Here is a 70,845-nt window from a genome sequence, read left to right on the forward strand (position 1 = left end):
GTCCAACCTGTACTGTGACTCTGGACCGTAGAGTCCAACCTGTACTGTGACTCTGGACCGTAGAGTCCAACCTGTACTGTGACTCTGGACCGTAGAGTCCAACCTGTACTGTGACTCTGGACCGTAGAGTCCAACCTGTACTGTGACTCTGGACCGTAGAGTCCAACCTGTACTGTGACTCTGGACCGTAGAGTCCAACCTGTACTGTGACTCTGGACCGTAGAGTCCAACCTGCGCAAAAAGAAAACTTAAGCTGGAAGTGACCCACTTGTAAAGAAAAGCTAACTAAAGGAAGAGCAGAGTTTGGTTTGGTCGGCACACTGCTGGAAATAGAAAAGTAAACTTAAATGATCCCACGAGATCAAAGCAGATTCACGTTTTATAACTTAATTTATTATTTTACAAAAATGAATGCATTGAAACCGAAGACAAACGACCAAATGTGCAGGTCACGAAACGCTGCTGACTCAAAGAAGGTCACTCAGCATAAGTTTGAAGGTCAAAGGTTATTAAATGATCTACAAACAGTGGTCTGGCAATCACAACACACTCTGGAGATGTCAGTACAGAACATCGCGCATCAAACACCTTGACATTAGATCACACAGATCTGGCAGTACAAATGTTTTCAAAAGCAAAACAATTCACTTCACATATTCAAGGCTGAAGCAAGGGGTAGCTTGGTTTGAGATCAATGTTTCTGAGGGAAGTATACAATATTGATCCGTTGAATACAATAAGCGTCTGCATGATAATAGATTTGTGTCTGTTGATAGGATTTTAAAGAAATGATTGCATTGCATTGTGGGCCCCTCAGAGTGATTGACCTAATTGAACCGTGTCCCTCCTGGTATCAGGGTCTCCCAGGCAGTATCGCTGGGCCTCTCAATAACCCAGCAGCCTCCCACAGCATCACCTTCCAGTCCTGATGTCACCATGGCTGTAGAGGTTCTGCTGGGCTTAACATCTCCTCTCCTTCAGTCAGCAGCCATGGGTCAGCTCAGGACTTCCGGCTCACAAAAACACTGGAGATGGATCGGGATGCGATTCTGTCTTGTTGCCTCACATGGGGTTTGGTATAAGCATGCACGCAGACAACAAGCTCTACACTATGAGGGTTGTATACAGCATGCAAGACTTGGTTCAACATTAGTCTTTTACAGTAGGTTAGTGGTTCAGTCTGGTTAAAGTGCTGTGCCCCGTGACACAATCGCGAGTCATACTTTACAATTAGGTAGTTCCCAATACAAACATCCAGAACGTTCTGTTGAAGTCCTCAGTCTCCTGTCCCCTCTTCAGCCTCCTCACCTCAGCGAGGAGTCTTCTCCTGGCCGTCCGAATGCTCCACTCTCCGCTGGGCACTCGTAGGGCCAGCACCTCTGGTCACCAAGGGCCCACATGAGCTGACAGCCGCTGTCCACAGAGACAACATATTCATCACCCCTGGATCTCTGACCTGGACCCCAAAACAAATCCATCCCCCCTCCTGCAGAGGGAGGCCGGGGGACCAGGACGCAGGCCGGGGGTCTCGGAGGGATCCATCACAGTAGCATCGCGGGCTAAGCTCCAGAGCCCCGGTCGCGGGTCAGCAGCGGGACCCCGGGCCGGGTGGGTTGCCCTCCGTGAGGGGCCGGCCAGCCGGGTCGGGGCCCCCAAGGTGCTGGGACCGGGCCGGCGTGCAGGACGGGGCGCTGGCCGCGGCGGTCTTCACGCCGCAGCGTGCGAGGCGGCAGCGCAGCAGCAGGTAGAAGTGGCGCAGAACCGACTTGCGGCAGATGATGAAGACCCAGGGGTCCACGATGGGGTTGAAGGCGTGGAAGCGGAACGCCGTCAGGTTGCCCCCGTCGTCAGCCAACGGCCGGACGGCGTTGATGAAGCCGGCGATCTGAGGACGAAGAGGAGACCGTGATCCACCACCAGAAGGTACACCGTGTGAGTGCTAAAGGCAGCCCTCAAATATTGCTCTTCTTTCTTTTTTTATTATTCTCTTTTATAATTCTGGGGCCCGACTCCTTTCACAGTTTTAGAGAGACTCCATTACATTTTTTGAAATACAATGCTAAGCTTAAATGGACATGGTATTTCTTGTTGTCTTCTTGTGGGACCCCCGTTTATATGGCTAGAGGCTAGCTGCTTCTACATATTCGGTGTATACCGGTAGAAGCTAAATGCTAACGTGCTTCAAAACGATATTTTTCACGTCATGCTATCTGCACAATCGATGTCACATGAGAGCTGAAACCCCAAGTAGTCCACCGATACAAGCCTTATCATCTTGTGAGCAAACTCTCCCTGGTTACTGCAAGTGATGATAACAAGGATATCATAAGAGAGACTGAGACAACCGACCAGCACACATGTTGACCTGACGGCCTTTCAGACCCTACACCAGAAGGACCCGTACAAACAGAAGTTTCTGATTGGCTGGCCGAGCCGGGCGCAGACAGCCGGGCGCCCCCCCCCATCCACGTGTTGTTCTGGATGATTCCGGCCGGATGAAGTTTCCATCACGACGGCCCTAATGAAACACCCTCTGGATTGAGGGCAGCTGGGGCCCGGTAACCGTTTCCTATTCTGTTGCTAAGCCCCGGGTGGGGGAACCAATCAGGTGGCCAGGATGAGAGGATGAGGAGGAGAGAGAGAGAACGGAGAAGAGGGGTCGAGAGAGAGAGAGAGAGAGAGAGAGAGAGAGAGAGAGAGAGAGAGAGAGAGAGAGAGAGAGAGAGAGAGAGAGAGAGAGAGAGAGAGAGAGAGAGAGAGAGAGAGAGAGAGAGAGAGAGAGAGAGAGAGAGAGAGTGATCGGGTGGAAAATTGAGAGTGAGTGAGCGGGAAAGAGAGTGAGTCAGTGGGGAAAGAGAGAGTGAGTGAGCGGGAAAGAGAGAGTGAGTGAGTGGGAAAGAGAGAGTGAGCCAGTAGGAAAGAGAGTGAAGTCAGAGGGCACATTAGAGTCCAGAGCCGAAGTGAACAGGTTTCTTCCGAGAAGCAGCAGACTCAGGCTGAGTGTGGCTGTGAGGCACTCTAACCCAGCCAAACCATCACACATGCATCCATAGAGAGGAAGAAAGACATGTAGTTCTCTTTCCATCCTATAAATACTCAGCAATGCTTGTGAACCAGACGCTGTTTACAGGAACTGATTCTTGTGGAGGCGGTTGGGTCACAGTTCTTCAGTTGCCTAATCAGGTGACAATGATCCTTTCCTCACTTAACAGATCTCTGCCCGATGCTGTGAAACAGCATCGCTGTGACTCACAGATGTGTGAGTCACAGCGCGTGCTGCTGTTTCCAGCTGAGAAACAGAGTGGTGAGGCGTCAGCCCCCCCCAGGGCCCCCCCAGGGCCCCGACAAGGCCCCGACCCGATGAGGAACCCCAACGTGGTTGTGGTTGTGGTTGTGTTCATATATCATCAAAGCAGTGCCGTTCAAACAGAGCCCTACTAACGTCAACACACTAACGAGGCGCTGGAAACAGACATCCGTCTCCGTGACGACGGGACCTCAGAGCCGCGTGCCCCCCTGCCTCTTAAGGCCCGCAGGAGGACTCTGGGCAGAGGGGGGGCAGACACCAGCACCCCTCAGACCCGCTCTGCCTGGGGGGTCGCGAGGCATGCAGCCTGGCTCTCCTAAAACAGTAGCGTGTTGATGCATGGACAGGACCAGGCCGCTGTGGGTGATTTACTGGAGGAGGCAGCTCCACGCACTGTGTACACACACGCACACACACACACACACACACACACACACACACACACACACACACACACACACACACACACACACACACACACACACACACACACACACACACACACACACACACACACACACACACACACACGCACACACACACACACACACACACACACGTTCATTCCAAGTTGGTGTATCGCTGTTTCCATGTAAATATTGAGGCTCTTGGAGTCATGGGGGCCATTAGCAGGACGCACTCGAGAAAGGCATCCATAATGGATCAGAACCTCGTTTACCTCTTGGCCCCAGAGGACGGCTTCCTGCCTGATCCACTCCCCTCCTGGATCGTTAGCTGGGGGTAAGTGGGGCGGGTTCGATACCGGACAATACAGTGATGAGACTGAGGGCTGGCGGAGGTAAGAGGAGCTGATGCACGCTGTAGATAGCCTTCTAATGGCGTCCAAAAAACGTGTGTCTGCATTATCGACTCTCTTTGCAGCACAACTCGTCAACAACATTTTAAGACTCCCTGCTGCATTATTCTATTATTAGTATCCTTATGATGGCTCAGCGGTACGGCTTGTCCTTCATGATGAGTAAGGGGCACGGGATGAGAATCCTCTCCTGATGTCTTCCTCAAGGGCCGACCCTGGGGACAGAATCATGCTCTCATCATGAGACTCTCTGTATCATGAGCGTCTGAAGCTCTCATCATGAGACTCTATCATGAGCGTCTCATGCTCTCATCATGAGACTCACTATCATCAGTCTCATGCTCTCATCATGAGACTCAGTATCATCAGTCTCATGCTCTCATCATGAGACTCAGTATCAGTCTCATGCTCTCATCATGAGACTCTCAGTATCATCCGTCTCATGCTCTCATCATGAGACTCTCAGTATCACCAGTCTCGTGCTCTCATCATGAGACTCTCTGTGTCATGAGTGCCTCATGATGATAGCATGAGACGCTCTGTATCATGAGCGTCTCAAGCTCTCATCCTGAGACTCTCAGTATCATGAGAATCTCGTGCTCTCATCATGAGACTCAGTATCATGAGCGTCTCAAGCTCTCATCATGAGACTCTCAGTATCATGAGAGTCTCAAGCTCTCATCATGAGACTCTCTGTATCATGAGCGTCTCATGCTCTCACCATGAGACTCTCAGTATCATCAGTCTCATGCTCTCATCATGAGACTCTCAGTATCATCAGTCTCATGCTCTCATCATGAGACTCTCAGTATCACCAGTTTCATGCTCTCATCATGAGACTCTCAGTATCATGAGAGTCACGTTGTGCGTTATGAGATACCCGCTCAGCGGCTGGTTCCTGTTTCCCGCCACCGTCCGTCGCCACATCAGATATTAAAACCTGTTGAGATGCGTCTCTCCCGTGTTTGGTTTACAGACTGAATGCACCGAAGAGACACGCAGAGACCACACTGCTCTCGGAGCTCTGAGCGCGGGCTATGCAGGGTCCAGGTGAACTCTGAACGAGTGAGTCTTGATATATGTCCCATATACTAGCTGTACGAGCTGGTTGAAATGTAGACTGCTGCAACTTCAAAAGCACATCCCGTGGTCAGTGTTGTGCAAGTTCACACTTCACATTAACTAGTTCAAAGTTGAGTTTGTGCAAAACAAAATGAATAAATTCAATTTCATAGTTCACCAATTCAGTTTTGAACTCGTTCATGTTCAGTTTATTAAGAGTTTGTTTTATTAACCGAAGAAAAACTGTGGGAGTAACTATTCTGTGCTTATCTTTTAAAATGAATCCCCTCAATTACCAGCTGCCCATCGCTACAATCTCAAATTGTTGTGGATATTATTTGTACACCTGTTTTAATCATCACAATAAAACAATAAAAATAAAAATGTCATCTGGACCTAAGCATCAATTCAGAATGTCACAAGTTCAGTTCAAAGTTCATAGGAAAATGTACTCGTTCAATGAACTAGTTCATTGAACTAGTTCATTGAACTAGTTCATTGAACCGCACTGCCCGTGGTAGGGAGGCTAGCTGTGACCTAACGGGTGATTCCCCTCGCTCCTCAGCCTGTGGGTCCTGCTCACCACAGGCTGAGGAGCGGTGGCCATCTTACCCCGCCACAGCCGCCCACACACGGCGCAGGTCTGTCACTCAAACCAACACCAAACAGGAGATCATAACGCTCAGTCAAACACACAACTAATGGAATAATATGAATAAAGAGATCAAGGATTAAGGGTTAAATGTTATAAATGTATTCAACTATAAGGATTTGCACAAAAAAGTATCTCTATAATATCCACTATTGTCACGTGTCTGACAGCAGAAGAATACTTGTGTATTTTGTCAACGTTTACTCTATCTGGGGACCAGACTTATGTTTCAGAAAGGTAATTTGGGAACAACAGATCCTCAGTTCTTACTGCGGCGTACTGAGTTATTATTCTGCTGTCATGACTTAAGGCAGGAGCCTTCAAACAACGCCTTGTTGTCTGGGTGTGAGTGGACAGGCAAGTCCCTGAGTATGACATGCTTCCACAGTCCCTCCCTCTGAGCTCAGGGGCGGATCAGAGTGGAACAGGGAGGCGTCAACGGGGCCTTCCTGTTGGGCTTCATTTCATTGAACGTTGAACTCGGTTACTCAGTAAATGATTGAGGAAGAGTTCTTGGTCATCTGTGGTTATAAAGGCTGTTTCAATAACTCCCTCAGTGAATGTGTGTAGAAAGGGTCACACCAGATTACGTTTCATTGGCCCCTAAATAAAACGTAATTCTTAGAAGGGCAACTATAGAGAATAAATATCATGACTGTCTTTTTTAAAATTGTTTAAGTCCAACAAACTTTCTCTGTTGTAGATTATACTTTTAAGACCTGGTAAATTGGGATCCAGCAGTCCTACTGTGTTATAGCAGAACCTCTAATCCAGCAGTCCAACCGAGTGACAGCAAAACCTCTGATCCAGCAGTCCAACCGAGTGACAGCAAAACCTCTGATCCAGCAGTCCTACTGTGATATGGCAGAACCTCTGTAGTGAATGTCACAGAACCTGGGCTGGGAACCAGGAGTGCGGTTCGCGGGGTTAGTTCTTGGTTGTTGGGTGTACATTCATGCATGGGCAGAAAAACCTGTACTACTTCATTTAAGGCACTTTCAAACAAGATCGGCAACATATGTCACAGCAGCTCCGATTCCTCGTCCATATTGGAAGGAATCGCTTTGAGAGGAGAAGGAAATGGAAACAGGGAAGAAGGGAGGCTTGGAGAAAGACAAGCAGAATGCGTTGTTGATGAGAAGTATGCAATATTTCGATATCGATTTCTGACCAAAAGAAAATAAGTTGTGTCCGTGGGAACCAGAACAGTTGGCATTCAACGCACCACAATAAGCGTTTCTGCGGGCTGGAGAGAGCTCAGAGTTCACCACTTGAGGTTTAGGTGAGCGGGGAACCTTCAGTGGAACAATGTCCAGCAGTATGTGACCATGAGAACCAGTAGAGCCCCGGAGCGGCGCAGAGCCACCGGGAGAACCAGTCGGAGCAGAAGAAGAGGGCAAGCTGGGACAGGCAGGCTGCCAATATTTCATGAACTTGACTGATCTGTGTTTAACTATGATAGAATAACAGCAGTGCCGGTTGTGTTGTGTTTTTGGTACTATTAGTACATTTATGTACACAAATGAACAGTCATTGTAATGGGTATGTTTTTAACCCTTTTCTCCCTCTTGATTATGCAATTCATAATACTGTAAACCTGTAATTTCTGAAATTCTTCTGAATTTTTGTAAGTGAACTATTGTCTATGTATGTGTGTATCTGTAGTGTTGTTGTGTATGATGTGTGTTTTTGGGTGTGAAGGACCCCAGGAAGAATAGCCATGCTGTTGAGGCACGTGCTAATGGGGATCCATAATAAAGTAAAGTAAAGTAAAGCAGGCCAACAAAACAGACCGCACTGTCCCAGGCGGTCCCAGGCTGTCCCAGGCTGGCCCAGGCTGTCCCAGACTGTCCCAGGCTGTCCCAGGCTGTCCCAGGCTGTCCCAGGATGTCCTCTTGCCCTGTGGAGGAGGAGCCGAGCCTAGGAGGAGCCTCACCGTACACACTGTTGGAGGACTAACCCTCACCCTACACACTGGAGGACTAACCCTCACCGTACACACTGTTGGAGGACTAACCCTCACCCTACACACTGTTGGAGGACTAACCCTCACCCTACACACTGTTGGAGGACTAACCCTCACCCTACACACTGGAGGACTAACCCTCACCGTACACACTGTTGGAGGACTAACCCTCACCCTACACACTGGAGGACTAACCCTCACCCTACACACTGGAGGACTAACCCTCACCCTACACACTGGAGGACTAACCCTCACCGTACACACTGGAGGACTAACCCTCACCGTACACACTGGAGGACTAACCCTCACCCTACACACTGGAGGACTAACCCTCACCCTACACACTGGAGGACTAACCCTCACCCTACACACTGGAGGACTAACCCTCACCCTACACACTGGAGGACTAACCCTCACCCTACACACTGGAGGACTAACCCTCACCGTACACACTGGAGGACTAACCCTCACCGTACACACTGGAGGACTAACCCTCACCCTACACACTGGAGGACTAACCCTCACCCTACACACTGGAGGACTAACCCTCACCGTACACACTGGAGGACTAACCCTCACCCTACACACTGGAGGACTAACCCTCACCCTACACACTGGAGGACTAACCCTCACCCTACACACTGGAGGACTAACCCTCACCCTACACACTGGAGGACTAACCCTCACCCTACACACTGGAGGACTAACCCTCACCCTACACACTGGAGGACTAACCCTCACCCTACACACTGGAGGACTAACCCTCACCGTACACACTGGAGGACTAACCCTCACCCTACACACTGGAGGACTAACCCTCACCCTACACACTGGAGGACTAACCCTCACCCTACACACTGGAGGACTAACCCTCACCCTACACACTGGAGGACTAACCCTCACCCTACACACTGGAGGACTAACCCTCACCGTACACACTGGAGGACTAACCCTCACCGTACACACTGGAGGACTAACCCTCACCCTACACACTGGAGGACTAACCCTCACCCTACACACTGGAGGACTAACCCTCACCGTACACACTGGAGGACTAACCCTCACCGTACACACTGGAGGACTAACCCTCACCCTACACACTGGAGGACTAACCCTCACCCTACACACTGGAGGACTAACCCTCACCCTACACACTGGAGGACTAACCCTCACCGTACACACTGGAGGACTAACCCTCACCGTACACACTGGAGGACTAACCCTCACCCTACACACTGGAGGACTAACCCTCACCCTACACACTGGAGGACTAACCCTCACCGTACACACTGGAGGACTAACCCTCACCCTACACACTGGAGGACTAACCCTCACCGTACACACTGGAGGACTAACCCTCACCCTACACACTGGAGGACTAACCCTCACCCTACACACTGGAGGACTAACCCTCACCCTACACACTGGAGGACTAACCCTCACCCTACACACTGGAGGACTAACCCTCACCGTACACACTGGAGGACTAACCCTCACCCTACACACTGTTGGACTCCTCAATCATCAAAAGAAAACACTGGTTTCCAGAAAAAGAAGAAAGAAAACCGGTTAAATGTCAGATGTCATCTCCAATGAAAGAGTTTATACAAATATGCAAATAGCAGAGATGACAACATTGATAAAGAGAAGGGATGGTTTGTGTGTGGAGAAGACTGGAGAAGCTCTGCACCAAACCATCTCCCTCCCATCGGGACTCGGTGGAGCAGACAACAATAGCTCTGCTGGCAGACACACCACTGTTCACGGAACCGAGGTCTCTCAGTAAAGAGAGAGCTGTCGAACCGCCAGGGGCTGTAGTTAAGGTTGGTTTAAGAGCTCTAGTTCAGGCTGAAGGACAGGTGCCACCCAGTGTGTGAAGACACAGGGGGACATCCAGCCAGTCTGTAGTGACCTCACACCTAATGGACCAATCACAACACGAGTCTACTCGTCCCGTCCCTTCACACCAGGCTGGCCGAACCACAGCCCCCAGTCAGCCGAGGGAAAGCACCGAGGAAACACTGGGTCAGGACGGACTCACTTCCACTTCTTATTCAGGACTGTTACATCTCAAAAAACAAGTTCTTCTAGAACAACCTGATTGTGGTTTGAACCAGAGTCACCGGGGAAATTACCTCATGTTCGATAATTACTGGATCGATGACTAGATTGTTCTTATCTGGAAACACTCAGATTCAGATGGGTTGTTGGCTCTGATTATCTGAGCTCCAGATGCATTGAGCCCACAGAGACCGACCACACAAACATGAATCATGCTCCTCGTACAGTCCAGTGAGCCATGATGATATGACCTGACAGGGCCATCCAGAGACTGAACTGAACAGGCAGGCATGGGCTTTCTGCACATCTGGGATGAGGCCGGTACAGCTTGGGCTGATCCCAGTACAGCTAGGCCTGATCCCAGTACATGATCCCAGTACCTCTAGGGCTTTCCCTTAATGACATTTCAACATCCTAGGGCCGCTGCTGAAGCCCTTTGAGATTGAGGAGCCGCACCTCAGCCAACAGGAGGAACACTCACATGATTACTGAACGGAACGGAGTGCTTACATGAGCACTCACATGATTGCTTTATTGATGCACCTCCACAGAGAGCTGGTCCAGATCACCTCCAAATCACCACCGCAGTCACCCAACGCGACCCCTCTCCTCACCCTCCCCCCTCCTCACCCCGCTCCCCCCTCTCCTCACCCAACGCTACCCCTCTCCTCACCCTCCCCCCTCCTCACCCAACCCTCCCCCCGATCCCCCCTCTCCTCACCCAACCCTCCCCCCCTCTCCTCACCCAACCCTCCCCCCTCCTCACCCCTCCCCCTGTCATCCTGCCTGCACTGTGGAAAACCCATCAATGACCTCATCCTGATCTAATGAGCCCTGTTCCAATAGGCTCCTCCCCCGCTAGATATGAACCCTTGCAACATATTTAATACTTCAACTGTAACCTGTCTGGCTGCATAAAACCTGATTGGTTATGTTTTCGTTTTTCCTGTCCGCTGGCTGTATTGCTGGGTGTTTGTTTTGGATCCATCGTTGTTGAACAGAGTTGCCTTGTTGCTTATTGGAGAGGAAAGTGGCTGCACAGAAACAACATTTGTAATGGGAAATCGTTGTTATGGATCTGTGTTAGGTGTATTGTAGTTTTGAATCAATATAAAATTGAGAGATGGCGCTAATCTATCGGGGGAGGGGGGGGGGGGGGGGGGCTATTCCCAAAACCGGATGACCTGCAGCTACAGGTCATCACGGCTCAGTAATCCGAGGGATCAGTCCAACTCATGGTTCCAATTAATCCTGTTTCGGCCCAGAAATGATACGCAGGTCTAGGGTGCGTGTGTGTGTGTGGGGGGGGGGGGGGGGGGCTGGGACTGAGCCTGGTCCTACCAGACTCTCGTACTTCATTTCATTTGCACTGTCTGGACCTACTCGATTGACAAACGTTAACTCACTTGAAGGCGGGTGTCTGTTGGAGTTTAAAACTATTGGATCAGCCCAGTTCGACTCTGGATCTGCCATAACCAGTCGCTAACGTTGGGCCGGGAATCACGTTGCGCGCAGGCTGTAACAAACCAAGAACCGTGCGTGAAGATGTCCGTCAACGAGAGCTGACTTTAACGTCATTGTTCTCAGCCACTCGCTCTGTTCGCTGATTGGACGCAGAAAATTGGGACGGAGAAAACCCAGTAACATACCTCAGACCCCGACGTAGTACTTAGGCGGGCGGAGCCAGGCGAGGGGGTGTTGGGGGGGACCCGGATGGGGCCGGCGGTTGTTTCCCTCGGGGGTAACATCCTGAGTATCGCCCACGGGTTTGAGTTTCGTCAATGATGCAACGGATGAGAACTTTAACCACCGAGACAGGAACAAGACGTTTCACCCACTGATGGCAGCTGCTCACTCTCCCTCAACGGCTCATGTCTGGGAACTTCCTCAGAGCAGAATGCTCCTCCCTGACGCTCTTCTAGATGGGATTCACTGACCGCAGTTATCCTGAACTTTGGTTTAAAATATTTCTTATGGCATAACTTTACTGGAGAAAAAGACAGAGTGGAGTGAGGTTTAGATACTCAACCACTAGTCTGAGGAAATGAGACACACACACACACCGCACCCACCCACACCCACACCCACCCACACCCACACACACACACACACAGTTTGAGGACAGAATTCGTGAGAAAGTGTCTTCTCATCGCAAGGTCACAATAGATTTTACTGAGGTAAAAGTGTGTATTTTAGGTGCACAGGGACACACACACACACACACACACACACACACACACACACACACACACACACACACACACACACACACACACACACACACACACACACACACACACACACACACACACACACACACACACACACACGCACTCTTTAACTTTATAGTCAAATGTATTAAGTGCCTCTACCAAAACCTCTGGATGTGGCCCAGCCACTCCCCTCCACCAAACATCTGGATGTTGCCCAGGCTCTGCACCATTAATTCAGCCAGTGAATAATTGATCAATACAGAGTCAATAAATAAGTAATGAGTTCAATACTATGGCCATTGAGAAATGCAGACCTTAAAAAGCGTTTGCAAAACATCTGCTCCAGGTTCTGCAGCACGGTCCTTCAAACAGCACCCCAGCGCCATCAGCTCTCCGCCGCCGTGTGGCGGGGCGCGCCCAGGCAGAGCCAGCCCCCCCACAGAGAGGGCTCTGAGCGGTCGATGCCAAGGAGGCTCTGCTTAACAAACAGGCAGAAACCCACCCACAAGGACCACGGTCTACAGGCCTGGACAGGAACCGAGGGACTTAATACAGGATCTCAGGTGAAGTGGGACGCATTCATACAGATCCAGATACATACTGACACACATCTCACCAAGGAAACCCCCGCCCAGCGGAGGGGGCCAGATACATACTGACACACATCTCACCAAGGGCCATGAACGCTGCTCAGCGACAGAAACACAGGGAATTCAGAGGAAGTTTATCTGAACATTATATCGATTTCATGTGGAAACAATTCCCCCATCATTCAATGAGTCAGTCTGGGATTCCAAGTATGATTCAAATCTCCAATACTCTTTAAAACATTGTGGAGTTCATTATTCAAACCACAGAAGAGTTTGGAAATGGCTTCTAATGTTGGGATTCTCAATAATAATCAAAGTGTTTAATTTTCCTCTCTCTCTCTGTTCTGAACCATGTGTGTGAGAGTGTGGGAGAGAGTGTGGTAGAGAGTGTGGTAGAGAGTGTGTGTGTGTGTGTGTGTGTGTGTGTGTGTGTGTGTGTGTGTGTGTGTGTGTGTGTGTGTGTGTGTGTGTGTGTGTGTGTGTGTGTGTGTGTGTGTGTGTGTCTCCCTCTCTCTGAGTGTGTGACTGATACCCGACGGCGCCACTCAAATCTATTTCCATATTGACTAACGGCCGCAGCACAGCCACAGCACGCCCCGGTCATCAGACACACCGAGGTGAAGACATCACTGCTCCCCTCACCTCTCCTCATCATCATCATCATCATCATCATCATCATCATCCTCCTCTTCATCATCAACGCCTTGGAGGAAGGATCACTGCTCCCCTCACCTCTCCTCATCATCATCATCCTCCCCTTCATCATCAACGCCTTGGAGGAAGGATCACTGCTCCCCTCACATCCTCTTCATCATCATGTTCTTCACCTCCAGCGCTGGAAGGGTATTGGCTGAGGCTCATCCACCAGGGCCATCCATGACCAGGGGAACCACCACCCTCCTAGAACACCACCGCCCTCCTAGAACACCACGCCCTCCTAGAACACCACCGCCCTCCTAGAACACCACCGCCCTCCTAGAACACCACCGCCCTCCTAGAACACCACCACCCTGCCTGGAGCTCCATCACCACCACCCTAGAACACCACCACCCTGCCTGGAGCTCCATCACGGCGCTGTGTACACACAGAGCAGCATCTCCTGTTACATTTCCAGAGCACCGCCGAGGACAATGGAGGCGAGTGTGGTCGGCTCGCCCCCACACTCTCCGCCCCGGTGCTCGTCTTACAACGCTCCGCACACGAAGCAGAGCGTCCGTGGAACACAGAGTGGCTGCTCCACCAATGACTCCACCTGCACCACACGGGCCCGAGGCAGACGGCCTGCTGAGCCCTTTGACACCGTGCCTGTGATTAAGAAACACAAATACTACTAATACAACTGAAGTGAGTCCCACTGGGCCGCACGGGAGGCCTTCCCCCCCGGCGCTGAACCGACGAAGACGAGGAGCAGAAGAGACACGGACTGCCGAGTGAAGCCCCGCATGGGTTTGCCCAGGGGTCACGGCAGCGTTATCAACGGACCGATACCCTGCAGCTGTCCGAGGGGGGGGGGCTGTATCGTAAGCCTGTACTTCCATGGAACAGGCTTACGGTCTGTTCCATGGAACAGACCGTAAGCCTGTACTTCCATGGAACAGGCTTACGGTCTGTTCCATGGAACTCCAGAAACGTTGTGGGAACACTCGACGGTCTGCGGCCTGACTCCATCATCCCTCTCCTCACCTTCCAGAGCCTTCCCAGGGAGGGGAGGGTCAGCCCACGCTGGTGATGGCCTCCTCCAGACTCCTCTGGAAAGGCCCGCTGACACCACATACCACATGGTCTCCATTAGAGTCAGGGCCGGAGTCAACAGGCCTGAACCTCCTCGCTGGAAAGCCTTCAAACAGAAGTGTGCATCGAAGTACACACTTCTGTCTCCACTTAACAAAGTAATGTTTGTTGTCCCCCAGCAGAGAGAGGAAGGCTTTGGTTCAAAGTCCTCGTGGGGAAGGAGCTACAGCAGAGGACTTCACACCAACTGAAGTACATAGAGGTTAAATCATTGACGGTAATAGATTAGTATTCGTTGAGCATTATAAGTAGTAGTAGTAGTAGTATAACATAATAACATCCATTCCACCTTCTTCACATCATGTTTGGAGAAAGGAACGCATTCCAATGAAATTTAATCCAAATCCAAACCAGAGTTTTATCCACAAATTAAGTCATCTAAATATAGCGTTATTATGAGTTCTTGTAATACAATACGCACCACATGGGTAACAGCATCACTAATCCGTTGTACTGTCGCAGACCAACCACCCCTCTGGCCTGTAAACCCGTCTCTCAAACCCTGTTCCCCAGGGAGCCGAGGGATACACCGAGGGTTCATCTCACTGCTCTCCTAGCGTTCACTCCCCGGCGGCCTGGGAGGAAAGCAGGGGAGCTGTGGTACCATCATGGGGTCAGCCTCATGGCGGGTCATACAGGGACTGGAGGGACGCTTTGGAGAGGGGAACGCAGGCCATCGGGGTCCTTACGTAACAGAGGACACTCTCCTGCTTGGAGGTCAGCGGGGAACCCTGAGGTGGGGACAGCAGTCCTGCTGGTGACCTTTGACCTGATTGTAGGGTCAGAGGTGCCTGCCCCACGACCGCCCGCCCGCCCGCCCGCCCGCCCGCCCGCCCGCCTGCCTGCCTGCCTGCCTGCCTGTCGTACCTTGGAGGGAGCTGGAGAAACGGTCACGCCTAAGAAAGTCAGAGTACACACGTACCGGAAAGAACAATCTGCTCTTGTTCCAGAGATCCTGAGCAAACACCGGAACGAAACTACTAACCTGACAACCCAATGCCACTGAATGTTATATTGATAGAACAATAGTAATGTTAACATAACTCGGTCATAAGTCGAGGCCTAGACGGTGTAGCCTCCATGAAATAGAACAAACGATTATTTTGGAGCAGGTGTGTCCATTGTCCAATCACCTGCCTGATGAGTGGCGGGCGGTTCTGGTATCATGTCCGGGTGTCCTGTGGGTGTTTGCTCAGGGACAGCCCACTGACTGATGGTCTTTGTGTCTGCGTGTGTCATGGTTGAGCGGTGTGGAGTCTGGCCCGGGGTGGTGGAGACCAAGACACGCACCGTTGTTCGGTTATTGTGTTAGCGCTATAGGTAGCAGCTGGCCGACCCAGAGAGCTGCCAAAGGTACCTCAGCTGGGAGGTGTTCAGTCCCTCAGACGCCCACCTCCTCTCCCCTGTCATCTTCATTCACACCCAATCACACCCAATCACCCAATCGAGACTTCCTGTAAACATCAGTTTTCAGACCCCGAAACTGTTTTCTCATCCTACGTCTCTTCCTGCCAGATAAAGATACTACCTCATACTGCTATACATAGAGATGGATTTGAAGATGTGTCAGGACAAAAAAAAGGAGAAGAACTCACTACAGGAGGAGCAGCCCCGCCCTCCAGGGATGGCATTTACCACAACATTTAAAACAGGAACTGGGGCCCCACACGCGCGCACACACACACACACACACACACACACACACACACACACACACACACACACACACACACACACACACACACACACACACACACACACACACACACACACACACACACACACACACACACACACACAGAGATTTGGAAACACACTAACGCACACAAATGTACACACACAAGCACACACACCGCCACACGGTGGGCAGCTCAGTGCGAGGGAGATGTAAATGAGTGTTATGTCAGACCTCCCGCCGCTCCCCGGCGCCATGCAAACCAGCGGGGCTCCCCGTCACGGGGGCCGCCCACGCCTCGGACTACTGAGTGGTCCTCTGAGGAGCGGCAGCGTGTGTTGGGTTAGAGAGGAGAGACAAGCATGAGTTGTGCTATTCAAACGCAGGTGTACACACACGCGCACCCAGGCACGCACGCACGCACGGACACACGCACCCAGGCACGCACGCACGCATGCACGCACGCACGCACGGACACACGCACGCACGGACACACGCACCCAGGCACGCACGCACGCACGGACACACGCACCCAGGCACGCACGCACGCACGCACGGACACACGCACCCAGGCACGCACGCACGGACACACGCACGCATGGACACACGCACCCAGGCACGCACGCACGGACACACGCACGCTCGCAGCAGTTTCTTTAGGAGATATTGCGTGTAGGAAAGAAGAGACTTCTAATTGAATAAAAAGCCCAGAATAGTAGTATAAAAGAACCTCTGAACGTCTGCATACACTAGTCTCCTCTCTAGCAGACTGAGCCCAGAATAGAGCTCCACAGAGCGATCTAAACACCGTCACCCCCTCCCTTCAATGCACTTGTTAATGATCAAATCAGGGAAATGTTGACCTGAAGTAAGAGTTTCCTTTGTTCTCATCAAGCAGAGGAATGCATGAGTGGACCCCTGCTCAACGTGACTGGTGTAACCCAGGGTCAAAGGTTAATGTTAGGTAACACTAGGAACAGGCAGGGTGGCTGGACAAGGCAATAGAAAACAAAGCTTAAATGATTCACAGTAAACATATGGATTTTTCCATTGCAACACACACACACACACACACACACACACACACACACACACACACACACACCCTTACCGTGAGCGGCAGCGAGCAGACCACGAAGATGAGCGTCATGGAGGCCAGCAGCATCAGGTGGTCCAGCTCCTCCTCCCCCTGGCCGAACCAGCCCAGGGCGCGGCGGCGGGACCCCGCGCCGCGGCCCGAGACCACCGAGCCGCGGCGCGTGCGCTGGCTCCGGTGCATCTGGCACAGGGCGACGATCACGGCGCCGTTGCACACGAACACCACCCCAATGAGCAGCGCCATGAGGGAGGAGTAGGACAGGGAGAAGGCCAGCCCCGCCGCCCCGCCCCGCCCGCCCGACATGTCGATGAAGCACCAGGTCCCGGGGCAGTACTGCCGGTGGCGCCCCACGCCCGCGAAGGGCAGCAGGCAGAAGGCGGCGCTGAACAGGTAGATGAGCAGCAGCGCCAGGCGCGTGAAGCAGCGCCGCGCCAGCTGCTCGTACAGGTAGGGCCGGCACACGGCCAGGCAGCGCTCCACCGCCATGGCCGTCAGGATGAACATGGGCGCCAGGCCGAAGAAGGTCATGGCGAAGCCGAAGAGGTCGCAGAGCGAGCGGTCGCCCGTCAGCCCCAGCAGGGACCGCTGCCGCGCGTAGCACACGAAGACGGGCGGGCTGAGCAGGCAGGTGCCCAGCAGGTCCGTCACCACCAGCCCCGTCACCAGGATGCAGAACGCCGACGGCTTGGAGCTCCTCCTCCTCTGGGCCACGCCCAGGATGAAGAGCGCCAGCAGGTTGCCCGCCACCGCCGCCACGAAGAAGAAGATGCTCATGCCGGGCCCGGAGCGCACGATGATATCCGTGATGTTACCGCACGAGCCGTTCAGCAGCATGTTGCTCACTGGGACCAGTAGGGCTGTCACTGGGACCAGTAGGGCTCTGTTCACTGGGACCAGTAACACTGTTCACTGGGACCAGTAACACTCCTCACTGGGACCAGTAACACTCCTAACTGGGACCAGTAGGGCTCTGTTCACTGGGACCAGTAACACTCCTCACTGGGACCAGTAGGGCTATGTTCACTGGGACCAGTAACACTCCTCACTGGGACCAGTAACTCTCCTCAGTTGGACCAGTAACACTCCTCACTGGGACCAGTAACTCTCCTCAGTGGGACCAGTAACTCTCCTCAGTGGGAGACCAATTAGTCCTTGTCCAACCACAGAGGCGCGCTGGGCTGCCGTCCGGAGACCATCTGTGAACGAGGAGCAGGACGAGATGCGACTCAACACGTTGAACCACAGAGAGACTCGATGCTGCGGAGACTTTGTCATTCAACATTCAGGAATTAAACTCCAAAAAAAAAAGACGTGCCCGCGTTAAGTCCCTTCATTAAGAGAAGAGCCGGTTGACCAGCGTCTCCCTCACAGCTGTGAGTGATGTGTTAAGATAATAACCACCACGTACCTCGACAGAGTCCGCACCTCCGTCTGTATGGGGAGAGTAGAGATGCTTCTTTCTGACTCCGCTCCGCTGAGAGATGTTCGGCGTCTCCTACACTCCTTCACGCAGCCGGTCTTCGGTTCCGCTCCCCACAGCGAGCCCTCTGGCCCCGCCCTCCCCGGCTCAGACGCACTGTGGCCCCGCCTTCCTCGCTGTGGCACCGCCCCCCTGAGTCAACAGGTCGACAAAAGGAAATGAAGTTGGTCTATCTAGACTCTACGCTGTCAACATGAGCCGTCCTCACGGGGCTCTGATTGACGAGTTTGAATCAGAGCTTCTGGGTCCACCTCCGGAGTTATTTTAGAGACACACACACACACACACCGACCACACACACACACACACACACACACACACACACACACACACACACACACACACACACAAACACGACCGCAACTTGTGAGGGGACGGTTTGTCCGTGATGTGGGATGGAGAAGAACACAGACCACGTTGCACCTCGGTGATGATGATGAAGCTGATGTTGTTGATGTTAATTCGTGTGACGGAGTACCAGAGATCGCCTCAACACGCACTGTATCGTCCTTCTCCTCGGTCCCTGGACGCCCCGTGGCGCCGGGAGTGTCAGGGCGCTTTACGCAGAGAGTCTGGTCGCTTTACGCAGAGATTCAGGTCGCTTTACGCAGAGAGACTGGTCGATTTACGCAGCGTCTTCAACTGACGCGTTGAGGTTATTTTCCCTGTCCGGATGTTTTTGATGATGAAATTCTAAAATCCCCGCCACATGTTTTCATTCATCTTAGGCACAGGCTTTTGATTCGTGGTTTGAGCTAATGACAAACATAAACAGGCTGCACACTGTTTAACACGCAGTAAGTTGGTAAGTTGTTGTTCAAAAGGAGAAGTCCGGGCACACAACAACCAGGCCAAACTGAGATTCTGAAGACGAACACAAAGCCGTGGATCTGGTTTCATAAGGGAGTCCTGTGGGACACGCCATCCTGCTTCTGCTTATCATGCAATCTTTTCCTCAACACAATGGATTCAGACCAAATGTCACGCACTTACCCCCCCCCCCCCCCCCCCCCACACACACACACACACACACACACACACACACACACACACACACACACACACACACTCACACAAACACGCACAAACCCCCCCATACACACACAAACAGCCCCCAGCCCACCTGTCGTGTCTAATGCCATTAACCCGGCCGGTGCCCGGTGCTCACATGCGTCAGCAACATGACGTTTGACCAGCTGTGAATGGTCTCCCCTCAGGATGAAGATCCAGGTGTGTCTGAACTAGGTGAGGTCCGACCTTCTGTCCCGTTGGATGAAGGAGGAGCCAAAGGGCCATCCTCCTCAGGGGGAGGAAGGCCCTCCTGAAGAGGGACATTATGCCCCCCCTGAAGAGGGACATTATGCTGTTGTTCTCCTGTTTCAATTTCTACTCCAGAACAGACTGTTGGCGTCAGTCCTACCCATCTTATTTCATACCGTTATGCATAATTCATGTCTGTACAGTAGACCTGTATGTGTGTCTAGGAGAGACAGTGTTTTGTGTTTTTTTGTTGTTTGTGTGTGTGTGTGTGTGTGTGTGTGTGTGTGTGTGTGTGTGTGTGTGTGTGTGTGTGTGTGTGTGTGTGTTTAGATTAGATTAGATTTTTATTGTTGTCATTGCACATGTTACAGAGCAACGAAATTTCCAGTTACATACATCCGTCCAAGAAACATAAAAGACAGTGTGGGGAGACGGGACGGAGAGACTGTCAGGCGCCTGTTCAAACATGCGGCCCGCGTTAGATAAGAAACTTGAAAAGCTAAACAAGAGGGTAACGAGGGGAAAAGAAAATTGTCAATACCCCAAACTATGCTCCGTTAAGGGGGGCACAGTGTAGGGATTAGCAAAAAAAACACCTCAACACATAAGCATCACATCAAAAACATCACAAACACATATGGGAGGGGGGAAGGGAGTTGGGGAGGGGAGGTGTCACAACTCAGACACCGGGAGGCGGACGCAGCCAGCAGGCGCATCACATCACTCACGGCATACTGTGCTGCAACGAGGGAAGGGGAGGGGGAGGGGGTCCAGTAGGCGGTGAGTCCAGGGTGTGTGTGTGTAATCTGTCTTGTGTGCGTGTGTGTGTGAGCTCAAGGACTCCATCTCCAATGGACTCAACAGTGTCTCTCTCGTCTGATGCTGTTGACGAGGACACGGCCGTCGCCGTGGAGACGACCTCGAAGAGTTCCGACCAGAGACAAAGAGACAGAGACAAAGTTTGTGTGTGTGTGTGTGTGTGTGTGTGTGTGTGTGTGTGTGTGTGTGTGTGTGTGTGTGTGTGTGTGTGTGTGTGTGTTTTAGTGTGTGTTTTAGTGTGTGTATGTGTGTGCAGGGAGAGGAGAGGCAAGGACTGTTTCCAATTTCTTGTTGTTGACTAAAGTAGTGCTAAAGTAGTTTCCTGTGGCCTGCAGGCCGGCTGTCTGAAGCCTTCCCTGCCCGTGTGGTGGCGTGTTCTGCGGCTGTCGTCCGTTCCTAGATACTAGTGTGGTAGAAATTAACCTTACATTCTATGTTAAAATATTATTATTATTAGGCCTACATATCATATTTATACTTTAATGGTGGAGAAGAGCTGATCACCTTTAACCTAGATGTTGTGTGCCGTGTGACACCAGTGAGTGGGTCCAGGACATTCTCACCTGATGGGCCATGTGGCACATCAGTCAGAGAGTCCAGTCTACTCCCATTTTGATGTACTCTCTGAAGACAATGCTTACATTCACACGTGTGCATCATCTCTGTTTGTATAAGGATAATATATGTTCTAAGGTCACATTGGGATTCAGAAGACATAGGGGTATGCTGACATCCACACAGTATGACCCTGATGGGAAATTCTATATTTGATGAAAGTCCAACTTTGTATTGTGTAAAATTCGGGGATGTAAGGAGCTGTCCGGGATTCATTCAGTAGTGTGTATTCGAGGATACCATTCGGCTTTGTTGTCTCTCGTTTGCGGGTGGCAATAAACTCTCCATCTATACTCAACCTGGACTCCCCGATTCCTCTTGCTTTTAGCTAGTTGAAGTGAATTAGATAAGTTGTTATTATTAATGCTACAACACTAGCTTTAAGAGTTTTGATAAAACATCATCCTCTACCTCCATGTATGCACCGTTAATACGATGGGTTGCGGCGTCTTCAAAGTACTTGTCTCTGACAGGAAGTTGAGGATCCTTCCCACTGAGTCGCGCTTGCAGTCTGATGTTGGGCCCTGAAGGAGGTTGTCTCCTCAGGCTCACCACAGGGCCATCACCGATCAATCATGGCAGAGCAAACCGATTTGCACAATAGTTAAATGTATGATTATTAAATGTGTGCTTGTATAAATACATGGTGAGCCTTACACATGTGGAAGTCTTCCCAGAGACTTTGAAACCACATCGGACCCAGACCGAGGGTGGAGACGTGACAGACGTGTGTATCGGACCCAGACCGAGGGTGGAGACGTGACAGGACGTGTGTATCGGACCCAGACCGAGGGTGGAGACGTGACAGGACGTGTGTGCCAGAGCGAACATCAGCCCTCCGGCGGCTCCATCTCAGCCTCCTTATTAGGAGCCAGTGCAGAGACACTCATATTCAATATCATGTTGACATCAACACACAAGCAGCCCTGATGCTTCACCACCGCAGCATTCACCCAATAATGAGAGCCGTGTGATGATATAATCCTGAACACGTCCGCTCGCCAGTACGGCAGGGATTTTCTGACCCATTTAACCTCGAAGAGTGAACAGGAGATTGTTGTTTATCTGTATAGCTAGACATCCTTTACAAGGAGCAGTGGACAAAGAGAACCTCTATCATCGCTTTGGTGCCTTGCTCCTCTTTGTGTGTGTGTGTGTGTGTGTGTGTGTGTGTGTGTGTGTGTGTGTGTGTGCGTGTGTGTGTGTGTGTGTGTGTGTGTGTGTGTGTGTGTGTGTGTGTGTGTGTGTGTGTGTGTGTGTGTGTGTGTGTGTGTACACATCACAAGGTACAATAGGACGGTCTTCCCTAATGACATTGTTCATTAGAATCCACTCTATTTTAGTTATTGACAGAAACCCTTTAGGTGGGTAACCTTCTATTGATTCTTCTCTTTTGACCTCAGGCACTCATAACAATAACTGCAAAGAGAACGTAATTAAGACAATCACTGCCATCAAATAATCACTGAACTGTGCAGATGAATCTGAAGGAACAAAGACTGCATATTTTAAAGTTGGGGACGGTTAAGAAATGTAAGATTAAGACATGGAACTGAGGTAAGCGGAGGAAGGTTTACACAAAAAATAATTATCAGCACATAGTTGTTGTTAGACATATCTTTATCATTGGTTGGTTTGCTATAAAGTTAATAATGTAGCTTCATACGCCTCATGTTTAGATTGACACTCTTTTACTACCGCAACCTAATTCTACCGCTTCTGATTTGTAGACCAACATTTTGTTAGGGTTTTGTTAGAGTATGTTGTACTCCGCTGTAACACCATAATGTCCGATCTGGGATCAATAGCTCACAGTGTGTGGGTTTAAGATTCAGAATGACTTGCATGTAATAACAGAATGCTGCAAGGGATAAATGTGATGATTTCTATGGAAGCATGTATGCAGCAAAATTCAAATGGTAATGCAATTTGCAATTCAATAAGTCATTACATTATGCAATTGACAATTCATTATGCAATTTAATAATGCAATTTGTAAATACGTTATTCAAAGTGTATTTTAATATGCAAATTGACAATGAAATCCTCCAAAAATTTGCAAAAGTTATAACAATATAAATAGAATAACATTTTGTCACATTTTTGGAGTTCCTTTATTCAAATTCGCCAGTTCCTTTATTCAAATTCGCCACGCTCCGTGCGTTGCGAAATTCAAATTACATTTCAATCCGCAAAACACTTTGCAAAAGATTTTGCAGAACGTTTTGCAAAAGTCTTTGCAAACGTTTTGCAAAAGATTATGCAAAACGCTTTGCAAAAGATTATGCAAAACGCTTTGCAAAAGATTTTGCAAAACGTTTTGCAAAACGTATCAGCCAATCGCGTCTGGGCGGCAACTACGTCACTTCCTCGTTAGACCAGCTGATCATTCACGACGTAGTACTTGGCACTCTATTTTCTATGCATAGCATTGTGCCAGGTTTGACTGGGTTGATAGTAATAACATGAAAATGGCGGAAAAGACGGTCGCGGAGCAGCTCCTCTAGAGCTGCAGCTGCGGGAGGCAGCTGCAGCTCTAGAGGAGCAGCAGCATGCAGGGTACGAAGGAGCGAGCAACATGCCTGCGCCGGACAAGGGTGTGCAACCCGGTGTTTCAGTTCAACTGGTGACAGTGTTAACTGGTGACCATCTGCCGAATGCGTCGCTTGTTGTCGTGGCTACGGTGTGGGTGTCGGATTGACTCGGCTGCCAGATCGACTCGGGGTCCTAGATGCGCAATAATGACGCACTTCCTGTAAACGCTGTCTTTTAAATGCGCACGTGCGTTTCATTCATTCCCATGTTATTCCCAAGTATTAACGATCTCCTTTTGTTTTCTAATCTATGAATAATAATCTAATGTACAAATTATTGTTGCCTATACTTGGGTAATATATAAAAGAAGAATCGGTTAACTCCATTCACTGAACGGGGCGATCCACTTTATTTCCAGCGCTCCCAACACAGAGTCAAAACAGCGACCCACACGCAGACACTTCCGTTCTCCTCCTTCAGAATAAGAGTCCCTAACAGGAACTGGGTTACATATGCATTCATCAGTGCTTTTAGACGTGTTTCCAATGGCTTTGTTAGTGCGAAAGAACGGGATGTGTTCAATGAAATCAAAACCAATAACGGACTGAGCCTTCTTTTTATGTCCATGATTGAGCCCCTTTTATAAACAACCCTTCCGGGTTCTGTCCGTTGGCTTGTGTCGATAGTCAAGTGTCGATACGTCATCTGTAAGCGCAGGACCCCGAGTCGATCTGGCAGCCGAGTCAATCTGGTACCCACACCGGCAGCTGTTGGAATAGGTCCATGGTTGGAAATCTGGAAAAGACTCGTTGCAATGCCTCTTTGAGTTGTTTTCAAAACAATCTTTTGCAAAGCGTTTTGCATAATCTTTTGCATAACGTTTTTCATAATCTTTTGCAGTGTTTTGCGGATGTGATGGAAAATCGACATGTTGTATTGTTTTGGTCTATATGAATTTAAGTTTTGTTGCTATTCTGTGTAATTTTATATAGTGTCTGCCTTCTGCTCTCCTTTTGGGTCATTTAAAGTGTGAACGTTCGAGAGTCGTGTGATGCATTTTATTGCCTGCCTGTTCCTATCTTCTCGTGTGTCATCTCCCAAGCAATGCTTTGAAGTACCAGGCCTGTTACATGGCACGGCCGCCGACCCCACCTTAGCCTCGGGGGGGGGAGCTTCAACTGTAAAGATAACAATCTGGTGAACAAAGACTTTTAGTATTGGGGGACCACCCCCTCCAGATGCCAACCCAAGTGAATAAGAGCTCATTGATTGGAAGACTCAGTGGACTTGTCTGAGCGTACCTTCAGAGAATGAAGTGACACGCAAAGAGGAGCTCCCATCTGAGGCCTCAGATTATTGTAATGTATGCCTGTTATGTTGTTTGTTGATGCATGTTGTGATGTATCTTTGTTCGTACTTTTATTACAAATATATATAACCACTAATTGTCCACATTATTGTGTGCTTTTTGCATTTAAATATCTCATCTGCTTAGACGCAATATCTGATACAGAAATTGCCACGACACGGATTGAAATGTAATCTGAATTACGCAACACACGGAGCGTGGCGATGTGCAATCACGGGGACGCTATTATATATTATAATATATATATATATATTATATAGCTTTATTTGAATAAAGAAACTCAAAAAAATTGACAATGTTATTCGATGAACTTTTGCAAATTGTATTGAGGATTTCATTGTCACTTTGCATTTTAAAATACACTTTGAATAACGTATTTACAAATTATATTATTCAATTGCATAATGTAATGACTTATTGAATTTCAAATTGCATTGCCATTTGAATTTTGCTACATATATGCTTCCATAGATTTCCCACCCCACCATGATGTGTTTGGAAGAGACGACAGCGCGTATTACAGGTCATAAAACACCGCCCCCTAGCGGTCATGCTACATACCTCGAGTTCAGTGACTTTTTTATAAATCACATCCTTTATGATTTTAAAATAAACAACAAAAGGTAAGTTGTTTATTAAAACATCCATATGAATAAATAATTGTTAAATTGTCGTTTACTCCCACCTAATCACGGCACCGTCAACTAATGTCCCAACCTAACACTGCTCTGGATTAACCCGCGTATACGGGGCCGGGACCCTGCGGCCCTTTGGCCCCGCCCCTACGGCCCTTCGGCCAAAAAAATAACAATTTAACATTTATGAGATTAATTTTTCCTATGATTGTTGCAGGCCAAAGTCAACAATACATTCTCAATTTGTAAAAATATATTGCTTGTAATGGCATGAAAAATATTTTATCATGCCATTATACAAGCAACAATGTAACCATAACATATACAAAACAACATCATACAGAAACAAAATCCCATGAAACTGGATGAGAAAGGTAGGGGGTGTTTGATGATCTCATTATAGCAAGTTGTAACCCTGAGTTAAGATTGTTCTTCCTCATGCAGGCCCCATGTGTTGCTGGGAATCATTCAACAAGACGACTTAGCACTGAACTGGACAGCCACAGTGCAATTGTTTGAAATGTTTATCAGTGTTGTTATTTTAAAGCAGGGTTAGGCTGATATTTTCTATGATGCAATGATATTCATTTCATTTGCACAAACATGGACTGAAACCGAAGAGCTCGGCCCACTCAATTTCAACTTAAAAATATGATCGCTTTTTCCTGCATTCCTCCCTCACTGCTTGTTAGATGTAACATCTTGCTTTGTTTTGTAGCCTATGTTTTATTGCAATTGCATGTATTCATTGCATAAACTCCAATTGTTGTCTATGCCTATACAGGCTATTTAATTGCTAAAGTAGCTAAATAGCCGATTACAACAAATATGCGGCCCCATGCAGCTATCCACACCCCATTTCTAACCAAAGATGGCCCTTTACAAAGAAGAGGTGGCTGACCCCTGAGGTAGACGAACAGAGGAGGGGGGGGCAGGGTGACCCCATTGACCCCTGGAGCAGTCCTAGGAGCCCCCAGATAGATCTTGTAGCCCGGGATAGCTCCTCCAGAAGCTCCGGTGACCCGGTCCCCGGCTGGGACTACTAGAGTGGTTCAATAACATGTATGGAGGCACACTCTTTGAATAACATGTTATACAGGCACAAAGTAGTCCAATTACATGTTATTGAGGCACTGAGTAGTTCAATAACATGTTATAAAATTACAGTGGTTCAATAACATGTTATAGAGGCAGAGTGGTTATCAAAAAGTTGAACAGCACGTCTGCACACATGTTCAATTTATTGGATCATTAAAATATCACATCAACATTTCAGATATCCCCCCTCTTAAATTAAGCCCGCTTCGAACGAGTTCACAGGACTGAAGGACGTCCCGACCCTCAGAAAACACACTTAACCCCTCAGGTGCTACAAGTCTTCACTAAGCTGCCCTCCCCCGTCTGAAACTCCAACTGGAAATATATAGCCTTCTGACGAAAAATATTAGGGAATATATTTATAGATAGATATATGCAGTGTACTCTGAACAACGGGGAACTGAAACCATGAGGGGGACGATACCACGACCGCCTCGACCTCCGACTCTGCTCCTCTTTCGTTCAGAACTAATATCTCATGGAAGACACCAAAGAGCGGTATATTTTTACTGAATATTAATATATTGATAATGTTCTAATTAACCACACATCTTTATTCAGGTTTGAGGTGTTGAGATTATGGCACAAAACCGAGGGCGATAAACGATCTACCACAACTGGCGACGCAACACACTACTGACAGACACATATTGTGTGACCAAAGTTTGTAGTAAATACATTAATATTGGATAACATTTAAAAAGCATTACATTAATGTCATCAGGATATCCGTTTGCAGATTTAATATCTTTGCAGTCCTCCACTTTATCGCTTCCTGAATCTTCACGTCGCACAACAACGCCCCCAGCAGGCTGAGGGGCGAAGTGCTCCTTCTGAACGACAACATCAGCACCCACCCCTCCTCTAAAAGTGCCCCCCACCCATAGTGTCGTCACATCTCCAGACAAACGGACCCCCGGGAGAAATGGCCCCCACTCAGCACCCACTGACACCAAACATGTTAGAGAGAAAATATATATGTACATATATATCCTTTATATATTTCATATCGTCAGCGTGTTCACGATCCGAGTACATCTCTGGGGTTCAGCCGCTGAAGGGCGCATGCAGAGCGTCTGACGCGGTTCAATACAGGGACGATGGGGCCCCCGGGGGGGCCTGCAGTCCAATGTGAGAGTGAGGGGTACGGGGGTCTCCTGGGAGACGGGCCCTCTACCGCTACGCGGGTGCTAGGGGCCCTAATGAAGCCTGGTGCTAGGGGCCTAATGAAGTCTGGTGCTAGGGGCCCTAATGAAGCCTGGTGCTAGGGGCCCTAATGATGCCAGAGGCCTGGTGCTAGGGGCCCTAATGAAGCCTGGTGCTAGGGGCCTAATGAAGCCTGGTGCTAGGGGCCTAATGAAGCCTGGGGCCCTAATGAAGCCTGGTGCTAGGGGCCTAATGAAGCCAAGGGCCCTAATGAAGCCTGGTGCTAGGGGCCTAATGAAGCCTGGTGCTAGGGGCCCTAATGAAGCCTGGTGCTAGGGGCCTAATGAAGCCTGGGGCCCTAATGAAGCCTGGTGCTAGGGGCCCTAATGAACCTAGGGGCCCTAATGAAGCCAGGAGCTTGGGGCCCTAATGAAGCCAGGAGCTTGGGGCCCTAATGAAGCCAGAGGCCTGGTGCTAGGGGCCCTAATGAAGCCAGGGGCCCCAGTGCCCTGGGAGGAGGAGAAAGGGGCTTCAGCGCTCTGGAGGCTGGCCTGGCCCGTGAGCCTCTCTACAGAAGGCTACAGAGGCGCGGTCTAGAGCCAGCTCAGAAGGAGGCCGTGAGTGATCCCAGCTCGACAGTGATTAGATAGAGGTTATAGAGGCGGGGGGGGGGGGGGGGGGGGGGGGGGCGGTGTGATCTTTGTTTTGATAGATTTCCTTTCTTAAAGACAAGAGTGATCTCAGGACAAGCGATGACAGTAGAAGGTGGAGCAGCCTTCACTTGGCAGTCATCATCTGGACGAACTCTGTGGAAAAGAATAAAAACAACATTACACAACGCTTTCGGAGGAACACATCTTAGGAATATGGCAGCTGGTGTATTATTAAAAGCAGGCCTAACAGGAACAGTGAAAACATGGGAAGAGTGATGAAGTACTCTCCGTGTGCGTGCGTGCGTGCGTGCGTGCCCTCACCCTCGTAGTTGACCTGTCCGTCTCCGTCGATGTCAGCCTCGCGGATCATCTCGTCCACCTCCTCGTCCGTCAGCTTCTCCCCCAGGTTGGTCATTACGTGCCGCAGCTCCGCCGCGCTGATGTAGCCGTTCCCGTCCTGCAGGGGGCGGTAGAGCGGACACAGCACCACCACGGGGTCAGAAGACGTTCCTGTGGTTGGTGACTCCCTGCTTGGGACGGACAGCTTCTTCGGTCGCGAGGGGATGCACACTTATTGTATGTTGCACTTAAAAATAGTACTTAGCATTGTGTAGCATCTTATCCTAGCTATCTGTTTACGGGGAATGGGTTAACCTGGCGATTGTTAGTGCTTGCCACTTGGTTCCAAGAACATCCTTACTGTACCGACAGATATGTTGTTGCTCGAGTGTTGAAGCAGAGACTCGATCTTATGACCTACTTTTGGTAAAGTGATAATACTTGAGAATGTGAGAGAGAGACTACGTCTGAATTTGTGAGAGGCGAAGGAGGCTTTAACCATAACAAACATCAAACAGATGTTGTGTTTAACACTCCACCGAACAAATCCCTTCACCCACACAGAGTCGAAAACAATGTAAATCCAGCCGGCTGTAGCTGGTTCCTCTGATGACCCTCATCGCTCAGACCCAGGGTCACCCGGTGTTCAGATCCAGTCTGAACCGCCCCCCTGGTGAGGACAGACACACTGGTGAGGTTCATCACTGGAGTAGAGGGATGAGGTCGGCTTTAACATCCAGACTGAGGTCTTGATGTCCCATAAGCCGAGTCAGAAGGACTTTACTCCATTCGCCTTGATTTACACACGCCGGATCCAAACCGTCTTTATTTATGCATTAATGCCAATGTCTTGACCAATGAGGGCGTTGGTGACCAGGCTCAGACAAGCAAGAGTGCATCGGACCAGATCTCTGCGTTCCAGGGCTCCTTTTCTGCGTTGACGTTACACCGCTGCCCTCAACCTGACTCTAGTAAAAACTCTGTTCAGCATTCGGCTGAACTTTTGGTCAGAGCCAACAAAATATTTGAGCCAAGGTCAACGATTCTCCATCAACTGTTTGGATTTCTGCAGAGCAGGAATTTCAGGAGGAACTCAGTCCAACAGAATGGACGGCTTTAAAATAACAAATCAGGTGTTGGCGAGGTTATGAGCGAGCAGACGGACTAGAACCAGATTTAAAATCACTAGCTGGCAGGTCACACTCAGTCCTACTCAGCTTTGGAAACAGATCAAAGAAGAATTGCCGTGACCCGTTGAAACCTTTGTCAATTAGCAGGCTTCATTTAATGATTGGAAATTTGCTGGTATCCTCCTTCTAACCAGTCCACCATAAATAGTGAACATGCGGATTATTAAAGGCTTTGTACTCCAGACCATACAGCACCAGTGATGCAGCTGAACTGTACCTTGTCAAAGACTCTGAAGGCTTCTCTGATCTCCTCCTCGCTGTCTGTGTCCTTCATCTTCCGCGCCATCATGGTCAGGAACTCTGGGAAGTCGATGGTCCCGTTACCTGCAAAGAAGCACGGTCCGCAGGGGGGTGAGCCCAACGCCAGCATCGCTCAGCCTCGGTCGGTGTGGTTGACCTCCCCTGTGGACGGCCCACGCCATCTTCACAGAATCTGCAGAGCTTCAGGAGGACATCCGGCATGCTGTCCAGTGTTTGGGTGTGTGGATGTGGTGAGTGTCTGGGCGGAAGTCTTCCAGACAGTCTGGATGTGGTCAGTGTATGAGGAGGTCTTCCAGACGGTCTGGGTGTGGTCAGTGTCTGGGAGGAGGTCTTCCAGACGGTCTGGGTGTGGTCAGTGTGTGGGAGGAGGGAGGAGGTCTTCCAGACGGTCTGGGTGTGGTCAGTGTCTGGGAGGAGGTCTTCCAGACGGTCTGGATGTGGTCAGTGTCTGGGAGGAGGTCTTCCAGACGGTCTTGATGTGGTCAGTGTCTGGGAGGAGGTCTTCCAGACGGTCTGGATGTGGTCAGTGTCTGGGAGGAGGTCTTCCAGACGGTCTTGATGTGGTCAGTGTCTGGGCGGAGGTCTTCCAGACAGTCTGGATGTGGTCAGTGTATGAGGAGGTCTTCCAGACGGTCTGGATGTGGTCAGTGTCTGAGGAGGTCTTCCAGACGGTCTGGATGTGGTCAGTGTATGAGGAGGTCTTCCAGACGGTCTGGGTGTGGTCAGTGTCTGGGAGGAGGTCTTCCAGACGGTCTGGATGCGGTCAGTGTGTGGGAGGAGGTCTTCCAGACGGTCTGGATGTGGTCAGTGTCTGGGAGGAGGTCTTCCAGACGGTCTGGATGTGGTCAGTGTCTGGGAGGAGGTCTTCCAGACGGTCTGGATGTGGTCAGTGTCTGGGCGGAGGTCTTCCAGACAGTCTGGATGTGGTCAGTGTATGAGGAGGTCTTCCAGACGGTCTGGATGTGGTCAGTGTCTGAGGAGGTCTTCCAGACGGTCTGGATGTGGTCAGTGTATGAGGAGGTCTTCCAGACGGTCTGGATGTGGTCAGTGTCTGGGAGGAGGTCTTCCAGACGGTCTGGATGCGGTCAGTGTGTGGGAGGAGGTCTTCCAGACGGTCTGGGTGTGGTCAGTGTCTGGGAGGAGGTCTTCCAGACGGTCTGGATGTGGTCAGTGTCTGGGAGGAGGTCTTCCAGACGGTCTGGATGTGGTCAGTGTGTGGGAGGAGGTCTTCCACAGTCTTGATGTGGTCAGTGTCTGGGAGGAGGGAGGAGGTCTTCCAGACGGTCTGGATGTGGTCAGTGTCTGGGAGGAGGTCTTCCAGACGGTCTGGATGTGGTCAGTGTATGAGGAGGTCTTCCAGACGGTCTGGGTGTGGTCAGTGTATGAGGAGGTCTTCCAGACGGTGTGGGTGTGGTCAGTGTCTGGGAGGAGGTCTTCCAGACGGTCTGGATGTGGTCAGTGTCTGGGAGGAGGTCTTCCAGACGGTCTGGGTGTGGTCAGTGTCTGGGAGGAGGTCTTCCAGACGGTCTGGATGTGGTCAGTGTCTGGGAGGAGGTCTTCCAGACGGTCTGGATGTGGTCAGTGTCTAGGAGGAGGTCTTCCAGACGGTCTGGATGCGGTCAGTGTCTGGGAGAAGGGAGGAGGTCTTCCAGACGGTCTGGATGCGGTCAGTGTCTGGGAGGAGGTCTTCCAGACGGTCTGGATGCGGTCAGTGTCAGGGAGGAGGTCTTCCAGTCGGTGTGTGGGAGAGTGGTCCTCACCGTCGGCGTCCACCTCGTTGATCATGTCCTGTAGCTCCGCCTCCGTGGGGTTCTGGCCCAGAGAGCGCATCACGGTCCCCAGCTCTTTGGTGGTGATGGTGCCGTCTCCATCCTTATCGAACAGGGAGAACGCCTCCTTGAACTCTGAGGAGGAGGAGGAGGACACAAGTGGGGCAGGGCCATGAGGCTGGAGGTACGAGGGCTGCTGAAGGTACACCCTCAGCCGGGACCAGCAGCCACCTGCCTGGTGACATCACAGGTGGAAGGGCCCACCTAGATGCATGCTGGGTAGATAAGCCTGGTTAGGCTGGTCTACCCAGCATGCATCTGGGTAGCCCCGTAAAAACCCAAGCTGCTGTGAGGTCCCCAACAGTCCACCTCTGTTCTAGGGCCGGGATTCACACAACGGAAGGCATGCAGGACCATGGGCTCAGAACAGTCTCATTAATAATGAATGCACAGAGAAGGATTCACAATGAATTTTGTGATTTATATATAAATTACTCTCTCGTGATTTATATATAAATTACTCTCTTCTCACTAATACATTTCTATGCACACAAATGGATATCGGTATGTATAATTGTAAAATAAATCCTTACACAAAAATTATTTCACAAACACATTTCTGATCCAAACACAGATGTGTCTTGTTTTAAATAAATGCAATATATATATATATATATATATATATATGTATATATTAAAAAAATATTTGCAATTTTTATCAAAAATGTATTTGGATGTTGTTACATTAATATACAAACTGTTACACTTGAATTTACAAGACGTTTTTCATTTGTGAACTTGTTTGCATTTGTGTGTGAACTGGTCTGTATTTATGTGGATTTTTGAGACTCTCCTGACGTCGCTGGATTCACAAATGCACTTTTTTGAACAAGGAACTCTCTGTAGCCAATCAGATGCCTCCCTCGTTTTCAGCCCATCATGTGGCTGCAGAGACTGGTTTCTAGATTGTCGATGCCGTTAAAGTAGCATTAATAGTCGTTTACTACTTTAACGGCACCGACAATCCCAAAACCCGGTCGAAACTAGATGGGAAAAGTGTGTAGTTCAAAACGTGACGCAGCTTTTACTTCTTCGCCACCTAGAGACTGTTATGTACGATCATTCTCAAAGCCCATGTCATTTCCCATAGACGTTTGACCGAGGGAACCGGGAGGCTCGGAGGCGGGACTTATTCCTCAGAGGTCGGGACTGCAGTCATGTGATTGGCTGAAAACGGGGTAGTGCCAGCGCCGTGTTTAAGAAGCCCTTCCCAATGGTCCGCTACATCTTGCTGGAAGGGGACACCTGCAGCTCCACCGGTCAACCAGCAGGGGGCGACTCACCAGCAATCTGCTCCTCAGTCAGTTGGTCAGCCTGTGGGGAGAAACAGCTTTTAGAACAATACTCTCTATAGCCTCATGCAAACGTACCGCTATATTAACCTTATGGAATGGCAAGAATATATAAATTACATTATTTTAAATCAAAGAGGATATTCAAAAACCAAAGATATTATATTTTGTGGAACGATTTGGAAGTCACCACCAGTCTAATCACATGACTGTGATGTGACCCTAGAGTCATAGAGAGACCAACCCTACAGGCGTAGAGAGACCAGACGTAGAGACCAACCCTACTGGTGTACAGAGAGAGAGAGAGAGACTAACCCTACTGGCGTAGAGAGAGACCAACCCTACTGGCGTAGAGAGAGACCAACCCTACAGACACAGAGACCAGCCCTACAGACATAGAGAGAGATCAGCCCTACAGACAGAGAGATACCAGTCCTACAGACATAGACCAGCCCTACAGACAGAGAGACCAGACCTACAGACATAGAGAGACCAACCCTACAGACATAGAGACCAACCCTACAGACCTAGAGACCAACCATAGACAGAGACCTACCCTACAGACAGAGACCAGACGTAGAGAGACCAGCCCTACAGATGTAGAGACCAACCCCACAGACGTAGAGAGACCAACCCTACAGACGTAGAGAGACCAGCCCTACAGATGTAGAGACCAACCCCACAGACGTAGAGAGACCAACCCTACAGATGTAGAGACCAACCCCACAGACGTAGAGACCAACCCTACAGACGTAGAGAGACCAACCCTACAGATAGAGACCAGACGTAGAGAGAGACCAGCCCTACAGACGTAAGAGATCCAGTCAGAGGTGCGTCCAGCGGTGAACTCCCGTCAGACCGTCCTGCCAGCGCTGAGAACAGCAGCAGCTCTGGGGGCCGGCGGGGCTGTGGGACCGTACGGTGTAGAACCCCCTACCCGGGCTCTACCCGGGCTCTCCCCGGGCCGTGAACAACACAGTGCTGCCAGAGTACGGTGAGGCCTGCAACACTCAGCGCCCGAAATACACACGCTGCTATAATTAGTGAGACATGAACAGGGTCGCTAATGTAGCACACCAGGAGCTCACTTTATCTGGTTCCATGGGGATACAGCCCTCACCGCCTACTGGTAGCTAGAGATACACAGATATATATCTATAGCTCAGATTGGAATCTCTTTTGACTGGACTGCTCACAGCCTCTCCAGGCACTAACACAGGACGGCAAAGTTGATGCAGGCGCTGGACTAGCGTGGCGTGGGAACAGAGCTAGTGAGGGTGTTTCAGCAGCTGGTGGGCGTCCAGCTACCAACACGGCCTTCACCGGAGACCGAGGAGGTGCGTCCGCGGCAGGTCGGATCAGCTTCTGGAGATCCGAGGAGAGGAACCTTCTCTTTGGTCCGGGGGGGGGGGCGAGGCCGTGTGCTCCTGCCTCATGACTCACCATCCGGGGGGGGACTGCAGGGCATCCTGTCTACGGTAGCTGGCCAGAGCCTTCCAGTGTCTGGCAGCACCGGGAGGCTCTGGGGTAGGAAAACAAGGACTGCTTTCATTCAGCTTTGAAACCACCTCTGAACAACAGAGACGGGGCTGTGCAGCCAAGAGCCCGCAGGACTACGCCATGACTCGACTGAACCTGCTGTAGGAGGGAGACGACCACGACTTTGTTCAGGGGAAAGGGATCCGGGTTCTCAAAGACGATGCCTGATACAATCCTAGCAAAGTCAAGAGCCGTTTTCAATTCCTGCTGAACATAAATAACAGATAAAGTGCTAATACGCTTCACCAATCACTCAGTGTTTTAAATTAGGGACTCTCATCCCATTGGTTGAGCCTCCACTGCGGTTACTGCACCAAGGGGGGGGGGGGGGGGGGGGGTACCGTTCTAGAAGAGCAGAATGCGGTGCGGCGTTGTGGTGCAGTACGGAGCAGCAGAGACCGTCCTCCGTGGCGAACAACGACACTCGCATTAAGAAACGACGGGGAATGTATTAATGTTTTCCTTGCTACCTCAGACTGATAGCCACACCGGCGATACAGATGGAGGGCGGATCTAATGAGAGTGCGGACTGTGTGCTTGTTGCTCCACAACCCCCCCCGTGGACTGCGAAGGACCCCTCGGACCAGAGGCTGCTGACAAGAGGCCAGGTGGTCGCCAGTAGCCAGTCATGGCCAACCAGTCACACACACACACACACACACACACACACACACACACACACACACACACACACACACACACACACACACACACACACACACACACACACACACACACACACTTTAGTGTGTATCGAACACTGCGCTTTATTATATACGTTAAAGGAGACCGCAGAGTGTGCGTGTGGCTCAACCCCCTGGACGCTGCAGGCTGCACGGCCCCCCGCGGCGCCCAGGTGAGACTCGTCCCGCAGAACGCCTGGCTCCCGGGGACAGTCCTCTCCAGACACTATTCGACTCAAATCAAACCCAGACGTCCTCCCCACGCTCGATCCGACCGCAGCCCGCTGAGATAATCCGCCGCCATGCGGGGCCCGGTTATAAATAGAGAGCTGTGCAGACAGATGCTACACTGAACACCTCACTTCACAGTCAACACCCCAGTGAACTCCCCACTCACCATCGTATCGCAGAGTGGTCAGTCTCCTGTCAACTACTGTAACCAGTATGCACGGTCGGCGCCTCGGAGTGGTTGTAGTTTCAGTGCTGGTGATACCGGACCGGTTCAGTCTGACAACGGGACGAGATGAGGTGGAGACGTCCGGAACCCTTTGCAGTGAGAGGCCAGTCATGCCGAATCACCGCGATGTCGTATATACATCCGCGGTTACGTCATTAAGAAACCTCTCGCACCGACGGCACGTGTTATCGCGAGAAGCGTATCTTTGCAGACCGCAGCGAGAGCCTGGAGCTGTGCAGCGGGACGTTATTAGTATTATCGCCCCCCACTGGTCAGAGAGTGTATTGACCCGTCTCCTCAGACCTCTCGTCAGGGATAACAGTAACAATTGAAAGGAGCATGTATTGTATTTTCTTAATCTAATTATAAATATATGAAGACTATCTGCTGCAATATATTACGATTCAAATGCGTTCATATTAGTTATGTTAAACAATTATTAAGGTACCGAAACAAATGCCCATGTAAACATGGATGAAGGACTTTTCCATCTACAGGGGATCAGTATGAGCCCTGAGGCCCCACACACGGCCATCACATTGATCATTCCCCTCCCGTTAAGTGAAGAATGACTAACCCCAGTTTAGCAGCAGTGAGTGTAGGATGGATCTGTAGATGTAGCACAGGGCAGACTCTGAAACGGAGTGCAATGGCTAATCACACTCACACCTGGTGGTAAAATAAGGGCCTGTTATATAAGGTCAACCCTGCATCAAACGACTGTAGGAAGTGGCTTCAGGATCCTGGTCGGGTGCCAGCGAGCGGTCCGTGGAAGGACCCTACTCTTTGAAGAGGCTGTTATACATCTCCAATAGCTAAGGGATCCTTATTACAAATATCCTGTTCGTTATACATATTTTAGAGATAGCATACACCATTTTTATTGCAAAATACCAAAGTGTCACCTTATCTTAATATATATGATTTATTGATTCATTTTGTAATCATTCAGCGTAATTCTGATATAATAAACAGTCTAGTTCTAGTATTTGATTTTGGCGCCTGACCGAAAACGTTACTCAAAGCAAACTCAAGATGACAGCTCTTCTTTATTGTCCGGGTGCATCCGCCGGGTATATAGATATGAAGGAGCGCTGTGCAGATCGTATTGTGCCAGTATTAATATTAATGTATCACACAATCGCGTGTTTCTACATTCTCGATAGATTTTGCATCAGAAAGATTTCAAGGTCAAGCTAGTTTGGCATAAATTTAAGAACACAGTTCAACAATAATTCGAAATAATGTGATTATACAGTAAAAAATAGCCCTTTTTCAGAAAACATCCTCCTATTGCTTAAGTTCATTTAACAAAACATCACAATTCAGTTTCATTAAGAACAATGAATCACATGTTGAATTTTAAACCAATAAATACGATTTGCTAGGTGCGTGTTCATTTGTATATTTTGTATATCAGAATATATACTGATAACATACCAGTATATTTACAGATAAAATACCATTTTACACACTGATGACATATGCTACATGCCAATAAGCACAGGGTAGCAGACAGCTCGTCACAGAGACAGATTGGCTAGGGTGATCTAAGCTGGGTCTAGCTAGGCTACGCTAGGTCTGGCTACGCTACACTGGGTCTGGCTAGGATATGTCAGTTCTGGCTAGGCTACACTACACTGGGTCTAGCTAAGCTAGGCCTGGTCTAGCTAGGCTAGGCTACACTACACACTACTACTTCTACCGCATAGGGAAGTCAAATGGAGGCTGATCTGTTCCATTCTGATTTGGGATCAGAATGGAACAGATTCCATGTGACGGTGCTGTTTACACTGTTCAGAAATGTGAGTCACATGTGAGCAGATACAAGATCTGTTCTACTCCGGCCTCAGTGGGAACGAGGTCTCATGTAGGGCGTCAGTGCACCAAGTCGAACACGGCATAAGACTTGCTTCACAATCTGCTGCTTCGCTGAGGCTAGTTTTGGCTTTGCTAGGCTAGGCTAACTTTGGCTGGCCTATCTTAGACTCTGCTGGGACTGGTTTGGCTAGGTCTGCGCTAGGGCCTGGGGGGGCTTGTAGTGTGTCCGTCCGTAGACACTGTGGTACTATGCTAGCATAGTTAGCCACGAGGTGGTGTTAGCAATCATGATAGCACACAAGCCATTCGCCCGTTCCTGTTAAGGGTCTGTGGGAAGCAGTGCATCATGGGTATAAGTCCTCCGGGGCCTCAGTACTTCCTGGAGAGCCGCTTGGGTCTGCGGGGGCTCTGGCGCCGCTGGCTCTGCTTGGCCACGCGGGGCCGCAGCAGGTAGCGCGGGGCGCGGGCCTTCCCCCCCAGCTGCTGCTCACAGGCCAGCGGCGTGTGGCGCGGCTGGGCCGGGGCGCGGCCCGGCAGGTCCGGCGGGACGCGGGGGAAGGGGCCCCCGGGGGGGGGCGGCTGCAGCAGGACCCGGGCCCTCTTCCCGTCCGGCGGCGGCGGCTCCGTGTGCCGGCTCTTCTGGGTGTGCTTGCCTCTCCTGGGGTCCGGGTGGTCCTGCGTCTCCGTCTCTTTGGGGAGGGGGGGCCCCGGGGTCCTGCTCCTCCAGGGGCCGGGCGGGTCCTTCACCGCCGTCCTCTTGAGGTCCCCCGGTTCCCCCGCCGGCCCGAACACCCGGCGCCGCGCGCGCAGCGGGAACCCTCCCTGGGCGGGGGGGCCCTCCTCCGGGGCCCCCGGCGGGCTGCAGGTCAGCGTGGCCTTGGAGGTGACCCTCAGGCTCTGGCGGTCCAGCTCGATCTGCCGCCACTTGAGCAGCACGGCTGGGCTGGCCTGGTAGCTGGTGGGGCTCTGCAGCCCCCGCAGCAGGTTCCGCGGCGTGGACTTGACGACGGCGGGCTCCAGCAGCCGGCCGTCGGCCAGGCGCCGGGGCGGCGTGCAGGGGGAGCACACGATGGGCTTGAAGTGGTTGAGCTCCTCCGAGATGCTGTCGTTGCTCTCGGGGCTGACGCTACGCTCCGGCCGGGCGGCGGCGGGGAACGAGGTCGTCGGGCCGCGCCAGGCCAGCCGGCGGTCGCCGCTGACGGGCGAGGAGACGCCCGGGCTGTTCTCCGAGGAAAGCAGGATCCCCGCCACACAGCTGTGTCTCGCCCCCGCCTGCAAACCACACACCGGGTGAACGGACCGGCCTGCTGCTGGGTCTACTGGGGGCCGCCCAGTACAACCAGCAGAGGAGGCTCCATCTGCGAGGAGTCCACCCGTCCGACTCACCGCGTTCATCACGGACCGCTGCGGGAGGAACCGCCGCTTCCCGCCTCCTTCCACCGACGCAGTACAGCTCTGACTCCTCTGGGAGGCGCTGTGGGGAGACCGCCGTGTTGGTCAGGATTAACATGTTACCTAGCGGCATTGACATGTTATCTAGCAGTATGAACATGTTACGTAGCGGTATTAATATGTCAACTATATATAAACATTTTATAAGTGTTCTACTATCCATGAATATTATTAAACCCATGTTCTACTATATATAAATGTGTTACTCTCTGAAGGCCGACGGGGTTTTGCTCTTCCTGAGCGCTCCCGCGACGTTCCGGGTCCTCTTCCCGACCGGCTCCTCGTTCTCCGAGTCCGACAGGACCGCCTTCACCTGAAACACACAGGAAGTCGTCAGGAGCCGGTCGCTAGGGACAGGAAGTGTTCAGGAGCCGGTCACTAGGGACAGGAAGTCTTCAGGAGCCGGTCGCTAGGGACAGGAAGTCTTCAGGAGCCGGTCACTAGGGACAGGAAGACTTCAGGAGCCGGTCGCTAGGGACAGGAAGTCTTCAGGAGCCGGTCGCTAGGGACAGGAAGTCTTCAGGAGCCGGTCGCTAGGGACAGGAAGTCACAAGGCTGTAGGTGACCGGGACGTCCTTACCGCCTGGGAGCCTGCGCTATGGCGAGTTGACACAATCTAAACTGGTGGATTGGATTGTTACGCCTCGTGCCCACTACCTCCGTCCGTTGACTGATCCCCATTGACTTTGAATGGGGACGGACGCGCAATGCATTGTGGATCCGTCCGTTCAGTTGGAGCGTTCGCCACCGTCAAGAAGTTGAAAAATTTTCAACTTTTTCGGCAGCGACGGATCCGTCATCCAATCAGATCACGTATGCAAATGTAAGCACTGTGACGCGACTCGGGCTCTGACGATACTGGAAAGCGGGAAATCGGGTAATCTGGCCTCGCAACAAGCAGGAAGAAGCGGGAAGAACCCGGCGAAGCGATTTGATTGGCTGACGGATGCCTCTGCAAAGACTACTCTCCCATCAGTCAGCCACGCCTTCCCACGTCCGTTGACTGACGGAGCAGTGGGCATGTAGCGTTAGTGGGAAATACTGGAATAAATCAGTTGGCCGGGGCAGTCGGCAGTGAGTTAAACAAAGATCATTGTCTGGACATGGACCATGTCAACGTTAACCTGACCTTAATATCGTTTAGGTCTAAAGTAGGGCTGGGCAATAATTCGATTACGATTATTAATCGCGAAAAAACTCACGTCGATAAGCATTAGTCATAAATGCTCGATATAAAAAATAATAATAATAATAAAAAGGTTCTGATATGGATTTACCCTGACAGCCAATCACACAGCAGAATAAACCTCTACAAACATTTGAGATTGTTGCCTCCCTGCCAAAGGAGTTTGACGGGATAGTCACTCACAGATCTTTTATTTTTAAAGTTTTAAACACATTATTTCATGTATTAAAGTTCAGTTCATGTGCCAGGGCCTTTGTTCATCCACAAGATTTAAGATGTTTTCTGAAGCCCTGCCAAAGGAGTTTAATGTGAAAGAAGTCAGAGCTTTTATTTTAATTTTATTTTCAATAGGTTACAAGGCAAGCTTTACGAAGCAACCTTGTATTGTTCTGCTTTGGGCAGATAAAACATGTTTGTGTTTTCATTTAAATGTTTTTATTTAAATGTGATTATGCTCCCTTATCACAAATATGGTAATAAACAAAAGTGTATGGTTTAACTAATGAACAGTCTGGTTCCTTCAGGCTTCAGCAGTATCAAATTATACATCGTGATTAATATCGAAAAAATAATCGTGACAATAATCTTTGCAATATGGCCCCGCCCTAGTCTAGAGTTAGTCTGGGGTGTGAGGCTGTTGGACGGGTTGGGTTAGGGTTTGGGTGACGGACAGCTCACTGTACATCTTCAGGAACGCTGCACACCTGCTCCGCAACCAGGGACCTGGTCCCGGTTCGGGGCGGCCCTCTGGACCAGACGGGTGGACCCCCTCAGGGCCGGCCCCCTCCAGCCCACTCACCTTGACCTTGGACTGCTGATCGGAGGTCATCCCACCGCACCGCGAGCCCTGGGACCCCGCCTCCGAGCTGTCTGAGGGGGAGACACAACCAGTCAGCTGGAACCACCGCCATCATACTGGAACCACCGCCATCATACTGGAACCACCGCCATCATACTGGAACCACAGCCATCATACTGGAACCACAGCCATCATACTGGAACCACAGCCATCATACTGGAACCACAGCCATCACACTGGAACCACAGCCATCATACTGGAACCACAGCCATCATACTGGAACCACCGTCATCATACTGGAACCACAGCCATCATACTGGAACCACCGTCATCATACTGGAACCACAGCCATCATACTGGAACCACCGTCATCATACTGGAACCACAGCCATCACACTGGAACCACAGCCATCACACTGGAACCACCGCCATCATACTGGAACCACCGTCATCATACTGGAACCACAGCCATCATACTGGAACCACCGTCATCATACTGGAACCACAGCCATCATACTGGAACCACCGTCATCATACTGGAACCACCGTCATCATACTGGAACCACAGCCATCACACTGGAACCACAGCCATCACACTGGAACCACAGCCATCATACTGGAACCACCGCCATCATCATACTGGAACCACAGCCATCATACTGGAACCACCGCCATCATACTGGAACCACCGTCATCATACTGGAACCACAGCCATCATACTGGAACCACCGTCATCATACTGGAACCACAGCCATCATACTGGAACCACCGTCATCATACTGGAACCACAGCCATCGTACTGGAACCACAGCCATCATACTGGAACCACCGTCATCATACTGGAACCACAGCCATCATACTGGAACCACCGTCATCATACTGGAACCAACGCCATTGTACTGTAACCACAGCCATCGTACTGGAACCACAGCCATCATACTGGAACCACCGCCATCATACTGGAACCACAGCCATCATACTGGAACCACAGCCATCATACTGGAACCACAGCCATCATACTGGAACCACAGCCATCATACTGGAACCACAGCCATCATACTGGAACCACAGCCATCATACTGGAACCACCGCCATCATACTGGAACCACAGCCATCATACTGGAACCACCGCCATCATACTGGAACCACAGCCATCATACTGGAACCACAGCCATCATACTGGAACCACCGTCATCATACTGGAACCACAGCCATCACACTGGAACCACAGCCATCATACTGGAACCACCGTCATCATACTGGAACCACAGCCATCATACTGGAACCACCGCCATCATACTGGAACCACAGCCATCATACTGGAACCACAGCCATCATACTGGAACCACCGTCATCATACTGGAACCACAGCCATCACACTGGAACCACCGTCATCATACTGGAACCACAGCCATCATACTGGAACCACAGCCATCATACTGTACCAACCAGTCCGGCAGAACCACAGCCATCATACCACTCTGTATCAACCAGTCCACTAGAACACCCACAATGCAACAGACAGCAACTACCAGACCCTGGACTACGGCCAGGCCCTGCTGTATTAACATGAGGATCAGGGTGGAGCTGTCTGGAGAGGAACCCAACTACCAACAGCCACATCACCATAACCCCACCTTCAGCTACAACACCTTCATCTACAACACCATAACCCAAACTTCAGCTACATCACCTTCAGCTACACCACCTTCAGCCACATCACCTTAACCCCACCTTCAGCCACATCACCATAACCCCACTTTCAGCTACACCACCTTCAGCTACATCACCATAACCCCACCTTCAGCTACATCACCATCAGCCACCATGACCACCTCCAACCACACCATATAGTTCACGTAGCGTGAAGGAGGTTGGTTTGGTTGTGAGCTAATATTTCAGCAACATGGCGATATGAAGACTTATAGCTCTTATCTACGATATAAATGTTATAATAATATGTGACGTTAATAAGGTGACATTATTGTAGAAATGTAAAAAACTAATTTGATGGAGTAAGTTGAGAGCAGCTTCCAGATAGAGATAAAGAGATGAGCTGAGGAAACAAGTCCGGACAAGTTCACAAGACCTGGATCCCGACGGTAGACCCCGACCTCCTCTAGACCCTCAACCCGGACCCCAAAGAGCAGACCGGGCGGGGGACTGGGGGTCTACCTCTGGAACCGAGGGGGTCCTTTGAAAGCATCCAACTTTACTGAGCCCAAGGGGGTTATTGGTTTTAAGAGCAGTTCTTCCATGATGAGGAGTTAAACACTAAATAGACCTACCGACAAATTAAGTGAACGGAGCCAAATGTTACGAATTATAATCTAAAGCCAACCTTTTCTCCGGTCGAGTCTGCTCCTGCAGCGCTCCGGGCGGCTCCTCCTGCTCGGCTCCCAGGGTTCCGGCTCCACCGCCGGGCCCGTCTCGCTGCCCGGCCGCCGGCAGGAACCCCGCAGCCGGCAGCGGGGACCGCTCCGCGGCCGCTGGAAGCAGCGGAGGCAGGCGGAGAGTCCGCAGCGGGGCAGGGCGGCGGGCCCGGGACCGGGAAGGTCCCCCCCGCACCCCGCCGGACACTTCAGCTCGCCCGTGGGGGGCCGGGCCTGCGGGTCGGACGCGGATCTGAGCCGGAGCAGAGGCCCGCTCCCCGGGCACATCTCCTTTGCTTCAGCGGGACGCTCGGCGGACGCCGTGGCCGCCATCTTCGCTGCTCTTTTCCTCCTGGTTCAGTTTGAAAACAAACAACCCCGCCCCCCGTCGGCTCCTCGCGTCCCCCCCCCCCCGCTACTCTGTGTGTGCGTGTGCGTGTGTGGGGTCACCTGTTTTCTCTCGAAAGACCGAGAAAAGTCGATCCTCTAACTTAATCGAACGTCATTATTCTGTTACTGAGATCAGTTTACTCTTACAGAAGGAAATACAAACTGTTTAGAGCTACATGAGCTCTCCGTTAGTTTATATCGCAGTATCAACAGTTCGGATGTAAAGGACAGGAGGTCTGAACTGATTATTTTAACTAAAATGATCACTTAAGTTAGGGTAAGGGTTAGGGCTAATATCGTCCTATCCTCTTTTGGTGGTTTGGTGGATGTCTGGTTGTTGGTGTGTTAGCTGATCCAGGAATGTTGGTGTGTCGGCGGTGGTCGGCCGCCAGGGGGAGACAGACGACGGGTTTACTCCAGTCAAGAAAACCTGATATTTGAAACTAACAAAAGTATTGCATATATTTTTTATTGTTCATAGTTTATAGGGCAAGCACCACAAAAATATTGGACCTAAAAACACATTCGGTGAAGAGGAGTTCAGGCGAACTCACTCTTAAAACATCGTATAAAGGTAAAACTCTGTCATACGGCCTCTGGATTCAGCTTGGTTGAGGAGGATAACACACGGTTTTAGTGGGACTAAACAAGGGTAATTCATATCATCTTTGAATAGAATCTTTAAACACTCCCGCCCAGCAGGGGGCGGTAATACACATTACCACAATACTACAATACTTTCCCGACATAACGAAGAAAAAACAAGCAACAACCGGGACTTGGGGAGTCTGAAGTCTGAGTGAGACCGGCTGACCTCTCCACGTTGACCCACAGAGCGGGTTGGACCGACCGGGGGACCGGGTCAGACTGCCCGGAATGCAGAGCCCCAGAGCCGCGGTGCAGCTTGTCCAGCTCGGGCGGATCTCCTACTCCCAGGCGCTCCTAGAGCAGCAGCGCTTCGTCCAGCGACACCGTAACCGAGATCCCAGCCGCCCGGCCCCCGACGCCCTGCTGGTGTGCGAACACCCGCCGGTCTACACCATCGGGATCCGCCAGGCCCCTTACCCCGCCGAGGAGGAGCGCAGGCTGGCCCTCCTGGGAGCCGAGTTCTTCCGGACGAACCGAGGCGGGTTGATCACCTTCCATGGGCCGGGCCAGCTGGTCTGCTACCCGGTCCTTGACCTCCGGGGCTTCAGGAAGAGTTTGCGCTGGTACGTCGGTCAGCTGGAGCAGACCGTCATCGGGCTGTGCGGTCAACTGGGCATCGAGGCGTCGATCTCCCCGGACACCGGAGTGTGGGTTGGGGACAACAAGATCTGCGCTATCGGTGCGTAACGACGACCCCTCAGCTGGGTTCAGGGCCACCGGACACATCGCCTCATAGTTCACCAAACAATCAATAAATCTATCAATAGAAAAATAGGGCTATTAATGTTTACTATTAATGATCAGAAAGCCTATTCATTGGCTTGACAGGAGGCTAATGGCACATTTCACTACACTCTGTCTAAACGTGTCTCAACTAATGCGACAATAGTTGACTCAAATTAACTGGTTTCAACTCAGGGGCGCCGGTGTTACACAGAATTCTGCGACCCACTGAAATGTGTGACCCCAGGGGGCGCTGTTGCACATTTTCTGCAACATGCACGTGTGCAGTATAACAAAAACATAAATAAAACATAAGATCTCCGGTGGATCTTTCTTTTCTTGATACTGACATTAATTCTAAACAGCATTTTACACAGTTGCCTATAATAGGAAATGCTCAAAGGTAAATCAGCTTAATTTAACAGTGACTGTAGCTTTTTATGGGTAAAGAAGCAACGGTGAAGGACCGTACTTAACGCCCTATCCATTGTATGGGTCTGTAAAATGCTAATCAAATCAATCAAATTAATTTATTAAGCACTTTAATAAAAAGGTAAATGGTTGGGGGGAGATCTTATGTTTCATGTATGTTTTTGTCAAGCCTTTCTACGCTTCAAACTCGTGCATATTGCAGAAAATATGCAACAGCGCCCCCTGGGGTCACACTTTTTGGTGGGTCGCAGAATTCGGTTTAACACCGGAACCTAAGATGCCGCGAGGTCAATGGTCTCCGCCACTTTTTGAGAAAAAAATATGGAGAAAAGGTAGAAGCCTGAAAAGGTTCAAACTGCTAGTTACTAGCAGTCTGGTTCTCCGCTCCAGGTTTCTGTTAATCTGGTTTCAACTGTTGTTACTAATCAGGTGTTAATCTAGTGTTAATATGGTGTTACTAATCAGGTGTAACACTGTTCTGTACTCCTGGTCTGTTAATCTGGTTTCAGATCACAATAGTCGGGTGTAAACGCTGTGTTCTGTACTCCTGGTCTGTGTATCTGGTTTAAACTCTTACTAATCAGGTTTAAAGGCTGTGTTCTGTACTCCTGGTCTGTGTATCTGGTTTCAACTCTTACTAATCAGGAGTAAATGCTGTGTTCTGTGCTCCTGGTCTGTTAATCTGGTTTAAACTCTTACTAATCAGGTGTAAACGCTGTGTTCTGTGCTCCAGGGATCCATTGTGGCCGCTACATCACATCTCACGGCCTGGCCCTCAACGTCAATACAGATCTGTCGTGGTTCAAACACATTGTTCCCTGCGGCATTGTGGGTAAAGGCGTGACGTCTGTGAGCGAGGAGCTGGGCCGAGCGGTGACGGTGGAGGAGTTGCTGCCCCGCCTGCTGGACTCCTTCTCGGAACACTTCGGTCGTGACGTCACACGCACTAAAACCCCTCCACTTCCCCCTGGCTGAGGGGGGGGGGGGGGGGGGGGGGCGCCCTCTTCTGGCGGACTTTAGAACTATGTCTGTGAATAAAATGTTTCATTTCAAGGGGCAAAAAAGACTGAAGGATTTCACAACCGTCACTTGTACCTTCACTTCCTGTGTAATATTCATTCACCAACGAATGTATTTATTTGTTATACACTGAAAAGCCCAACTCATGCTGCATTCTGTTCTGAAAAGTAAAGAGTACTATGTTGTCTAATGCAATATAAAAACGATTATAAGCTATTTCTACTATCTCTAAAGAGGAATCTTACATGCAGGAGGTTCGTCAAACACAGCATAAACATGATGTCTTATCAAGTCATATGATGCAGAAAATATTGCTCTCTGTATATGTATATGTTTGATTATATATTCATGCTGTACACATATTCAAGAATGCTTACATTTTTACATGACCGAAGCTCTCAGATAATTCAAACTATATTACCCGGTAGGTGGGTTGACTGTCTAGAATCAGATTCTTACTGATCGTTTTGCTTATGCCAAATCCAAAGTCTGCATACGTGAATAAATACAACAAATACAAAACATATAAATATAAAAATCAAGTCTCTGTGGATGGTACCTTGACACCTGCCTTCTGAGTTTTACCGGTCAAGTTTCTCAGGGGCTTTTTTATTACCACAGATCTTTTGAGCGATAATTTTACCATAAAAAGAACCATATAGACGTTGGACCATGCACCTTAAAATAGGCAAGACTTTATATAGTCTATGGTCCAATTACAAGATATCAATGTTTTCTGTATATTTCCTCTTTCCAAAAAGTCCTACTTGTCCCTGGTTCATCATTATTATTATATTGTATATCTATATATAGATATATAGATATACATGGGGGTCTACTGTCACCAGCCCTCATCAACCTGTATCTAAACGGTTTATCTGACCAACGGCTGTGGAACGGGCTGTATGATTGGCAGCACTTTGATAAACCATCTGTATGCAGATGATTCGGCCATTTTCTCTCCCAGTAGTGCTGGGTTGTTAAATACGTGTACAGAATATGGTGCCAAACATGATGTGCATTATAATTCAAATAAGAGCAGTGTGCTGATATGTAGGGCAAAGGGAGATAAGGACCTCCACTTTCCACAATTGTATCTTTCTGGGGAAGAGCTTTGTGTTTGTTATAAAGCCAATACCTCGGGCCCTTTATAACAGATCAAATTTCTCGTACATTATATGCCCAAGCAAGCTAATATGTTGGCAAGAACATTTCATAAGTGTTTTGATCATGTAAGGATATGTCTCTACTCTAGAGCTTATTGCACTCTCCTTTATACTGCTCCCTTATGGGGAAAGCTCAAAAAATCAAGTATGACAGACATCAGGTTGCTTACAATTATTGCCTTAGGATCTTGTAAGAGTGAGCTACTTGTGAATGCAGGAGTTAACACCTTACAAGCTTAATTGAGATACCATATGTACAGATTTATCGGTCACTTGAATGACTGAAAGAATTTAATTATAATGCTGCTGTCGAACCCAAGTTATAGTGCAGTATGCTATCATACCTTTGGAGACATTGGTATAAATGCCTTTTATAAGAGGCGGGAATGTTTTTATTCTAATGCATATGTGTGTTGTCTATTTTTTGTCTTTTAAAGTGGACCTTGAGTCTAATAATACAAGTTGATGATGATGATGATGATATATATATATACACACACAGGTGCATCTCAATGAATTATAATATTGTGGAAATGTTAATTTAAATAATTCAATTAATAAAGGGAAACTTATATTATAGAGATTCATTGCACCCAAAGTGAAATACTTCAAGCCTTTATGTATTTTAATCTTGATGATTATGGCTTACAGCTCATGAAAACCCAAAACTCTGTATCAAGATTAATACACACAAAGGCTTGAAATATTTAGGGACTACGGATGCAAATTAGCAGCTCTGCTATAATCCGGCATGTTTACAAAGATGTTTGAACATCAATGTTCATTAATGTGCACTGTCCCTATTAAAAAATAAAGCATTTATTTCACTTTTGGTTGAATGAATCTACATAGAATATGCAATATTGAAATTAATTTACTTTTCCACAATATTCTAATTCATTGAGATGCACCTCTGTAGGCCTATATATATATATATATATATATATATATATATGTATATATATATATATATATACTTATATCGTTGTTGGATGAAGATATGTTGCAGCTTGTAGATGATATAATAATAACAACTTTATTGGTTCTGTATTAATTGCAGCAGGACGAGAGGTTTGTTATGAGTCCGATGTAAACGTCCGGGTAATGACCTCGTTAGCATGATGCAAGGAGTCGTCCCCGAGGCGTGGTGTTAGCGGGCCGGAGGGTCCCAGCGGGCTGGAGGGTCTCAGCGGGCCGGACTACCGGACTGGGGGCCACCTGGAGGGGCAACACCTGGAAGCCAATTAGCCGGTGCGCTCCCAGGTGTGGAGGAGGACCTCCGGAGTGGTTTGGCTTCAGCGTCTCCTTGCCGACGGCGGAGATGACCGTCCTCAGGAGTGACCAGCGGAACAACAGCGTCAGCAAGGGGATGCTTGTTATGTTGCTTTAACCAGCAGTTACTCTGTGGACACTCTGGGTGTGAAAGGTTAACGAGGTCAAACGGAGGGCGAGGATGAGACGTTTGAAACTTTCAGTCTCGAGAGAAGACAACAGTATTAGGGCCGGACCTGAGAGCCTGACAGCCTTCTCTGGTTCATCATTACAAAATAACATCATAATATATATAGATTATAATATAATAATGTGCATATCATAATATCACATCATAATATATACATAATAATATAATAATACATATATAATAATATATCAAGAATATAATATAAATATTTCATAATCTACATGCATACATTATATACCATAGATACCTTGCCATACGGTATCTACCTATCATACAACCTATACAATAAACAAGAACTTTTTATTCTATGTACCTAAAATATCTATTTATTTACAGGATTCATTAAAAAATTGTCAAAGTATGAAAGTGAAGTGAAAAGACCTGAAAAAGGAGTTTAGAACTACGAGGATCAGTACATCGCAGGCTGTAAGAAGAGCTTCAAGGTCCCTGCTGGAGAAGTTTGACCTGACGACCCCGCAGTCATCATGAGCTCCCCGGTACAGCTGGGGCCAGGAAGAGGTTCCACCGGAGAACCCCTCAGGCACTACATCAGAGAACCCTGGAGAACCCTGGTTCACTACATCAGAGAACCCTGGTGAACCCTGGTTCACTACATCAGAGAACCCTGGTGAACCCTGGTTCACTACATCAGAGAACCCTGGTGAACCCTGGTTCACTACATCAGAGAACCCTGGTGAACCCTGGTTCAATTACCAGAGAACCCTGGTTCTCTGATGTAGGGAGGCCACAAGGAGGTCTTGGCCTCTCCTCCTCCTTCACTCCCTCATGAGGCCTCAAGGAGATCTGGGCCTCTCCTCCTCCTCCTTCACCTCCTCATGAGGCCTAAAGGAGGTCTTGGCCTCTCCTCTTCCTCCATCACCTCCTCATGAGGCCAAAAGGAGGTCTTGGCCTCTCCTTCTCCTTCACCTCCTCATAAGGCCTAAAGGAGGTCTGGGCCACCTTAGGGATTGGTTTGGCTAGGTATGTCACGTGACAAGTTCTTATTGGCTATGGGCAAGTCCTGGGACATTAGGATCACAATAAAAGATGAGAAGATGATGCCACTCAACCCAGGACAGACAGAGAGACAGAAAAGCAGAGAGTAGACAGACAGACAGTGAGTAGACAGACTGACAGACAGACAGCTCCTACTTCTTTAAATGTCCAAAGTGTTTCTTATGTTGCCCACGTAGAGCAGCATGGCATTAGTCTCAGGTCTCGGACCCTTTTACTGATGCAGTGATTGGTTTGTACTCCTCATCAGCATGAACCAGAGCTTCCTCTATACGGCGCTGTCTCTGACTGCCTACAGCCCCCCAGGCCTGCTGAACTATGTCTTCTTCGTGCTCTGCCTGCTCCTGTATGTGTTGACCCTGTGTGCTAATGTTCTTCTGATTGCTCTGATCCTCAGTGACCCCCACCTCCACAAGCCCATGTACACCTTCCTGCTGCACCTGGCTCTCAATGGCGTCGTGGGCGCGTGCGCTGTGTGTCCCAAGGTGATGCAGAGCCTGCTGTCCCGCGACCCCTTCATGTCCTACGGGGGCTGTCTGCTGCAGGTGCTCTTCGTCAATGTGTATGGGTCCTGTGCCTACGCCATCCTGGCGGTGATGGCTTACGACCGCTACATCTCCATCTGCAAGCCGCTGCAGTACCACACCATTATCACCCCCGGCCGGGTCCGGGTGCTGCTGGCCGCCGCCTACATGTTCCCCGTGGGGCTGACGGCGGTGCAGGTGTACCTCACGTCTCAGCTGCCCCTCTGCCGCTTCGCCGTCAACAAGATGTTCTGTGACAACCTGGTGGTGGTGAAGCTGGCGTGCTTCAGAAGAGAGCTGGACAACGTGTACGGCCTGTTCATCGTCTGCAGCCTGGTGCTGTTCCCCTTGGTCTGCGTGCTGCTCTCCTACATGCAGATCTTATCCGTCAGCTGGAGGGCCTCCAAGGCCTCGCAGCGGAAAGCCCTGAGCACCTGTGCTCCTCACCTCCTCATCTTCATCAACTTCTCCACCATCATCTTCTACTCTGTGCTCTACAACCGGGGGGACAGCGTGTCGGTGCTGGGGAACTTCCTGAACTCCACCCTGTTCGCCCTGCTGCCCCCCCTCTTCCACCCCCTGGTGTATGGTCTCAGGACCAAGGAGATCCAGCGCTCCATCCAGAAGCTGCTCCTCGCCGCCCCGCCCCGCCCCGGCCCGGCGCTGCCTCACCTACGGGTCGTACCTGTCGACCGGAGTCCGCATCCGGCCTCACGGCGGCTGGGGAGCTGACCAATCAGCTGGACCCTGGTTCATACCTCAAGTCTTATAATGACGTCTGGTTCTGTTCCACAAGGGTCCTTTATTGGCTGTTGTACAGTAATCTGTTTATTAGATGGAAGTATTTTGTTTATTTCAATCGTGGCTGGTAGTGTGGGTTTTATTCAGATTGTGTTGTTCAGACCCCCCTGTTTCCTGTACACCTGAAACCCCTTCCTGTGCAGCACGTTTCTTGTTGTGTTGGCTGGAACCACTGTGTTGCTCCACTGGTCCAGAAGTGCTGCTGAAAGCACCTCATTAAACACGACAGTCTGAGCTCTGTGTTGTGGCGTCAGGCTGAGAGTGGTCACACAAACATGAGGGAGAAACGCCAGCTACAGGGGTGACATCTTCCTATGAAATCATCATCATGTACTCAGGTGACCATGGTAACCCCTCCATAGGGAGGAGCAAGGAACAATAACACCGTAAATGACATTAGGACACATACACACACTACAGAGTACATGATAAGCCTATATGTAATGCTCATAAATTGTGTCCTATTCTTTTTTATTTCGAGAAACGAAAAATAAATACATAAAATTCACTATACATATATATATATATAGACCAAAATATTATTAATTATTATGATCTCAAAGCTAGTTGAGTGCTGCAAGCAGCGCTCAACATTTTTTTATGCTCAGGCTTTATTCTTTCTTTCTTTCTTTTTTTATTATTCTCTACAAAATTCGGTTTCCTACTCCTTCCACAGCTTTTCACCTATAGACTCCATTCGACTTTTACAATGTTCATATTTCCTCTGATTGTTGTGCAACTACTTTCCTAAATAAAATATCTTAGAGCTTTTTAAATATCCAACTCCTAATACCTTACATTTTTATAATGGAATTCAATGAGAGGATGGCGAAGCCGTCAGCCAATTCTCGGACACTTCAATTATTTCCGACTTTGCAACTTGGTCAATTTCAAACCCTTAACCTTCGTTCAAACATTTACCAATCACACACTTAGATGTTTGTTTATAACTAAACAAATTTCAATGTCATTTATACTTTTTTCAGAATCAACTATTTAATTTTAAAGCCGCTTCTCATATTTCCAGTTGGTCTCATTGACTTCCGGTGAGGTGGCTATCATTAAAAGTTAACCATTTTTGACATCTTGAAACCTAACGTCAATATTTAACCATAAACACAATGTAGAGGTTAAACTGTTAAGGCTTTTCATATTACACTGGAGCTAAAATAATTAATGGATTGGAATATGATTGTTAAGTATCGTCATTTGTGAGTTAGGACCCCCGTTTATATCATTACAGGCTAGGTGCTTTTACATATCTGGTTTATTTTGTGTTGAAGCTAATACTTTTTTCAGAATCAACAGTTGGATTTTAAATACGCTTCATATATTTGGTCTCATTGACTTAAGATGATATCTAAACAGATTTTTTTAAAAAGGGGCTTTTGATGACCCTCATGAATATGGCGAGAGGCTAGGTGCTTGCTACATATCTGGTGCATATCCGGTAGAAGCTAACTGCTATAAACAATGCTTTAAAATTATGTTTTTCACGTAATGCAATCTACAAAAACGATATGCCATATGGCAGCTGAGGCTCCACAGAGTAAAACGGTGTAGAACTCATCATTTTGTGAGCTGTTCTTGATTGAATAGATGAGAAGGAATACTTTTTCAATTTATGGAAGGAATGAAATCTTAAGTTACGGATGTAACCATGGATCTGTGAGACCGAGGGATGACCGTCACTATGGTCAAAAAAGGATTGAGTACATCGTTCTGCCTATCACCGAAACAATATGTCAAAATCGTCATGCCCATCACATCCGGAAGCAGAACGTCCCGCGCTTGTAAATAGCATGGATTGCTACCGGTTCGTCCTAATACCTTGATCGCCTCAGGCTGTTCTGAGCGACAGGAGATAGTGACGGTCATCCCTCGGTCTCACAGATCCACAGTTACGTCCGTAACTTACGATCTGTATCGACCTCACTCTTACCGTCACTACGGTCTAAAAAGGGATGACTAATACCAAAATGGTCGCGAGGAACCCATTGATAAAATTGTTAAAAATTAATTGTTAAAACCTCGCTCGGTCATGGGCATGAGGGCGGCATTGCCGACCGAAGCCGGGCGAGTTACATCCACCCTATAAAACCTTGTGAATGTGCATGGCGTAGACCATGAGGCCGCTGCACAGATGTCATCAGCTGGCACTCCCCTGAGGGCAGCCCAGGACGTTGCCATACTTCTGGTTGAATGAGTCCTTAAACAAGGCGGGACTTCCATCCCGCTTGCTCTGTAGGCATGGGAAATAACGTCTACCAACCAATGGGACAGCGTCTGCTTCGAAAGAGGTAAGCCCCTCTTTGCTGCCCCGTAGCAGACGAAAAGTTGGGAGTGTGCTCCCCTTAGTGGCTGTGTATGGGTCAGGTAAGCTCTCAATGCCCTCACTGGGCACAAAGTGAGCAACCTCTCCTGCTCTGCCTGTGAGGCAGAGGCGGGCTGAAACGCATCCACCTCCAAAACCTGATTGATGGACTGCCTATTAACAACCTTTGGCAGAAAGGCCGGATTTGGCCACAGTGAAACACGGGTGCCACCTTCCCTCCACCTGAGGCAATCGTCACTGACAGAGAGGGCACACAGCTCCCCAACCCGTCTTGCTGAGCAGAGGGCTAAAAGGAATGCTGTTTTAAGTGACGAAGAGCGTAGATCGGCATCCGCAATGGGCTCGTACGGAGCTTCAGTGAGTGATGCTAAAACCATCGGGAGGTCCCAGCCTGGTGCCCGTAGGGTACGGGCTGGGCGCAAACGGCGTGCTCCCTTCAAGAACTGGCCCACCAAGGGATGCCTCCCGAGAGGCATCTCTCGGGAGGCATCCCTAGAGAAATGGTGAAGCGTAGACTTTCACCGTACTAACCGCCTTGCCTTGGTCCAGCTGGGACTGCAAGAAACGCAGCACGGGAGGCACAGGGCAAACTGCTGCTGGCTCAATATCCATATTCTGGCACCAGCCTGAGAAAATTCTCCATCTGAGCGCATTGCTGGCTCTAGTAGATGGAGCCCTAGCGTTGTCGAGTGTCTCCCGAACAGACGCATCTAAACGCTCAGTGACAGGCTCTGTACTGGCCAAACCAAAAGGCGCAGGGCGACCGGGTTCGGATGCCATATCAGCCCACCTGCTTGTGCCAGGATGTCTGCCCTGCTTGGCAACTGCCATGGCTGACCCTGCAGTAGCTGGAGCAGATCTGAAAACCAGGGTCTCGCTGGCCAACGTGGGGCAATCAGCAGGACTGTGTGTTGGCCCTCCTTGATCCTCTGCAGAACCTGAGGGATGACAGGGATCGGAGGAAAAGTGTACGACAAGCCTGTCGGCCACTCTTGCGATAGAGCATCCATGCCCAAACTGCCCCCCTGCCCCCTGAGAGAGTAGCACTCTGGGCAGTGGGTTGTTTCCGCTGACGAAAACAGATCCACTTGCGCAACCTCGTAGCGCATCCAGGTCTGTTTGACAACGTCTGCGTGCAGTCTCCACTCTCCCGGGAGTGGTCCCGTCCTGGAGAGCATGTCGGCCGCACTGTTTGCTACGCCCGGAATGTGCACAGCCCTTATTGAGGCAAGTCAAGGCCATGCCCACGTCAGTAGTTCCTCCGCCACCTGGAGGCATCTCTGGGACTTTGTCCCCCCCTGGTGTTTGACATGATACACCGCTGAGGTGTTGTCCGATCTCACCAGAACGTGGTTGCGCTGTATCGCTGGAAGGAATCGCTGAAGGGCGAGGTGAATGGCCTTCAGTTCGAGGACATTTATATGCTCTGACGTCCACGGAGGTTGCCAAATGCCCCTTACCGAACGTCCTTCCCAGACAGCCCCCCACCCTGTTAGGGATGCATCTGTCGAGATGACCTGTCTCCTGTGTTGAAGACCCCCCAGGGGGACACCTCTGAGCAGGAACTCCCTGTTCCTCCAAGGACGCAGGGCCCGAATGCAAGCTCGAGAAACACGCAGCTTGACCTGCCTGTCGTCTCTTGGGTGGAGTTGGAAAGCATTGAACCAGCACTGGAAGGGCCGAGACCTCAGCAGACCAAGTGGAGCTACTACAGCTGCTGCAGCCATCAAGCCCAGCAGTCTCTTGGCTCTGTTGGCGGTAACCAGCTTGCCCAGCCGAAAATGACTCAGGGTCTCGATCAAGAAAGCTGCCGACTGCAGCCTGCATTAAACTGGGGCCACCTCGAGGCCCTGCCCCAACTGGACGTGAGCATCCTGGTGTAGTCCTCTGCCTCAGGAATAGAAGGTGGGGGGCTAGTGAGCGAGACGCCCTCCCAAACACCACCCTGAAGGACTGGGTCCGGTGTGGGGGGCTGGAGGCCCAGGATGTTAGCGGCGCTCAGCACCCTGGACCTCAGAGAGCTAACAGGCGTCTCCCCCACCCCTGTGGACTCGGCCAGCTCCACCTGTTGGGTCCTCCGTGGCCTGTGATGCCAGGAGAGATAAAACATCATTGGCCTCGTCCTCTCGCTCATCCTGGCTGTCAGGCCTGCGTAAGGGTAAACCCTGCTGGCCTGATGGTAGGGATGGCGGACCTCTTTGCTCTTCCAGCCTGCCTAGCCTCTCTGTTAGTGCTTGGAGGGCTGCGCTGATATGACGCGACTCTGCGCTACCGCCCCCTGGTGCCTCAGCCGGGGCGCTTCCCCAGCCTCGGGGTCTCTTCTTCGTCAGACCTACGGGGAGACTCATACTACCGATCTTTTGAATGTCTGCGCGTGTGCTTATGCCCACGCTTGCGGGATCGGGTCAACCGACGGGGTGAGCGTCGCCTCGCCGCCCTGCCCTCCTGCGCGTGACCGCGTACCTGGTTGGCACGGCGAAGTCGCTCCCCCCTGGACACGTCAACTGCTGCTGGGGTTGTCTACGTCCTGCAGCACATGGACGGCCCCCAGTCAATCAGTGATCACTTCCTGTGCCCATCGTCAGCGCTCATCGCCGCGCTGCAGATCTGCAGTGGTGTGGGGCCATTCTGGCAAATTGCACTTCCCCGAACACCGAATAACCAGAGGGCTCTGGTAGCCGGCACGGGCGCGCAAACACACCTGACCCGGCTCACACTTACCCCAGCGGCTGCGGACAGCGGCTTTAGGGTTCTGTTTGTTTACCTACACTGACCACCCAGGTGAAGACAGTAATTGGCAGAATAATGACAATGCACACTGTGGCAACCCGCTCCTTAAATGAGCCGGGTTACCGGTACAAACGACGCGTTTGGTGAAGGTTAAAGCCATTGCGGGCATTTATTAACAGTCAACTTTAGTCAACCAAGGCACTCGCGGTCTCTAGGGCCTCCGTGGGCCTCTAGCTGCACGTGGACCCGAGCGCTTCCTTCTTCCTCCCGTGCTGTCCAAGTGTCAGCCCTTTTATATCTCCTCTGCCACCGGCCAGGTGTCCACCAATCACCCTGATTGGGGAGGCGAAAGGGCTGCTCTCGGTCGCCGTCTGGTGGGCGACGGCGGTACACGCCGTCCAAGACCAACCCTCGGGCTGGTCCGGGCCGAGGCTTACGGGGCGGGATGCCACAACACATATTGCTAATTCAGTAAGCATACACTAATTCAGTACACCAAAATTCTAAATAATTATATGTTTTTAAACAATAATCTCCACTCTTCCTGGCTACTTACCTATAAATGCCAGTAGAGAAGCTAACCACAAATCAAAAGTATATGACACGATATTGTGCCTACAACAATACAAATTATAGTGGCTCACGCCAGTGCACGGATGCACCAGCTGACTAAACTAACTCACCAGCTGCAACAGCGGTGGATTAGTGCAAAGATTTAAATAAGGGAGACTTCACTCTGGGAGTTTTTAACTCAAACAATATACTACCGGCAACAAACAATCTGCCCGTAGTGCAAAGGTGGCCTGCAGGCACGCACGAACGCGTCGCGAAGGCTCGCCTTGTGTCAGCAACTAAAAAGCACAGCGGTGGCCCGCACCAGTTCGCGGACGCAACCTAGCGGGCTCACACAAACCACACAGCTGCGGACAGCTGGCTAGGGTGCGCTAGTGACGGCCAGAGTGAGGTCGATACAGATCAGGTTTTCAGTACTTTTCCAAGTTACTACCACACACACACACACACACACACACACACACACACACACACACACACACACACACACACACACACACACACACACACACACACACACACACACACACACACACACACACACACACACACACACACACAAATACACACTGCTCAGCTATGTTATTGTTTATCTCAAATGTATTCAAATTTTATCACTTTAGGTATTTGTTTAATTCTTCACTTTATTTGTTTCCATCCATTTTATATTGTGTATATCATGTGCATGTTTACAGTGTTGCGTCAATTTCCACTTTTGAACTCTGTTAGAATCTTTTCACTTGATTCAAGCCATTCAACATTACTTTGCGTCTCAAACTATGTGGCCTTACTAAAACATATTTTCAACCTCACCTTGCACTACAGAACTCACCGCATTATATGCAGGAAATGCATTTTCTAGTTCTATTCTCTGTTTATAAGTATTCTAAATATAGCAATTTCTGCATAAACCAATGAACTTAAAATATCTAATTTAAAATCATAACTTTAAAATGTAATTATTTGAATCTACAATCATCACCACACAACATCAGGGAACCCTGGTTCACTACTTCAGAGAACCCTGGTTCACTACATCGGCGAACCCTGGTTCACCACTACATCAGAGAACCCTAGAGAACCCTGGTTCAATGATCGGAGAACCCTGGTTCACCTCATCAGAGAACCCTGGTTCACCTCATCAGATAACCCTGGTTCAATGATCGGAGAACCCTGGTTCCCCTCGTTAGAGAACCCTGGTTCACCTCATCAGAGAACCCTGGTTCACCTCATCAGATAACCCTGGTTCAATGATCGGGGAGCCCTGGTTCACCTCATCAGAGAACCCTGGTTCCCCACCCTAGGGTACCCTACAGACTCCTGACCCAGAGAGCCCTGACTAAAACCTCTAGTCCTCTGAGAGGCTGGCTGCTGCCCACCTGAAGGACATCCCAGAACCTCTGCTAGACCCCATGTAGTTTGGTTATCAAGACAACAAATGGTTGCCATGGTTCCACTACACTACGTCAAACAACATGTTAGTCGGGCATAAACTACTGCACAGCACAAATCAAGCTCTCCGAACTCTCTAAAATCACTAAATCAAATCCTTGCATGTATTAACTATTTGGCCAATGAAAGCTGAATCTGATGCCATTTAGCAGAACTCCAAAACGGTTCTGTGCACTGTGTTCATATGTACAATTTTATCATTTTATCCTATAGATATGGATTGGGTTGATTTGCCTTCACTTCATCATTAGTCCTCAAGGAGGTCTGGGCCACTTTAGGCATTGGGGATTTGTTTGGCTAGGTATGTCACATGACCAGCTCTTATTGGCTAAGGGCAAGTAATGTGTATTAAGATCAAACTATAAGAAGAGAAGATGATGCCACACAACCCAGGACAGACAGACAAACAGAGTAGACAGACAGACAGTGAGCAGACAGACTGACAGACAGACAGCTCCTACTTCTTTAAATGTCCAAAGTGTTTCTTATGTTGCCCACGTAGAGCAGCATGGCATTAGTCTCAGGTCTCGGACCCTTTTACTGATGCAGTGATTGGTTTGTACTCCTCATCAGCATGAACCAGAGCTTCCTCTATACGGCGCTGTCTCTGACTGCCTACAGCCCCCCAGGCCTGCTGAACTATGTCTTCTTCGTGCTCTGCCTGCTCCTGTATGTGTTGACCCTGTGTGCTAATGTTCTTCTGATTGCTCTGATCCTCAGTGACCCCCACCTCCACAAGCCCATGTACACCTTCCTGCTGCACCTGGCTCTCAATGGCATCGTCGGCGCGTGCGCTGTGTGTCCCAAGGTGATGCAGAGCCTGCTGTCCCGCGACCCCTTCATGTCCTACGGGGGCTGTCTGCTGCAGGTGCTCTTCGTCAATGTGTATGCATTGTGTGCCTACGCCATCCTGGCGGTGATGGCTTACGACCGCTACATCTCCATCTGCAAGCCGCTGCAGTACCACACCATTATCACCCCCGGCCGGGTCCGGGTGCTGCTGGCCGCCGCCTACCTGTTCCCCGTGGGGCTGACGGCGGTGCAGGTGTACCTCACGTCTCAGCTGCCCCTCTGCCGCTTCGCCGTCAACAAGATGTTCTGTGACAACCTGGTGGTGGTGAAGCTGGCGTGCTTCAGAAGAGAGCTGGACAACGTGTACGGCCTGTTCATCGTCTGCAGCCTGGTGCTGTTCCCCTTGGTCTGCGTGCTGCTCTCCTACATGCAGATCTTATCCGTCAGCTGGAGGGCCTCCAAGGCCTCGCAGCGGAAAGCCCTGAGCACCTGTGCTCCTCACCTCATCATCTTCATCAACTTCTCCACCATCATCTTCTACTCTGTGCTCTACAACCGGGGGGACAGCGTGTCGGTGCTGGGGAACTTCCTGAACTCCACCCTGTTCGCCCTGCTGCCCCCCCTCTTCCACCCCCTGGTGTATGGTCTCAGGACCAAGGAGATCCAGCGCTCCATCCAGAAGCTGCTCCTCGCCGCCCCGCCCCGCCCCGGCCCGGCGCTGCCTCACCTACGGGTCGTACCTGTCGACCGGAGTCCGCATCCGGCCTCACGGCGGCTGGGGAGCTGACCAATCAGCTGGACCCTGGTTCATACCTCAAGTCTTATAATGACGTCTGGTTCTGTTCCACAAGGGTCCTTTATTGGCTGTTGTACAGTAATCTGTTTATTAGATGGAAGTATTTTGTTTATTTCAATCGTGGCTGGTAGTGTGGGTTTTATTCAGATTGTGTTGTTCAGACCCCCCTGTTTCCTGTACACCTGAAACCCCTTCCTGTGCAGCACGTTTCTTGTTGTGTTGGCTGGAACCACTGTGTTGCTCCACTGGTCCAGAAGTGCTGCTGAAAGCACCTCATTAAACACGACAGTCTGAGCTCTGTGTTGTGGCGTCAGGCTGAGAGTGGTCACACAAACATGAGGGAGAAACGCCAGCTACAGGGGTGACATCTTCCTATGAAATCATCATCATGTTCTCTAAACACCAGGTGACCATGGTAACCCCTCCATAGAGAGGAGCTAGGAACAATAACACCGTAAATGACATTAGGACACATACACACACTACAGAGTACATGATAAGCCTATATGTAATGCTCATAAATTGTGGCCTATTCTTTTTTATTTCTAGAAACGAAAAATAAATACATAAAATTCACTATACATATATATTGACCAAAATATTATGATTAATTATTATGATTTCATAGCTAGTTGAGTGCTGCAAGCAGCGCTCAACATTTTTTTATTCTTAGGCTTTATTCTTTCTTTCTTTCTTTTTTTATTATTCTCTGCAACATTTGGTTTCCTACTCCTTCCACAGCTTTTCACCTAGAGACTCCATTCGACTTTTACATTGTTCATATTTCCTCTGATTCTTGTGCTACTACTTTCCTAAATAAAATATCTTAGAGCTTTTTAAATATCCAACTCTTAATACCTTACATTTTTATAATGGAATTCAATGAGAGGATGGCGAAGCCGTCAGCCAATTCTCGGACACTTCAATTATTTCCGACTTTGCAACTTGGTCAATTTCTAACCCTTAACCTTCGTTCAAACATTTACCAATCACACACTTAGATCTTTGTTTATAACTAAACAAATTTCAATATCATTTATACTTTTTTCAGAATCAACTATTTAATTTTAAAGCCGCTTCTTATATTTCAAGTTGGTCTCATTGACTTCCGGTGAGGTGGCTATCATTAAAAGTTAACCATTTTTGACATCTTGAAACCTAACATCAATATTTAACCATAAACACAATGTAGACGTTAAACTGTTAAGTTATTTCTTATTACACTGGAGCTAAAATGATTAATGGATTGGAATATGATTGTTAAGTGTCGTGCATTTGTGAGTTAGGACCCCCGTTTATATTGCTACAGGCTAGGTGCTTTTACATACTGTATCTGGTTTATTTTGTGTTGAAGCTAATACTTTTTTCAGAATAAACAGTTGGATTTTAAATACGCTTCATATATTTTCAGTTGGTCTCATTGACGTCTCTGACACTACAACTACTTCAGACTTTGTAACTTGGTAAATTTTAAACTCTTAACCTTCGTTCAGACATTTAACAAATCAACACACTTCGATCTTCATTTATATCGAAACAGATTTTTTTAAAAAGGGGTTTTTGGTGACCCTCATAAATATGGCGAGAAGCTAGGTTCTTGCTACATATCTGGGGTCTCATTTATAACCGTTGCGTACGCACAAAACGGGGATAAAAGTGGCCTTTCCACGCAAAGGTTGTGATCTATAAAAAACTAACTTGACGGGAGAATGTTTGCAGCCCTAAGCAAACTCTGACCCATGCGTACGCATGGTTTGGAGGAAAAGGAGAATTAGACGGCGACACAGACGGTGTGGTGGTGAACTGAAGTCAGACTGAAGAAATGTAGAGTGAGAAGGACGATTATGTTTTATCATCGCCCTTCATAAGTTTAATTTCAACCTGTATCATGCATTAAATCTATGTAATCAGAATAATTTAAGTCAACTGTGTTATTTCTCAGTTATAACTCCAGAAACATCTCCTTAGAATCTAAATGAAAATTAAAAATTAAAATTCTCTATTTTTATGTGACACTGTCGACACATAATCAAATGTCAATTAAATCCCAAGTGTGGAAAACCAAGCCACATACTCCTCATCACAATCGTTATATTATTGTCCGTTCCTCTTGTCCGGTGCTTTTCATGACAAATCAAGCATTAAAAAGGGGTTATGTTCAAGAACATTTTATGTGGGTGATTAAAAACTGATTATCCAAGGTGTTCTCGGCCAGTCTTATTACTGTAACCCTATAAATACAGCGGTGAGCCCCGTGCATAATGCTCAGAGGCGGACAGAGTACACATCTTCCTTACTGGAGTAAAAGTACAGATACCCCTTGCTAAAGTTTACTCAAGTACAAGTAAAAGTACTACAGTCAGATGTCTACTTAAGTAAAAGTACTGAAGTACTTGTTTTTAAAAGTACTTCAGTATCAAGAGTACAAGAGTATATTTTCTAAATATTGCATTACTACTGCCACAGTAATTACATTTATGTATAGAAACGTCCTACATGGAGTTATGAAAAATGTTAATACCTTTGAGAATGTAAAAGGAATTGAAAGTAAAACAAGTCATTTTCATCTTTTTACCATGTTGCTTAATTTAACATTTCTCACTTGCCCACAAGGCAATAACACAATAGTATACAGTATAACAGTATACTCAAGAACATAAAAACAATTGCTCAGCTTACAATACTTGCCTCTCACCATGGCACTGCTGGAGGACCATGCAAATGGCAGGATTCGGAGAGAGTGGGTCTTCAGGGACCATGACGATTTATTGGTACATAAAAATATGTATCTTTATGTCAGATCACTTCTATTTTAATTCTGGGACTGTGCGCTCCGTGCCACTGACAGAGTTCACTGCTGCAGCAACATGTTGCCACTCACTCTGCTTTTTGTTGTTAGTGATCCCAATCCCGTGACGAACAAAACTACTTTTCGGGCCTCCATCTCACCCACAAGTGTCTCCACTTCAACCTCCGTGAAATTTCGCTTTTTTGCTTTTCTCAGTCCTTCTGCCATTGTTTCCGACAAGACATAATACTTGCATCTTAGTCTGTTTTATATGCAGATCGCATTCATGAGGTCGTTTGCATTGACCATTTATGGTTAAAAAGGGGCGTGTACAGGGCGGAACGTGAAGCTGATTCAGCTGCGCACACTTGTAGGCACTCTGTGATTCATAAAGCAAAGATTGCTTAGAGGTGTGCGTACGCAGGGTTTTAAAAGTCTGAATATTTTTTGCCGCACGCAAAACTTGGCTTTTGGGCGTACGTACACTTTTAGTAACGATCCCACGCACAGTTTTATAAATGAGACCCCTGGTGTATATCCGGTAGAAGCTAAATGCTATCAACAATGCTTTAAAATTATCTTTTTCACGTAATGCAATCTACAAAAACGATATGCCATATGACAGCTGAGGCTCCACCGAGTAAAACGGTATAGGACTCATCATTTTGTGAATTTACCTAGATTGAATAGATGAGAAGGAATACATTTTCCACTTATGGAAGGAAGGAAATCAGGTTTTCAGTACTTTTCCAAGTTACTACCACACGCACACACACGCACACACACGCACACACACACCAACCCGGTATCACGCAATTGCGTGCTCCTGCGCACGAACGTTAATCTATTGAAGCGTGTTCCCGAGCACGATAGTCCGACTTTTTGCGTGTTACACAAGACGAAATGTAAACCAATGCATTCTGAATGGGAGTGTTCCAAGACAATTAACGTGCTCCACAAAACGGTACGAGAGAGAGAGAAAGAGAGAGCGGGAGGGACAGAGAGAGAGAGAGAGAGCGAGAGAGAGAGAGAGCGAGAGAGAGGCTTCAGAAAGGGTGTGCGCAGATAGTACAGTGCACCCTAGTTATGTTTATGCCAAAACCTATATATATAATTAGGCTGTGGAAATTGCAATAAGTTAAGAACACAACTTCGCACGTTGAGCACACAGCCGTGTGACTCGTTTATTTTGTAAAAAAGAAAACCGGAAAACAAAGCGTGCTGAAGGTAAACAAATCCAGCATGGTCTGTGACGTCATGAGACGCACGTAATCCTTAGGGACCGCGATCCCTGAACCACCAAGAACGTAAATGACATGCAGTAAACAACAACACAATTGAAAGAACAACACATAACGAAATACTGTAGGTGAATTATGTTACGGTCACTACAAGGGGGGGGGGGGGGGACACGTTTGTTGAAGGGGGGGGGGGGGGGGGGGGGGGGGACACGTTTGTTGAGGGGGGGGAGACACGTTTGTAGGGGGGGGGCACGCTCGACAACGAGAGTTGGTTTTTATTGAACGCTCGACAACGAGAGTTGGTTTTTATTCAGGGACGCAGGAAGTGGGGTGCTCCGGGTGCTGCAGCACCCCCCTAGTGGACAACAGACGCAACTACAACACTTGAACTCAGGCAATGCCGCGTTTTTTTATTTTTTTTCTCCGTCATTCGATTACATACAGCACCCAGTGCCGCCGCTCTTATAACGTGCGCATCACGCTGCGCGTTATAGGAGCGTTTATTATTCCCCGTCCCCCGTCCCCCCCCGTCCCCCGTCAACAATCGTTTGCACCCCCCCCCCCCCCCCCCCCGAACGAGACTTCAACACGGAACAGCTGCACGAAACGATGGTCACGTCACTCTCGGTGACGGTGTCGACAATAATGAACACACGAACAATGTTAATAGAACAACACACAACCACATTACATCCCGAACCCATTAACCCCACTTAATCCTAACAACAAAACAAGTTAACAAAAGCCCCATTTGTCAACTGAGAACCCCAATTCCCAGAATCCCCCGCGGCTCCGGAACACGGCGTAGCTTATATTAATCTTTATTATCTGAATGGGAAATGCAATATTTTAGGACAGATACACCATTAAACGCGTTTCTAATGACATTTCTAGCGAGAAATGTACATTTTCCTTACATAATCTTCAGTCAGTGAATGTGTATGATCTTTATTAATCTTTATTATCTGAATGGGAAATGCAATATTTTAGGACAGATACACCATTAAACGCGTTTCTAATGACTTTTCTAGCGAGAAATGTACATTTTCCTTACATAATCTTCAGTCAGTGAATGTGTATGATCTTTATTAATCTTTATTATCTGAATGGGAAATGCAATATTTTAGGACCGATTCACCGTTAAACGTGTTTCTAATAACATTTCTAGCGAGAAATATACTTTTTACTTGCATAATCTTCAGTCAGTGATTGTGTCTGATCTTTAGTTTTATAGTTATTAGGATTTGATCGGCTCGCTCGCATGTTTCAACGACGTCAGGTTGCTTTCGCTAAACTAGCAGCTCACGTGCTTCCTGCGTTTGTGTTATTAAACTGTTACTTTATGTAACTTTTAATGATATCATCTTGTTAGAAACACGTATATCTGAGAGCCAACCCAGTCGCCAAAAGCATACGTTGACAGTGTACTTTCCGTGAACACTGGATTACGTCGCATTTCAACATAAAATAGCGTGTTATACACACACACACGCACGCACACGCACAGACACACACACAAGCACACACACGCACGCACAGACACACAGAAACAGACACACACACGCACACACACACACGGTGCATTTCGCTGCTAAAACAACAACAAAAAAATATTCCCTCAAATATTATTACTTTCAAAACGTTGGGCAAAATGGCCAATAATATCATTTTTTATTTGGGATGCTTCTAGGACATTTTGGGTGGATTTTGAACGGTATGTGGGGGGCACGTTTTTTGCAGGACCTGGCAACCCGGCGCTGTTGCCCGAGATCTGGATCCACCCCGGCGTGGTGCCGTCTCCTTTTGACCTTTTGACCCCAGACTTCTGGGGGAATAGCTGAATCAATTCATTAGTCAATCAGAAGCATGTAAATATCGTCCCGGTGGCGTAAGAGGACGAACAAGGTGTCCTCCAACATCTACGCTTCCAGGAGATTGCAACGGTGCCACACATGAGCATATTCGAACATGTTTAATGGTAGTAATTAGCTGTCGAAATTGGAGGCCTTAATCAATACTGAGCAGCTATTGATTTGCTTCCCGATAAAGATTTGTCACAAATGTTATTTAGCATCTACACGTTGAGCTGAGTCCAATGACACCAAGAACGACACTCTAGCTTATGGTAACATGTGTTTTACATGGTACACCTAGGTCTAGGACATGATCTCGGTGTAGCAAGAGGCCGAGCTTGATCTCATTGGACTCAGCTTAACGTGTAGATGCTAATTAACATGTAATTTGTCAAAAATCTCCATCGGGAAGCAAATCTATAGCTGGTCATTATTGATAAAGGCCTCCAAAATCGACAGCTAATTACTACCCCGAAACATATTCATGTGTGGCACTGTTGCAATCGTCTCGAAACGTAGATGTCAAAGGACACCTTGTTTGCTCTGTTGCACCACCGGGAAGATATTTTCATACTTCTAATGGATTGATTCATATTTTAAGGTTCTCGGAGTGAGACTTTAAGTGGCTGCAGCAGAAGTGTTGAGACGAAAGATTATATCAAGAGATTTATAGAATATTCCCATTCACATTATGATTCTTCGTCGTAACATCCGACCAAACATCCTTTACATTCACAGAGCGAAGATTATGGAAGTCCAGGCTCAGCAAGTGCTCCATCTCGTTGCACCTGTACCCAGCGGCTCGCTTGCAAGATTTTGGCCTGAAGTTCTTCCCAGACCAACACCCTAGCCATCCAACATGCATATCTGAGAATCAGGCCTCTCTTTAATAATGACAAAAAGTTATGAGAGAAACACACATTAACTTTTTGTTATCTCATAAGCGGCGTGGTGCCGGCTCCTTTTGACCTTTTGACCCCCGACTTCAAAAACGTGGCCACAGGCCAGCTGTGTCTACACACCTTTAGCCACAAATGTACACCTCCATCCCACAAAAAATGGGGACTAGAAACTAACCTCTGTCTTATGTACATTTACTGTACTGTTGGAGGTCACGCCCCTTTGCCAACCTTTTCGAGATAGCTAGGGATGCTAAAATGTTTACACACATTTCCCGGGGCCCCGTGTACGACATATCCGAGATTTGGAGTTCTAGCCCTTAGAGAAAAAAAGTTTTCCCAAATGGAGTGTCATTTGGACAAAGCCCCTCAGAAGCCTGCAAGACCTAATGGTTCAGAATGTGGTGGAAAAACAGTTTTTGAGATAGGAAGGTCCTACCGCCCTGAAATTTTAATACCTTATTCTAGGGCCTAACTGGGACCTCCGCACCGAAACTTGGCCCGGTCGGACCCCGAGGGCAGGAAGGGGGGGCCTGCCCTCGGGGTCTGACCGGGCCAAGTCTCGGGCAGGAAGGGCCCCCCCTTCCTGCCCTCGGGGTCCGACCGGACCAAGTTTCGGTGCGGAGGTCCCAGTTAGGCCCTAGAATAAGGTATTCAAATTTCAGGGCGGTAGGACCTTCCTATCTCAAAAACTGTTTTTCCACCACATTCTGAACCATTAGGCCTTGCAGGCTACACTTCTGAGGGGCTTTGTCCAAATGACACTCCATTTGGGAAAACTTTTTTTCTCTAAGGGCTAGAACTCTAAATCTCGGATATGTCGTACACGGGGCCCCGGGAAATGTGTGTAAACATTTTAGCATCCCTAGCAATCTCGAAAAGGTCGGCAAAGGGGCGTGACCTCCAACAGTACAGTAAATGTACATAAGACAGAGGTTAGTTTCTAGTCCCCATTTTTTGTGGGATGGAGGTGTACATTTGTGGCTAAAGGTGTGTAGACACAGCTGGCCTGTGGCCACGTTTTTGAAGTCGGGGGTCAAAAGGTCAAAAGGAGCCGGCACCACGCCGCTTATGAGATAACAAAAAGTTAATGTGTGTTTCTCCCATAAATTTTTGTCATTATTAAAGAGAGGCCTGATTCTCAGATATGCATGTTGGATGGCTAGGGTGTAGGTCTGGGAAGAACTTCAGGCCAAAATCTTGCAAGCGAGCCGCTGGGTGCAGGTGCAACGAGATGGAGCACTTGCTGAGCCTGGACTTTCATAATCTTCGCTCTGTGAATGTAAAGGATGTTTGGTCGGATGTTACGACGAAGAATCATAATGTGAATGGGAATATTCTATAAATCTCTTGATATCATCTTTCGTCAATCCATTAGAAGTATGAAAATATCTTCCCGGTAGTGCAAAAGAGCAAACAAGGTGTCCTTTGACATCTACGTTTCGAGACGATTGCAACAGTGCCACACATGATCATATTTGAATATGTTTCGGGGTAGTAATTAGCTGTCGATTTTGGAGGCCTTTATCAATAATGACCAGCTATAGATTTGCTTCCCGATGGAGATTTTTGACAAATTGCATGTTAATTAGCATCTACACGTTAAGCTGAGTCCAATGAGATCAAGCTCGGCCTCTTGCTACACCGAGATCATGTCCTAGACCTAGGTGTACCATGTAAAATACATGTTACCATTAGCTAGAGTGTCGTTCTTGGTGTCATTGGACTCAGCTCAACGTGTAGATGCTAAATAACATGTCATTTGTGACAAATCTTTATCGGGAAGCAAATCAATAGCTGCTCAGTATTGATTAAGGCCTCCAATTTCGACAGCTAATTACTACCATTAAACATGTTCGAATATGCTCATGTGTGGCACCGTTGCAATCTCCTGGAAGCGTAGATGTTGAAGGACACCTTGTTCGTCCTCTTACGCCACCGGGACGATATTTACATGCTTCTGATTGACTAATGAATTGATTCAGCTATTCCCCCAGAAGTCTGGGGTCAAAAGGTCAAAAGGAGACGGCACCACGCCGGGGTGGATCCAGATCTCGGGCAACAGCGCAGGGTTGCCAGGTCCTGCAAAAAAACGTGCCCCCCACATACCGTTCAAAATCCACCCAAAATGTCCTAGAAGCATCCCAAATAAAAAATGATATTATTGGCCATTCTGGCCAACGTTTTGAAAGTAATAATCTTTGAGGGAATATTTTTTTGTTGTTGTTTTAGCAGCAAAATGCACCGTGTGCGTGTGTGCGTGTGCGTGTGTGTGTGTGCGTGTGTGTGTGTGTGTGTGTGTGTGTGTGTGTGTGTGTGTGTGTGTGTGTGTCTGTGTGTGTGTCTGTGTGTGTGTCTGTGTCTGTGTCTGTGTGTCTGTGCGTGCGTGTGTGTGCTTGTGTGTGCTTGTGTGTGTGTGTCTGTGCGTGTGCGTGCGTGTGTGTGTGTATAACACGCTATTTTATGTTGAAATGCGACGTAATCCAGTGTTCACGAAAAGTACACTGTCAACGTATGCTTTTGGCGACTGGGTTGGCTCTCAGATATACGTGTTTCTAACAAGATGATATCATTAAAAGTTACATAAAGTAACAGTTTAATAACACAAACGCAGGAAGCACGTGAGCTGCTAGTTTAGCGAAAGCAACCTGACGTCGTTGAAACATGCGAGCGAGCCGATCAAATCCTAATAACTATAAAACTAAAGATCAGACACAATCACTGACTGAAGTTTATGCAAGTAAAAAGTATATTTCTCGCTAGAAATGTTATTAGAAACACGTTTAACGGTGAATCGGTCCTTAAATATTGCATTTCCCATTCAGATAATAAAGATTAATAAAGATCATACACATTCACTGACTGAAGATTATGTAAGGAAAATGTACATTTCTCGCTAGAAAAGTCATTAGAAACGCGTTTAATGGTGTATCTGTCCTAAAATATTGCATTTCCCATTCAGATAATAAAGATTAATAAAGATCATACACATTCACTGACTGAAGATTATGTAAGGAAAATGTACATTTCTCGCTAGAAATGTCATTAGAAACGCGTTTAATGGTGTATCTGTCCTAAAATATTGCATTTCCCATTCAGATAATAAAGATTAATATAAGCTACGCCGTGTTCCGGAGCCGCG

General features: G+C 48.9%; 6 protein-coding genes and 2 long non-coding RNA genes across 10 annotated transcripts; 3 read left to right on the forward strand and 5 right to left on the reverse strand.

The window, feature by feature from the left end:
• Positions 1 to 371: 371 nt before the first annotated feature.
• ptgir (prostaglandin I2 receptor) lies at positions 372 to 18,802 on the reverse strand. 2 transcript variants are annotated; one of them, XM_060076175.1, is made up of 4 exons: positions 18,643 to 18,802; positions 18,141 to 18,430; positions 17,247 to 18,094; positions 372 to 1,885 (listed from the first exon to the last, which is right to left on the reverse strand). In XM_060076175.1, the coding sequence occupies exons 3-4, from the start codon at positions 18,066 to 18,068 to the stop codon at positions 1,586 to 1,588; spliced, it is 1,122 nt and encodes a 373-aa protein (XP_059932158.1). In that variant the 5' UTR covers positions 18,069 to 18,094; positions 18,141 to 18,430; positions 18,643 to 18,802; the 3' UTR covers positions 372 to 1,585. The 2 variants fall into 2 exon arrangements, with proteins under 2 accessions (XP_059932158.1, XP_059932157.1); XM_060076174.1 differs by having other exon boundaries at positions 18,141 to 18,781.
• LOC132475169 (uncharacterized) lies at positions 12,909 to 13,678 on the reverse strand. Its single transcript, XR_009529825.1, has 2 exons — positions 13,470 to 13,678; positions 12,909 to 13,400 (listed from the first exon to the last, which is right to left on the reverse strand). It is a non-coding gene; the product is annotated as an uncharacterized LOC132475169 (long non-coding RNA).
• An 8,367-nt stretch (positions 18,803 to 27,169) lies between the features above and the next one.
• calm3a (calmodulin 3a (phosphorylase kinase, delta)) lies at positions 27,170 to 36,570 on the reverse strand. Of its 2 annotated transcripts, XR_009529832.1 has the most exons (7): positions 36,375 to 36,570; positions 33,747 to 33,777; positions 32,395 to 32,538; positions 30,591 to 30,697; positions 29,166 to 29,301; positions 28,584 to 28,997; positions 27,170 to 28,523 (listed from the first exon to the last, which is right to left on the reverse strand). XR_009529832.1 is itself a non-coding variant. In XM_060076208.1 (6 exons), exons 1-6 carry the CDS (start codon positions 36,375 to 36,377, stop codon positions 28,969 to 28,971), a joined length of 450 nt encoding a protein of 149 aa, XP_059932191.1. In that variant the 5' UTR covers positions 36,378 to 36,570; the 3' UTR covers positions 27,170 to 28,968. The 2 variants fall into 2 exon arrangements, 1 of the variants encoding a protein (XP_059932191.1); XM_060076208.1 differs by having other exon boundaries at positions 27,170 to 28,997.
• LOC132475203 (uncharacterized) lies at positions 33,778 to 36,368 on the reverse strand. The gene is made up of 2 exons (XR_009529833.1): positions 34,376 to 36,368; positions 33,778 to 34,282 (listed from the first exon to the last, which is right to left on the reverse strand). It is a non-coding gene; the product is annotated as an uncharacterized LOC132475203 (long non-coding RNA).
• Positions 36,571 to 37,340: 770 nt separating the features above from the next.
• On the reverse strand, positions 37,341 to 44,463 carry rnf169 (ring finger protein 169). Its single transcript, XM_060076206.1, has 5 exons — positions 44,034 to 44,463; positions 41,693 to 41,763; positions 39,914 to 40,020; positions 39,642 to 39,729; positions 37,341 to 39,527 (listed from the first exon to the last, which is right to left on the reverse strand). Exons 1-5 carry the CDS (start codon positions 44,395 to 44,397, stop codon positions 38,625 to 38,627), a joined length of 1,533 nt encoding a protein of 510 aa, XP_059932189.1. The 5' UTR covers positions 44,398 to 44,463; the 3' UTR covers positions 37,341 to 38,624.
• Positions 44,464 to 44,940: 477 nt separating this feature from the next.
• On the forward strand, positions 44,941 to 47,815 carry lipt2 (lipoyl(octanoyl) transferase 2). The gene is made up of 2 exons (XM_060076207.1): positions 44,941 to 45,781; positions 46,991 to 47,815. Exons 1-2 carry the CDS (start codon positions 45,331 to 45,333, stop codon positions 47,230 to 47,232), a joined length of 693 nt encoding a protein of 230 aa, XP_059932190.1. The 5' UTR covers positions 44,941 to 45,330; the 3' UTR covers positions 47,233 to 47,815.
• A 3,176-nt stretch (positions 47,816 to 50,991) lies between these two features.
• Positions 50,992 to 52,175, forward strand: LOC132474763 (olfactory receptor 2AT4-like). The gene has a single exon (XM_060075627.1). The coding sequence runs from the start codon at positions 51,171 to 51,173 to the stop codon at positions 52,173 to 52,175; it is 1,005 nt and encodes a 334-aa protein (XP_059931610.1). The 5' UTR covers positions 50,992 to 51,170.
• A 7,570-nt stretch (positions 52,176 to 59,745) lies between these two features.
• On the forward strand, positions 59,746 to 60,913 carry LOC132474766 (olfactory receptor 2AT4-like). Its single transcript, XM_060075631.1, has one exon. The coding sequence runs from the start codon at positions 59,909 to 59,911 to the stop codon at positions 60,911 to 60,913; it is 1,005 nt and encodes a 334-aa protein (XP_059931614.1). The 5' UTR covers positions 59,746 to 59,908.
• Positions 60,914 to 70,845: the final 9,932 nt, after the last annotated feature.

Source organism: Gadus macrocephalus, chromosome 16 (assembly GCF_031168955.1).
Source record: "Gadus macrocephalus chromosome 16, ASM3116895v1".
NCBI classification, from domain to species: domain Eukaryota; kingdom Metazoa; phylum Chordata; class Actinopteri; order Gadiformes; family Gadidae; genus Gadus; species Gadus macrocephalus.

Bases quoted from the DNA above. Each gene is read 5' to 3' on its own strand.
- LOC132474766 (XM_060075631.1), top strand. From the start codon at position 59,909: ATGAACCAGAGCTTCCTCTATACGGCGCTGTCTCTGACTGCCTACAGC.
- ptgir (XM_060076175.1), bottom strand. From the start codon at position 18,068: ATGCTGCTGAACGGCTCGTGCGGTAACATCACGGATATCATCGTGCGC. The intron at 1,886-17,246 runs GTAAGGGTGTGT...CTTCGTCCTCAG, and splicing joins TCTGCTCGCTGCCGCTCACG to ATCGCCGGCTTCATCAACGC.
- calm3a (XM_060076208.1), bottom strand. The intron at 32,539-33,746 runs GTGAGTCGCCCC...CCTCCTCCTCAG, and splicing joins GACTGAGGAGCAGATTGCTG to AGTTCAAGGAGGCGTTCTCC. The intron at 30,698-32,394 runs GTGAGGACCACT...GCTTCTTTGCAG, and splicing joins CAACGAGGTGGACGCCGACG to GTAACGGGACCATCGACTTC.
- rnf169 (XM_060076206.1), bottom strand. From the start codon at position 44,397: ATGGCGGCCACGGCGTCCGCCGAGCGTCCCGCTGAAGCAAAGGAGATG. The intron at 41,764-44,033 runs GTTGGCTTTAGA...TCTCCCCCTCAG, and splicing joins CAGACTCGACCGGAGAAAAG to ACAGCTCGGAGGCGGGGTCC. The intron at 39,730-39,913 runs GTAACACATTTA...GTCTCCCCACAG, and splicing joins ACCCCGTCGGCCTTCAGAGA to CGCCTCCCAGAGGAGTCAGA.
- LOC132474763 (XM_060075627.1), top strand. From the start codon at position 51,171: ATGAACCAGAGCTTCCTCTATACGGCGCTGTCTCTGACTGCCTACAGC.
- lipt2 (XM_060076207.1), top strand. From the start codon at position 45,331: ATGCAGAGCCCCAGAGCCGCGGTGCAGCTTGTCCAGCTCGGGCGGATC. The intron at 45,782-46,990 runs GTGCGTAACGAC...TCTGTGCTCCAG, and splicing joins CAACAAGATCTGCGCTATCG to GGATCCATTGTGGCCGCTAC.